Source organism: Larus michahellis, chromosome 1 (assembly GCF_964199755.1).
Source record: "Larus michahellis chromosome 1, bLarMic1.1, whole genome shotgun sequence".
NCBI classification, from domain to species: Eukaryota; Metazoa; Chordata; class Aves; order Charadriiformes; family Laridae; genus Larus; species Larus michahellis.
This window is the reverse complement of record NC_133896.1, coordinates 61807924-61880012: the sequence shown is the minus strand read 5'-3', so window position 1 is coordinate 61880012 and position 72089 is coordinate 61807924. Positions and strand designations below refer to the sequence as shown.

Here is a 72089-nt window from a genome sequence, read left to right as displayed (position 1 = left end):
CAAGAGACACGGCCTAGTCTAAGAATAAGGTCTGTGCTTGTCAGATTTACAGCAGAAATCCAAGAGAGAATTATGAACTTCTCAGTGCTGGAAGCAGAACTCCACACAGGAGTATTACTGAGAAAAAGCATCTACACTGGCTTGAACAGTAGTTAGATAATGCAATTAGAGACATACCAACAACAAATGAAGTTAGAAAGTGCCTGGGGAGAGCTGGGGAACAAGAAAAAAAAAAAAAAAAGCAGAACACCCCCCTCCCCAACAACAACAACTGGTATTTTTATACTAATAGAAGTCTGTTTTAGCAGCAAAAATATTAGTACAAGCCATGACAACAGACATCAGAGGGAAGAATAGAAGGTGGTAGAACATCAAGGACAGAAAGACACTGAAGGGTCCAAGAAAGACACATAAAATTTACTCTGACAAAAAAACATCCAAGTGTTAACGATAAAAGGCACCAAAACTCAAAAAAACCCCACCCAACAAACAGTAGGGTACTACGGATAAAAGAACTGATTTAAGTCAAAATCGTTCTGGAAAAAGAGCATAAAGCTACATCTGCTGAGGGACAGAGAATGAGCTTCCAAATATTTTTTTGAGGGAGGAACTTTCCTCAGCACATTACTACAAGAGCTTATATCTATGATTTTCAACCAGAGAACAAACATTCCCTAGGATGCTGGTCCAGTATATTCCCAGAGGTGGAAGCTGACAGATTTCTTTTCCACCAAATAATCTCTGAACTGATAAAGGCAATATTATTTCAGATACCAGTTTGGTAATTAATGAGAACATTACAGAAGAGCTGCTCCTAGGAAATAACGCTAGGTCAGGAAAATATAAGCTAATTGATTTTAAATTGAAACAGAAAAAGAAAATAATTAAGGAATATCTTGTGACTAAATTTCTTGAATGCTAAAGGGCAAGTTTAACAAATGAGAAGAGCTGGTAATTGAAGTCAAAAGTATCCTGAGTTTTTCAGCTCCATTAAGTCAAATGTGTTAAAACTACTGGGAAGCTGTAACTTAAGCTGTGGTGAGGAACTAGAAGGGGCTCCAAACCCAAATGGTTGAACCTGCACTCAAAGATGATGCTTCAGAGGGCTCAAAGTCAGGAAGCATTCAACCAGCAACGCTCCTCATGCGAACCTGAAATCAAGAACCTAGCACCTCAGACAGCAAAACTGAAGTACCATCTCCTGTTGGATAACCACCTTATTTCTCTACAGTAAACACCATTTCTTTAGAGCGATTAAAAAACACAGTATATAAAACAAGCAGAGGCTGACAGACTGACTATATGAATATGCAATTTAACCAATGTGCCACTAAGAAAGAGAAGGAAGGATGCCTTGGCCACACCAAAGCACATCTGCCATGGCTCACCCAAACTAGGTACAGATTCACAAGAGCAAGAGACAATTTCTATGAACAAGCACCAATACACAGCAGTGGAAGGATGCAAGGCAGGTTACGTAGAAACGGTGGCAGCACTGTTTGCAGTGAGCATAATCTAGCACACAGCCAGGCTCTGATGTTCTGCCAGCGTTGGGTTAGCTACGTACTACGTATTTTTCACCATGTAAAAAGTTCTGGTGATGCTTCATTTAAAATGCTGGACAAAATTCCAGTCAGTCGTGTTGAAGGCAGACAAATACACAATGGAAGTGGCAAAGAAAGGCTGTCAGAAGGATGGGAGCAATGAAGAGCCAATGCTGTGGGATGAGCACTGTCTAATTAACTTAGTAAAACAAAGGCTAGGAAAAGTCATAGCCACTTGCTACAAATACACTAGAGATGTAAACAAAGGGAAAAGAAAAGTGCTATTTAGGCTTAGATAAATGTTTAAGAAGTCTCTCTATTAAGCTGTTTAAGAGCATGTAGGAACAGAGGTACAAATGCATTTACTTCAGAAGGTTTCTACCATTAGTGAGACTGTAAGACAGCCTAATACAAGCCAAGACAAGAAAGAAGAAATTCAGCTTGCATTAAGTTGGAGTGTGACCAGCCTATGAAAGGGGTTACACAATATTGTTTCTGCCATAGCAGAATACATGACTTGTTAACCCAGCCTGCCAAAAAAAAAAAAACAAATAAAAAAACGACAAGGAGAGGTAGTCATGCTCATTTGAGCACTAAGAACAAGCCATAAAGTGAATCAGCATGTCCTACAGGTGGGCATCAGACTAACAAAGACAAGAGTACCTATGGACTGACATCCTTTTATCCCTGCTAACTCCTTCTCCTCCACAAACTCCCTGGCCTCAGCCCCTTTCACACCACCCATCACATATCCCTCCAATACGTAAGCCAACAATTTGCACAGACTTTAAACTTTCACCTATCTGTTAAACCTGTCTGTAACCAGAAAAGGTGTCCAAATGGCAGGGGAGAATAGAAGGCATGAAATGTTAATGGACGGCACAGTCACACAAGTTGTCATCTACTGTTGCCTTACAGGTGGCTAAGTTGAAGTACAACTTTCTCAAGACCATACAGAGTACTTGGCAGAGAGAAATATGGCATTCAGCTGTGAAACAATACAGTGTTGTTACTATTAAGATAACTCTTCTAAAAGCAACAAGGAAAGAAAAAAAGCTAAGAAGCTACAGAAACAAAATTCTCACGTCACATTAAACAAGCCAGTATACTTCAGCAAGACAACAGCCTATGGCAAATGGCTAAGAGAAACTGATAAGGCTGGTACTTTTTAATCAGTTGCAGGCTAGCAAATCTAAAGCCTAATAACTTGCAGTTCCAGAACAGACAATTGGTATTTTGAAGGCAAGTGTTTGAGTCACTATTTACTACTCTTCACAACTCAAGAAAACAGTCACACAGAAAAACACATTACTATCAGAAACATCTTAAGTATCCTAGGTGGGTGAGATCCCGTATGTGAACCATTGCAAAAAACCAATACAACTAAGTTTCTTTTTCTTCCAGACCCTTACCAGTTTTACTTTAGAGGCCAGGCTTTCCGGTAGTTTTGTTCGTAGCTGATTTGTTTCTTTGAATGTAGCTGGAAATCCACTAAGGAATGCCAAGTCTTGCATTAATACTAGACCTGGAACTTCTTTGTCTGTAGTCTAAAAACAAGAAAAGAGGGTATAAAGACTTTTTTAAACTTCCAGTAATTCACATTTATCCGTCAATTATTTATCAGGTTACAGATTTAATATGTATATTTTGTCACTTGACCCAAACTTCAAAATTGAAATAAGGGTTATTTTAGAAGCTTTCACTTCTTACTACATGTGACTTATGGAAAGAGAATAGCACAGAAACACTTTCTAAAAATGTACAAAGAGTTTCACATACACAAAAGCTAATCAATTTAAAAGTACATACCAAGTAACCCCTCCATACTATCTGTTTGCTGTTGTCTTTTAACATTCCAGAATGGGCAGCTTCAACTAGAATACATAAAATGCATTACAAATCAAAAACTGGAAGTCACTTCGTTTGTACATTCTAGTAAGATATACCTTTGCAAATTAAAAAAAATTTGGATGTTTACAGTGTGAACAGTTGTCTTTATAACTGGTAAATAATTCTTGGTGGCAAAATAGACACCAGTGATTGGGCTAGTTGCTGGCAGTGGTCAGGCACCATATATTAAACAAAATTAAAAGCCCATACTTGCTTTAAGATCCTACTTATACATGCTGAACACATGCATAATTTTGTTTTAAGGTATGCAATCCTTTGAGAAAGGGCAGAGGGCAGAACTTATTGCACAAGATTCAAACTAGACTTCACAGCAATTAAAAGAGGATTTCTAAAACTAATCTTCCTCAATCTAAACCTCAGCCTTCTGAGATTATCAGTGCAACACAGATATTCAGATATCAAACCTGTTTTGCAATAGTCTTTTAAAGCAGGGAAATCTAATCATCTGTAATCAGTTGTCTGGGAGGACAGCAAACAGCATCATTAATGTCATCATTTAGAGGAACAGAGTGATGGCAAGAGACACTGAATGACTTGCTAAAGTTGAACAGAAAGTTAGTGGCAGAGTCAGTATTGGAGGGGAAAAAAATAACCTAATTCACAGCAGCTTACTAAAAAGCTTCCTCTAGAAGACTGGCTGGAATCTGACAAATAGGGTCTTACCATCCTTAGGGCTATCAAAAACAATTACTGTCACGTTGGTAGAAGGATTTTTTGGTTTTGCTACAAAGAACATATTGTTAGCAGCTTGTAAAGCAGGATGAATGGATGACAGGTCTTTCAGTGTGACGTTGGCAGGCAGCGCAGGATCCAGGACAAGCATTGGCACTTTGATGCAGTGTGTCAGCAAACACTCCAGTTGCTTCTCACTACAGCAAAATACCAGAGGTATATTTAACACTAGTAGAAAATTTAAGACAAAAATCAACGTTAGATGCAATGAGAGATGTTTTTGTAAAATCTCATAAATTATTTCTAATATCTCCTGGGGCAGGGGGAAATTACTAAGAGCATGCTTATTTTGCTGCAGAAGGCAATATCTGACTGTTACAGTTCATTCCCATAACTGTTTTTTCAAGTGTTTCCAAGATTTCAAAGTTTGCCCACAGAAGAGACCTTATAAAGATCTCTAAATAGCAGAGCAACCAAGCCCAATGAAGAATGGGACAGACCAGGCCCTGCTGCTTCTTGGCAGCTGAGGCACAAGAGGCTCAGACCTTCCACCGACAACTACTTGCAGTGCCATGTATACAGATGGCAGGTGAAAGCAACATTGAAAAAATTTACACTTTTGAATTATAAAACTCCAGGTACATATGCATTAAAAATCCACACTCAGAATAGGAACAATGCCTAACTAGTGAGAAGGACATGCTTTCTGAACTTCAGAAATCGTCACGTTTTATAAAGCTCATTCATATATGTCACAATAACATCAATTTTATTCAACATATATATTATTATACTGTCAACTTTTCTTGAAGTGACATAGAAGGAAAGTATGCACAGGCTATAGAAACCAAACAGCCTCCCGAATGAGCATCTGCTTTCAGCTAACAATGAGTAGGGTATCATTTATTCCTATTTATGCCCAAAACCACAAAAACTTACCTCTTCTTTGTTGGTTCTGTTGCGTTCTTTCCGAGGATTTCCCTATTACAAAATTAAAACAACTACATTAAATAACACTGAGTTGACAGTAAGGAGCTTAGTGTACTTTCAGATTGTTAATTGAGTCAGGGACACATTGTGGAAGCACCGATAACGCAGTTATAAAACTGCCAAGGCCTTGCCATTGGCTTTGCCAAAGCAAGCACAGGCTGACACACGTGCCCCTCTCTGCTCATCCTCCTGCAGTGTAGCTCAAAAATTCCTGGTTGTGCTAACAGCTGTGGCAGCAGAACTCTTTTTGCTAACAGGATTTTCAGGGGTTATTATCAGATTACTTAATGAAACTGCTGTTGATATGAAAAACACTGGTAAGAAACCAGGATGAAGTGACCGGCAACTAGGTTGACTTGATTGTTTTGCCTAATATACATATTCTGATAAGGTCTATCATGCATTTGCCACATGCACATAAAAGCTAATGAGGATTAATGTAAAGGAAGTGCAAAGCTGGTGCTAAATAATAATCATAAGAATACCAGAAGGACACCCTTCTACACACACCAAGAGAAAAAGAACCACCATCCATCAGGCTACTCTCCCCACCGAAGAATAAAGCACCTGGACCACAACTAGCTCAATTTAGGCATTTCAACAAGAAAGTTACAACATACTAAGTTTTGCTATGCAATACAAAATATACACTCATTAGCAAAAATTTATAACATCCTTTCCTTTGTCTTCTGCAGTTATCTTGATCCCATGAAATAGCTCTTCTTATAACAGTGTTAACTGATTTCAAAGTACATGAAAAAAGTTATCTACAAGGGAGAGAACCAGGTGTCCCTCTAGATAATGAATGTGGCATGGACATAAGTCTAACTTATAAGCTTGATATCAACTTTCCAAATCAGTGTTATGGAAAAAAACAATATGCTGTGATTCCCATCTTACAAAGTGAAAAACAGAGGAGTGGTAACAAAGCTAAAACCATTAACATTTGCTATATGAACTGCCAGGAAAAGATTAGTATAAATTTGAAAGCTTTTCAGAGCAGAGACCATGTTTATGTTTAAGACATTTAAACTTAATGGATTTAAAGTCGTACTAATACTTTCATTTTTTAGGCAACAAAACAGAAATTCAGAATTTCACTTGTGATCACATTGTCGGTGGTACCTAAATTGCAAGTCATAACATGCCAAAAAATCAGATCAATTCTCTCACTTGTGGATTTCAGATTATTGTGAGTTAAACTATTACAACCCTTAAAATACAGATGTATTCTTCCATTTAGCATATTTGCTAGCCAAAACAGATCACGTGACCACAGAGCTGCTTAATAAGAACTAAATCAATGGTTACAAGATATGGTTACAATCCAAGATGTCTGCAGCTGCCTGTGTTTGAAGCCTTAGATCAGTAATTCTGCAGAACTGTACAGCACAATCTAAATCATCAAATGCAGCAATACATGTCTTTCCCTCCTTACTTAGGAGGCTGACTCATACCTTTATAATATATGAACAAATTATTTTCCTCTTTTTCACTTTCGGTGTTAGGAAGACTACAAAACTTAAAAAAGGAGCCTTTTTTAAGAGCCTTCTTAAGAAACACATGCTTAAGATTTTATTAAGCCCATTATAAAAAGAAATACTGTAGGGGGAGGTGAGGAGGAAGAAGAGGATGAAGAGAGGTTAAGAGGTTATAAATTTGAGATATAGTTTTATTAGTATTATTTACAAACTGAGTTATAGACATAAATACAAATGATATACACAAAGCAGAGTTTTCTGAATGGCATTTAACAAATTCAAAACAAAACAGCCTTAATTACTTTAAATTAGTATGCTTTGTATCTTAAACAGTTTTCTGATTAGACAGTACTTCATAGCTAAATGTAGAACTGAAACAAGGTTTTGAGAGTAATCAAACGAAGAAGTGAGAAAACACGTTTTGAATTTTCATGTTGAGTAACGTGGGAAAAAAACAAAGAGGGCTAGTACTGCATTAGATTGCTGCTGTCAGTAAAAGGGAAAAAATACATAAGATTATTACCTCATTATTTTCTGTTCTTCCTCCATCTGTTCTCTGACCTGTTGCAATTCTTTGATCAGTTCAACATCTGTGCCGTTCACCCAGGTGTATACCACATCAATTGGCATGGGTAAACAAAGCCTACATAATTCAAATGAAAGCTACATGAGCTGTTTAATATTACATTGCAAGTGTTTGTGGCATCCTACGATAGCAATTTCTGTCTAACAACAGAAATACTTGGTGTCTGAGCTGCAAACAAGACAAAGCAAGAAGCTTCTCTTTAGCTGTATGTATCATCTCTTAATTATACACAAGCCTTTGACAAAAAAGCAGACCTAAAACCAAAAAGGACATAAAGTGGCTATAACAGTTCAGTAACTAAATGAAATCTGAACTTTATGCTCTAAATTTCACTGACACTAACCTATAACCCAACTCCTTCGAACCCATAAAATATTTCTCAAATCAGTACTAGCACCCAGGCACACCCTTAATTCACCAACTACATTATGCAGGACAGCATGAAGTATAAAGATTTAAATCATACTTGCTGTTATTTAGTTGCACAGAGCCAATAATATGTCAGCAGGATCAGGTTCTATCTTAGGAATGGCTCTTAGATATTAGTAACACAGCATTTCATAAACCAACAACCTAAGTAGGGTACCTGAATTTAGACTCTAGACATAGCAGTCAAATTCATTCTTGACACAGTTTAATACCCTGGAGCTCTTTCTGGACAGTTACTGGTTTCCTAGCATACCTAAGGCAGAAGAAAATAAAGGGGTTGGGGTACCTTTTTTTCTATTCATTTATGATAATCTCCTCTCTGATGCCCACAGCTTTGTTTCAACGGGTACTCCAGGCTGCTGCTGCAGGTGAACCTCAGTCCCAGAGAGCAGGAGGATACCCCAACTATTATTTTCAAAAGTTCCAGTGTCAAGCTATTCAATACCTTCCTAAACTGTAGACGGCCTAGAAAACATTGAGCACTTCCCTAATGCTAAGATCCATGGGGTCACACAATGAGGTTTCCAAGGAAAGGAGTTCCCTCCCCACTCACTGACTGCATCCTTCAAAAAAACATTCAAAAAGAGACAGACCATATACATACCTCCTCCACCTTCTCTTGCACAGTATTACATGCAGACAACTTCTACACAGCTTCACCTTCTACTGGCTGAGATTCAATAACCGAAGCACAAAATTTAGTAAAAGGGCAGCCAGGAGCCAGTCACAGCACAATAGACAGGAATACTTTGTACTCAGTTCATCACTGATCCTTGCTGAGCTAGGACACTCTAGAGGATAATGGTGGGTCATTCTGAGACAGTTTAAACATCTAAGAGGATGTCCTGCCTTCCCCAGCAGCACCACCCGGAAAGTCTCTCACCTCTGACATGCAACACTCTGCAGAGTTCTCTCATGAACAGTCTTCATTACCATCGGCAATAGAGACTAGTAAAAAAGGCTATTAAAGCAAGTGAACTCTTCACAGATCCACTAGTCTAATTGCTTAAAATTTATTCAAATACTCGATAAATTTTCTTAATGAATTTTTACAGCATACGTTGTTTGAGCAAGTAGCTGTTATCAAACATAATAAAAAAACCCCGCAATATCACACACAAATTAATTTATTGCTCCCAAACAGGATCAGTAACACTGTTAAGATTTCACCTTTTTGGTCTTTGCCAAAGCTTTGTGGTTGGTTTCATGGCTTCTTAAAAAGTATGAAGAGTTTATATTTTGAAAAGCATGTAGCGGCATTTTGCTTTAAAATTAAAAAGGAACAGGATAGTGACTTCTGCATGATCCTTTTCAAACACTATTTTTATTATGCAAAGTCTTTTGCAAATTGTTCAAGGTCAGAAAAGATCAAAAACTTTCTCCTTCAAATTCCATAGCTGCATCCTCCTTTATGTGGATTTATGCATTTGGTCTTCATCACAAATACCAGTCTGGCAAACAAATTAAACCCAAGATAAGCTGCCTAAGTGGGAATTATGTAACACCTTTCTGCAGAAAATCATCAACTTTCCTATTTGCTACTGATTTTAATATCAGCGAACATGGACTTTGGCAGCTTCCTTGGAGACTCCCAGACAATTAATGAGGCTTGTTTTGGATAATCCTTTACATTTTCCTCTTTCAAAAACATACCCATTTTTTAACTTGAAAACCTAAAAACATCAATAGGATCCTGCCTGAAGACAAAGGCAGAGCCACCAGCTCTCCCAGACCGGAGACGGGGACCTGTCACATGCTGCCTCTTCTATGCACCTGCCCAGAAGCATTTTCCATACCTGTGACATTTGTTTACACACGAGAGCTGTGCTCACAGCCAAGATCACTGCTAGAATACAAAGCCCCATTGTCTCAGCATTGCTGAAGGAGCACAGCAGCCTTTGGATCGCTCCCAAGCTACCATATGGCGATCTCCAACCTTGCTGAGCCTCTTTATGAATGACTCTAAGTCTATTATGCCCTTAAGCTCCCCACTGCGAACCTCCCAGCCCTCCTGCCTGTTACATCTCTGAAATTGCCCACCAACAGCAACGCAACTATTCCATTGCTATTCCCACTCCAGTACCTCTTGGCTCCCTAATTTGTGCATCTTTTCCTCTCTCCAGCCTCGCTCTGCTCAACTATTAATGGCTCCCCAACCACTGATGGCTCTCGCTTGCTGTACCACACTACAATCACTTTGTACATTTTAAAAGCTGAGGATTGTTCCTTCACATTTTGTTTCCATATATATTTTGGAGTTTTAAATATTATTTGACCATGCCCTGGAAGAGCAAAATTACACTTCAGCATTTTCCAAAATGCAGAATTTGCTGGTGGAAAGAAATAAAATAAGAGTTCTCGTCCAAGACTCTCATGCATGCAACTCCATTATTTAGTTTCCTTCTCTCCCTTTTATTTTCAAACCAAAACTAACTAAATTCAAAAATGGGTTTGGATGAAGCGACTTGGTAAAAAGCCCTGGAATTCTACTCCACTATCTCAAGCTGTGTAAGAGCCTGGACAATGTACATAGGAAGTTTAGCAGCTGATGCAACTACCTGGAAAGTGCAACAGCTGGGATGCCAAAGGACACTCGACAGGAGGGAAAAGGAAACCAAACCAATTGCTAAGCTTCAAGGCACAACAAGAAATCTTCCTTGGTTGGGCAGAGAACAGCATTCAATAGGTGTAAGTAATGATGCCAGCAACACCACTGTTTTTATGTTACTCAGGAGGAAGAGCTTTCTGAGTTTCTAATCATAAGGAGCTTGCCCACATGCACAAATTCGTCTGCATTTTACACTGAGATTTTCTTTATAAAAGTTTATAACACAACCGTTTAACAAGAACGGAGATGTTTCCTGGAAAGCTCCTAGAAGGTAACACTACTTTCATTCAGTTGAAGATCCATTAGTATTTTCTAAAGGCCGTGCAGCTTTTACTCTCCACTAAGCAGTGGATCTGCTTAATTTCCAAACCCAAAAGCTTCCTGTTCTCCAATTCTGAATATTTTTCTCTAGCACTAAAATAAGAAATTATTAAAATCAATGGATAAGCTAAGATCAAAACTGGAAGTCCACGATCCTCAGTTTATGTAAAAACCATGTGACAGCCTACATGTTGCATTGATATCAGCCTTAAAAATTCCATCAAACCACCATTGATACAGTGCATGCTGCAAGACAGGGTCCATCAGTGCATTCGTGAAGTTTGATAATAACAACAAACTGAATCCCTGACAAGGGACTTTTAAAAGTTAGTGGATGCCTAAGAGCATGTCGCTGCAAAGACTTTTGGTCGGTACGAATTTTTACAAGAAGTTTGTATCTGCACACAAATATCACAGCAAACCTCCCTGTCACGCCTGACGTAAGAGTATTAAAGGCATGTGGGTGAACCGGAGTAACTTAAGCACCCATCATGAAAACCTTAAGCTTTTGCTCAGGTAGCCAATAGCTCGCAGAAATGAACACTAGCTAAGGAGTGCTTTACACAACCAAAATGAAGTAAGAAAACACACTGCAGAAATGGGAACTGACTATACCTACATCACAACTGTAAGATCTGCGATTTTGTTTTGGACAAACTCGACAATTTTATAAAAGCACTTAATTATCACAAAGTCAGGCATTTTAGTACTGACAGGAACAAACTACCGTGCTTTCACTTCAGTACCGCAGAAACATGTAAACATTAAGCTAATTATCCATATGAGCTATATCACTATGTTTTCATCTGTCATCCTTTGGAAAATGGAGGAGGGGGTAAGAGGTGAGACTATAAAAGCGCGTAGGATTCACAACACCATGCAATGTACTTTTACAGAATTATTTCACGCCAGCTAAAGCGTGACAAACTGATCCAATCATTTCTAGTGTCCCATGATTCAGCAAACCTCAAGGCAGATTAAGCATCTGCTTTCAGGGTTTCTTGTTCCAGTTGAGTGTATCTACACTCAAGAGTCAGATGATATCTCCTTAGTAGCTTCTTCCACCTACCAATTCACAGTCCACTGACTTCCTGAGCAACAGACCCCATGACTATTCAGACACGAACAACAAAACCACAAGAAGTCACGTAGCAGTTAACACAACTGAAACAAACCATATGACTTGGTTTCCAACTTGCTGTGACTTCTCCTATGCACTCAGCTTTAAAAAGCTTCTTCTTACTAGCTTTGCAACTTCTCTGCTAAATAGCGTCCCTCATGAGACATCACAGAAAATGTAAGGTAAATGAAAAACAACTTTTCAAAACACTGAAAGTTGGAATTTTAAGTGCACAGGAACAGTACTTATATTTTCCTATCTTAATATGGAAAACATGTCATGTCCTCCCTTTATTGTTAACATTATCACCATTTTGATGTTTCGTTAGAGACTGGATCAATTAAATGCATTTAAAATGTAAACTCTGTTACACAACTAGAGCTTCCAAATGCCAAACATCTTCCAAGCTGGGGTATTAAGCACTAACTCACCATTTTAAAACCACTAAGTTTAAATTTGCTGAAGATTTAGAGTCATAGAATCATAGAACAGTTAGAGTTGGAAGAAACCACAAAGGTCATCTAGTTCCAACGCCCCTGCCATGGGCAGGGACACCTCCCACTAGACCAGGTTGCTCAAAGCCCCATCCAGCCTGGCTTTGAACACTTCCAGGGATGGGGCATCCACAACTTCCCTGGGCAACCTGTTCCAGTGTCTCACCACCCTCACAGGAAAGAATTTCTTCCTAATATCTAATCTAAACCTACACTCTTTCAGTTTAAAACCATTACAATAACGTCCTAATTTGTGCATCTTTTCCTCTCTTCAGCCTCACCCTGCTCAACTATTAATGGCTTCCCAACCACTGATGGCTCTCGCTTGCTGTACCACACTAAAATCACTTTGTACATTTTAAAAGCTTTAAAAGTTTAAAAACATACTCAACAGTATGTTACTTTCTCTAGAATATTTGATTTAAATTTTTGAAAATTCATTGAACAGTAAAATGTGCAATACTGTCAACTGCAAGTAAAGCTCACCGATTCTGAAACGATTTGCCAGCAACATTGTCTCTGTATGAATCAAACATAACATGATACTGGTCTCTACTCCACTCCAAGACAACCTGTAAAGAAAAAACAAACAAACAAACAAAAACACCACTTGATGTAACCACCTTCTAAAATTAGACACTTAAATTTCTCTTTTTGAAATTTTTAATCACAATCAACTTCATTCAAACTGATCTATGCATTAATGCACAACTGACCGGACCTTAATCCAAACTAAGTTATAATTACTCTGGGCCAGCAATCAGACCCAGAACTTAAAAGCACACTTGATTTAAACAAACTTTGTTTTTTCTCTGCAACAAAGGATTTCACGTTTTACAGACACACTTTTGAAGCTACTATTCATTTAGGTTACCTCCCCCTTGGCTCTTATCCTTTAAAAATTCAGGGACATTTTCCCAAAGCTGAGACCTAAAACAAATATATTTCAATACAAACAGGAAACCCACACCACCTCGCATAATTTTGCTCATCTTCCTTTCTATTCTCACAGAGGACATATTGAAGTACACACACCTCTGAAATCTGAGCTTTGCAAACAAACAGCCAGGCCAGAGCATATCAAATTATGCAAATTGACCTGGCCACAAACTTAAAACACAATAGCTCTTTCCCAATACAGGCGACGTCTTACATTGCAGCCAGACTAACCCAACAGCAAAGTATTTCCACGGGCTGCAGCCTTTCTTCCACCCCCCTGCACTTCTGACACTCCCCTTGAGCTTGACACGAGTCCACCCGACGTACAGTGAGCCAAGTCACGGAGCTAAACCAACAGAAAGATGAACCTTCAAAAACCAGAGCACTCTGTCTTCCTCTACTTGCTTATTGGAGCAGACGAGAAGTGGTGGGAACACACAGCTGAAGGCAGGGTTGTCTTCCCCACCTCCATCCAGCCATCAAGGTCACTTAGCTAAAACGTCAAGCTGCACCGAACTTAAATGCCCTTTGCCAGACGTCCCCATTCCTGGGCGCATTCATAAATTAGCTATATGGAAAAACAAACACAAGCCCATTCTTACTTTGGAAAGCTCCAAGTTTACATTCTGTTTCTATTCTTAAACGTACGTATATACATACACACACACTTAACAGAGGCACATAGTTACATTTTCATTAGTAACAAGTATCTGATACCATGGTTCTAAAGAGAAAAAAAGAAAAATAACCCAGACTTTTCAATGCTGAAAAGGCTTATTATGTTTGATATAGCAAAAGTAATTTGAGGTAAAAATAATACAAAACATTTAGACTCTACTCTGAGATAAACTTGCTATGTTATCTTTTCCAGTGAAAAGTCTAACCTTAAAAATTACAGCGGCATCTTGTGCTGCTTTAGAGATGAAGGGGTTGTGTCTTGTTTTACCTGGATATGTACAGTTCTTTATGTACTGGAGAGGAAAACAAAAAAACAAACCAGGAAAGCATAGTACTTACTTTACACCACTCTCCCTAGATTTAAATTTTACTATTGCTGACGCGTGCGACACACCCTCACACCCCCCCATTCCTGCCAAAGCTGCTAACCCTCTCTTTGTAACCAAGATCACATCTGTAGCAGTTAATTCCCCTTACACAAAGGACCCATGATTTCCCAGGTGACCATGAAACCTGCTCCCTTCAACACCAAAGTCAGGAAGTGTTACACTTTTTCATCTACAAGTCATTACGTCCTTCTGCCAAATACACTAGTTTAATACAGCACACACAGACAGACATCCACAAGAAACATTTCCCACTACTGATAATGTTGAATTGACACACACTGATCTGCTTCTAGAAGAAACAGAGAAGTATTTGAGTAATTTATCAGATGAATAATACAGCTCTCCAGAAGACAAACGTTAACCAGCGTTTTGCCAAAAAGACCTGGGACAGCTCTCTTTGGACACACATTTAGGAAAAAAGTTAATCTGTTCCTACCTGACATTTTTTTTTTCTCCTGTAACTGTTTCCTCCTGTTGCATTATTTGTGTTGCAATAATGCCTGGAGGCCGCTCTGCTTCACCTTTACACACTGATATTATAAAACCACTAAGGGAACAAAATTTTAAAGAAAGGGGAGAGACGCCCTCTATTAGGGGATACTGTATCAGGCAGGTGATAACAGTGGCTCTGGCATGTTCCAGTTATAAAACACCTAACAAAGCTGAGAGACCTACAAAAGGACGGACAAGACGGGTTTAAAACCAAACTGTCCTAAAACTCAATGCCCATCTTACAAATAGGTTACAGCATTGGCTTAGACCTGGCCACCCCATATGTTTTTTGCAGAAATGCTCCTGCATCATGCTTAATGCACTGTTATTCCATTGAGCTCAAGTTTTGTCTCGAAATAAAGCTTGTTTTCACCTTGAGGCTGTGAAGACATCATTACCAATCTCCAACTGTTTGCTTTAGCCATCCATTCTTATGCCAGCATTAATATTGATGTTAGCATGAATCTAAGCAAGCAGATCTAATTTTGCCTACTAGGACAAAAAAGCAGCTTTCTGGGGGTGCGGGAAAAGCAGAACTATAAACACACCAGGGTCTGATAAGTGTTGCCTCACGCTACTTTTTATTGCTTGACAGTTCCCCGCAGATTGTTAAAAACGGTTCACCTGATAAATTACTAGAAAGATTTCTGGCTTCATTTTCAAAACAGTCTTATATATTTTTATTAGGTGCTGCCTTGCAGACTGTACTGAAGAAGTGTTTTCTGTTCCCACTATAGTTGTCAGAAGAGGTCTAATAGCATTCATTCTCACAAGCCTAGATTCTCCTAAATCCTTAAACTCCCGCTGCTTCCCAAAACACACCACTGTAAATAATAAGAGAGTAAAACACGTGCAAACATCTCTTACCATGTTCATTTACCATCACTGTGAAAAAAAAAAAAAAGGTTTTTCTGTATTTCTGTATAGTCATTCCATAAAGGGTGGGCGTTCTGTTGCTGTTTTGTTTTGTTTGGGTTTTTTTAAACATTTCTGGTCACTTTTCTTTTTTCTTAACATGTAATTTAGAAAGTTTACTCCTACATGAATCTGACAGGCCTTTGCTAACTGTCTAAATAGTATCTAAGCTTTCCAAAGAGCTGTAAAAGGGCTAGAAGTAGCAAACTAAGATTTGGTAGGAAAATAATTCTGAGCCGTAATTTTGACTGATTATCAGTGAATTCAGCCATAACCTGGACAAATTCTGAAGTGTTTTAAAAAACCTTTAAAGTTCCAAGGAATCCTAAAGTTGAGTTTAAATCTCCATTCTGAAGAAAGGCAAAAGTATACTCAAAGTTTCACAGCACCAAGAGGAATACACCAGTCCAAGCTGACAATCTTGTACAAAAAGGTGGCTAAAAGTACTACACAATTAATTAATTCACTGATGACTATCAAGTGTTTCGGGAACTTGTGAACACTACCAGACAGGAGGGACGAAGTACTTCATGCAATGAAGATGTACAGCTACACAAAATAAAGCTCTAATTGTGCTACACTCCAGAGTTTCAGATCATACTCTATAGCCCTTCATTTCTTCTGTATCTGAAAGCACTCAAAGTAAAACAGGGAAGAAAAAAAAAAAAAGTAAAAAGAACTTGTCTTGAGAAATTTAGGAATCAGGAAATACCAGTCTGTCTGTATTTAACGCTGCCATCCTTTTACACTGACAAAAATACTTTCTTGAATTTCCTGAATATTCTCAAACGCTACACTGAAGCAGGATTGTTTTCTTCCCCTCCAGATTCTTTCATTGATGACTTTCACAACAGATAGGGTAACATGAAACGAAACTTTACAATATACTATACACCCATATAAAATCGTATCTAGAGAAAGTAGAAGTTATATTGCACCTTTTACATAATAATAGGCAAACCGAGTAGTAAGCAGCAAGCAATTTAATGCAGCCTATACTGAGCTGCAGGCAGGTTGGAGAGGTGACATTTAACTCCTGAAACTCTGGAAGGGAGAAAGATTCTGTCACTCCAGGTTGACGTTTGAAGGTGACATCAGCACAGGCTTTAGAACAGTCAAATAAAGTTAAAAAAATAAATAAATAAATACAGCAGTAATAAATCACCTGAAGTGGAAAAGATTGCACAAGACGAGAACAGGAGCCCCTGGAGCACGCAGGTCTCTCTCAGACAAGGATGTCAGAGACCACTTCACGACCCCCGGGGGGGAACACGTCACGCTTGCGTCACCCACGGTGTTGTTCCCCGCGGGGCGCGATTTACGCGCCCGACGAGCGCGGCGGCCGCCCCCCGGGGAGGGCCGGGACCAAGCCCTGACGGCCGCGCCAGGCCCCGGGCCGGAGCCCCTCCGCACGCCGGGAACGCGGGGCCGCTTCAGGACGGTCCTCAGCCCCGATTGTTGATACCCCGGAGCTGAAGGGGAGCACCAACACCGTGAAGCGCCTTTTCTCCCTTATGTCTTTATACATACACACGCATATATATAGACACACGCATATATATATATGACCGGCATTCACGCCTAAGCCGCTTGCTGAAGGAAGTCGCTGCTGACAGGACGTGACAACCACCCGGCTCCCGAAAGGGGGGACAAAAAAGCCCCGAACCACACTGGGCCGGGCGCCTCTCCCCGCCGGCACGGCCGGGGCTGCCCGGGGGAAGGGAGGGAGGGAGGGAGGGAGGGGAAGGGAAGGGGGGCAGCCAGGCCACACCGGCGCGGTGCCGTACTGACCTCCCCGAACTGCAGGGCGGAGACGATCAAGAGGACGAGCCCCCCGAGGCAGAGGCAGGGCCCATACCTGTGCGACAGGCAGGTATAGGTCTGGCGCTGCAGGAGCTTTAGCAGCATGGCCCGCCGGCGGCCGCCGCCTCCTCCCCCGGCGCGGCGCGGCCCTGCGCTGAGCGGCGCGGCCCGGCCCGCCTCACCGCCCTACCCTGCGCCGGGGCGGGCGAGCGGGCGGGTCCCGCCGCCCTCAGCGCCCGCCCCGCTTCCGGCGGCCTCGCGGCGCCGCCTGGCGGCAACGAGGGAACGGGCGGGAGGAGGCGGGAGCGGGAAGGGGAGGGGGCGGGCACCGGCATCCCGCCGCGCCGCCGTCCGTCGGGCTCCTCTCCGCTGCCCGCCGCTGCGAGGGGCGCTCCCCTCCCTCATGGCGCTGGGGGCAGCGGAGCTGCCGGCCGTGGGACAGAATTCGGGCGTTTTGATGTGTGAAGGGTGATCCTGAAATTACGGACCCGCACTACAATTTTCCCTCACCTCTCCGACTGCAGCCAGCGGAGCCGCACTGTCCTGTCCTGGTTCCACACACACACGTTTGCTTTCCCCAGCTAAGAGGGATCGGGAGGACTCTTGGATATCATAAAGATACAGTGGAGATATGTGCTGAGATTTCATTTAAGCACTTCCACGCATGTTTCGGCACAGAAATGAAGTGCGAGGATGGGTTCATGACAGGGGAACCACCAGGCCATTCATGGTGTTCTTCAAGAACTGTTCTTAAGGCAAAAACACCATAAAAAGAAACTAGTTAGAGGCCACGAGCTGACAGCAGACTCTGCAAGTCCTTAATCTGGATCAGGCTGGTTTCTGCCATGAAGTTCAGCCACCTACATAGGACACTGCTGGTATCACCACCGTCAAAAGTTTGGTCAGGCAGAGGCACTTGTGGTTACCAGAGTGAAGTAATGTGGCGTCATTGGCTCTCGTGAGGCCAGGGACAGTAGCACCCATCTCTGTAGTCCTTTATCCCTGCATTGAAAGGTCTTCTAAGTATTTCTTACAACCCACTACAGTGACTTTTCTGAGTAACAAACATCACCCTCGTGTTCTTATTTTTCCCTGTGTAAAGTAACAATGCCTGGCCGTTTCCAGAAGTCTGTCCTAGTATATTTACACAGTTGTGGTGTGAGAGGACTGCACCTGGCTGTACTTCTTGAAGTGCCCAAGAGCGCATGGCTCTTTGGCACAGCTCTCCCAATCCGCTGAGCCCTACTTCTGTTTACCTTTTTGGTGTCACAGTGTTTTCCTTTTCCGCAGAGGCCATTCCACCTCCTTACCCTGTGTTATCGGCGTGATTATACTTACTTGGCCTTTCATGACAACCCAGCCCTCCAGTCTCGGCACACAGAAGGCTCTAGCGAAGCTTTTGTCACCTCTTCTGTGCAGCCCGCATTTTCTCCCAACACATGCAGTCTTCTCCCTTCACAAGTTCTCACCAATGTGCCGAAGTACTGCCCTGGAGGAATATAATCTTTAGATACTTGCTGGTACTTCCCTCACCTGCACCTCCTGCCGAAGTGCTGTGCTATTATTATTGAGCTATTATTACTGAATGGCAGCGTCTCTTTGCCACCGCCTACAGCATTGTGGCTGCAATACTAGTGATGGTCTGGTATTGTGAGTCAACTGAGTGAGGTTTTCATTGAGAGCTGAGGTATAGCGTGTATGCAGATTATGAAAACAAAAACATTAGTTCTGGTGAACAATCCAGTGCAAATGCAGAAACAGGCTAAAATGTGCTGAAGTTATGAAGCTGAGAGACATAACACCAAAGTAAAGCAGAAAATCAGTAAGGGAAAACTGAATGACTTCAAGGCCTGGATTAATAATTAGTGCAAAGTGTGGGATGATAAATTTATAAAGACTAATAATTACTTCCATATAATACCAATGTGATAAAGCCATTAAAATTCATATAATATTTATATGACTTTGTAAGGTATCAGGCAAAGTATTCCAGAAGATACAGAGATGTTAAAAGCTACTGTACAAATCATGGTGGGACTATATCTGTCCTTGCTTGTGCAATACTCATGTTCAAGGAATAGATATTAAACTGTTAACAGTTAAATAACTGTTTATAACAACAGTTATATTATATATATATATAAAAACAACTGTTTATAATAACACTTAAACTGAAACAGATACATGAAAAGGAACAACCAGATCCTGCCTTCTGAGAAGACACTGAAAGATTTTGGCTTGTTCACATCACAGGAATGACGATCAGAAACTTATTTAAACTAAACACAATACTGTCACCAGGTTAAAACAAACAAACAAAAAAAAACCAAAACAAACCAAAAAAAAAAAAGGAGAGGAAAAACAGGTTCTGGAATATATTTGAAATAGGAATAGTAGGAATACCTATCAAGCCTTAAGAGAGAGCTCAGCCAGCTTGTGACAGGAGACAGGACTCTACTCCAGATGTTCCCCTATATTCCTAGTTTGCCATGGGTTCATACACTGTTGCCATCCTCAGTCCATCGAAGGTTTAATTATTTAGTGCAACATGGATGAACACAAGGTCACCATCCACTTGCTAATTAATTGCAAGTTAGAGAGTACACATAGTAGATGCAGATTCAAATCCCTTTTGAGAAACTCTGAATCCAAGTTGCTCAGATCCTTCTACGTCTGTCACTAGAAAATCTTCCAAAGCTCAAAACCAGAACCCAAATCAGGGACCCTGCATCGCTTTGCAACCGACTTTGTAAGCACGTCTCTGAAAGGGGCTGGGCTCAGGCCAGTCTTTTTTCACATTTTTTCTAATGCATTGCTTAGGCAGCTGCCCAGGGGAGTATCTTGCTATTGTATCCAAGAATGGGATACTTAACTTCCTTCATTTCCCCAGTCACTGTACGGGCAGATGAAGCCAGATATTCTGCTTGGAGCAATAAATTCCACTAGGTGTCAGGATATCTAAAAATTACATGCTGCTATTATAATCAAATGTATACTTAAGGGCCTTGCCAAATCACTATCCATGTAAACCACTGGGCTCTTGGAATAATCTACTTAACTGTACTTCTATTTGTATTAACTTAAAGCTGCACGTAGCAGCACTGGGCATGCCTTCTGTAGAATATGAAGTAATCTAAATAAGCAGTCAAATAATTATAAACACACTTTATCATGGTCCTGATTTTCTGCAAGTTGCCTTCACCAACATTTTCTATCTCTTCAATCTCAGAAAGCATTCTGAATTTGAGATGTTTTTCTTACTACAGTTAGACCTTCATTTCCAAGAGGGGGCAAAAGCAATTTCAAAAGGAAAGTAATAACTACTTCTTTTAAACGGGACTGGAGATATCCTGCAATGTTCAAAGACTTGAGGAAGACACGAGTTGCTGCTGTTCTTCTTCATGGCTATCCTGGTAAAACAGCAATTGACTGCTCACACTCTTCCTTCCTTAGAAAAGCTAAAGTATTGTGGAATACTCTTTCCAAATCTTTTGCATTCTAATTTACTGGGAAGGGAGAAGAGCTAAATACCTGAGGCAATAATGTAAATACCTTTTGTTGAGGCAGAAGACCAGAAACAATCAACCTAGCATCTCAAGCTTCTCTGTTAGCCAAGAATAATATTCACTGCACACTCCTTGAATCTTGCTCGAAAGCAAAGAGAATTAACGTCCTCACAGGCTTCCAGTGTTCGTCACTGTACAGTCTGTTTCACAAACATGAATTAATCTTGTAGCACCTCTGTGAAGCAAATATTACCGAGCGCAAAGGCAAAGACAAAATTCATGAAGTTTGATGCCTGCTTCCACTTCAGGACCGATTTTTCACAGTACAGGAGCAAACCAGTTCACTCTTAGGGACTTTGTTTGCATTTGTGAATGTTCAGAACTTCTGGGCATTCAGAGGTGTCTCAAGTCAGGCAAGCAAAAGTAAAAGAACACAGAGGTAATGACTTACCTGTGGAAAGTTTCTTTGAAGTGACCTGGCTATCATCGTAGAAGAATTTTGTAGCAGAGGCAGGGGCCAGTTGATATTTCCTTATTGTAATTAGGCATCCATCATTTCTATTCCTGCCCTATTCACAGGAGATCTTCTAAGGACTTTTGTAAAAATACTAGAATTTCTTCTACACAGCTGTGAACAGGTTCGCCCCATGTACTGAAGGATGGAGTGAAGAAAAGAGCAGCCAATTACTTCACCACTCACTCTTGTAATGCACATGCTCAGAAGAATTAAAGTCCTCAAAAGCTGCTACAAAAGTGCCTAAATTCCTATCAATTTTAGTGGCAATCTAGACAACTGCCTAAATGCATGCTGCATAATTACCTTTGTGCATCTGGTCTAAACAGTCTCTTTCCAGTGACACTTAAGGAAAAAAAAAAAGTAATAAAGGCAGTTTTATTAGCATAAACATCATCCAGAAATCCTCCTAATTTTTCCTTGGTTGTCAATACCTACCATTGAAATAGTGCAAAAATGGCATGTGTAAGTGTCCAGGGCAGCTTTGTCCTGTTTAGCAGAAGATGAATAACAGTGAGGACTTGCCATTGTGGGCTTCGGGGCAGGTTACATGAGCTCCTGGTGAGAAGCATGTGCATTGTTAGTCACAGTGAAAGCGGCGTTGCCAGGTCTTCACAACTAACATGGTCTGTGGCACCTGGGTTTAAACTAGGTGAGTTGCAGCATGACATTTTGGAAGCCGGACACACGTGCTGTCCCACCAACGGGCACCTACGGCCCCTCTATACAGCTCTGGCCCGTTTCTTCCCTGCCAAAGCCCCTTCAAAGGTTTCTCTGCTAAACTTGCATGTCCATTTACTATATATGCATACTTTAAGGGCCAGCTCCTCTAAGAAGTTACATATCTTCTGTGCCCCTAGGAGCCAACAGAGGACTTTGGAGAGGGCTGCGACCCAAACAGCAGTCAAAGCAGGCTGCTGTGCTTGTCAGCATTTTGAAGGGACACATTGTCACTTTCTGTGGAAAGAAAATGGGAGACAATAGGGCTTTGTAGGACTTCTCTCGTCTCCCACCAAAAAAGTATATCTCAATGTTCATATCTATGCTTCTGAAATCCTATTTAAAGCAGTAGCCTTAGGCATACTGGAATGAGTGTCTCAGTACAGTGAAGTGAATTTGATAGTACCACTATCTATCAAATACAATAATTAGATCAAAATTAGTCATTCAGAACATAACAGTAAGACGGTCACTGGGCAGTATTCAAACCTTCAAAAAATAATCTCATTTTGACTTGCCATTTATAGAGATCTTAGCCTTTGATAAGACTCAATCCCACTAACATTACCTCTAAAACAGAGATTGGATATACGTGATCATGGTGTCAGTTTCTGGGAGATGATGTTGGTCCCTGATGCTATGCCTTGTAAGAATTATCTTTAAATCAGTCTGCGGGAATTTTAGCCTCACAAGTGAATGCAATCTGATTATATGCAGCCAGTGAGAGTTTTCACTCAGTAGTGCAGCCGAAGTGGAAATTTGAAAATCGTGCTCGGTTCTTCAGTGTGTCACTGGTTTTGAAAATCCTCAGGTATTCAGCTCCTAACCCTCTGGATAGGTATGCAAGGAACACTTATGATTTCTTACTTGACAATTTTGTTGATAGAATATAGAATCCTTCGTTTTGCTTCAGACCCCATTTCTCTACTGGCCCCATTTCAATACAGGGAAAAACAGTTTCTTATCTCTTGAACAGCAACCAGTCATCCTACTCTTTCCACTTCTTTTCTATTTGTGCAGATACTAGAAAGGATATTTAAAATAAGCTGAATAGCACGGCTGATAAATATTAAGTATTATTAAAGAAAAAAGGAAAACATTAATATCTTAGAAACAGAAGAAAAAGCAATGACTGGAGAGCAAAGGACTGGCAAAATGGCATTTTGAAAATCTCTGAAAGTGAGCACCTAGATGAGGGTGCTGCAGCATGTGAACCCAGCACTGAAATCAAATTTTCAAAGCATAATACTTGCCAACATTTTACTCCAAAAGACGCCATATTTTCTGAGCCCTTCAAACTAAAATAACAAACGCCTGGAGAAAGCCAGAAGAAAACTTTTGAAACTTTGCTGATAGGTGTACAATGTCAATGTGATTAAATTAGCCGGCAACTTGGCCTGGTCCACTTCTTCTACAGAATGTCAACTGCTCTGTCTTCTGTAGAAGAAGGAATGAAGATCCATTAAGAAATGAGTTAAGTTAATCAGGGAGTCAGGCTGCAGCATATTAGGCCAGGCCAGGCCAGGCCAGGCCAGGCCAGGCCAGAATAGAATAGAATAGAATAGAATAGAATAGAATAGAATAGAATAGAATAGAATAGAATATTTTAGTGGGAAGGGACGTACAACAATCATATAGTCCAACAGTCTGACTACTTCAGGGCTGACCAAGTTAAAGCATGTTTTTAATTTTAAGGGCATTGTCCAAATGCCTCTTAAACACTGACAGGCTTGGGGCATCGGCCACCTCTCTAGGAAGCCTGTTCCAGTGTTTGATCACCCTCTCGGTAAAGAAATGCTTCTTAATGTCCTGTCAGAACCTGCCCTGGCACAGTTTTGAACCATTCCCATGCGTCCTACCACTGGATCCCAGGGAGAAGAGATCAGCACCTCCCTCCCGACTTCTCCTCCTCCTCAGGAAGCTGTAGAGAGCAGTAAGGTTGTCCCTCAGCCTCCTTTTCTCCAAACTAGACAAGCCCAAAGTCCTTAGCTGTTCCTCATAGGACATTCCTTCCAGGCCTTTCACCAGCTTTGTTGCCCTCCTCTAGGCGCATTCAAGGACCTTCACATCCTTCTTAAATTGTGGGGCTGAGAACTGCACACGGAACTCAAGGTGCGGCTGCACCAATGCTGAATACAGCAGGATAATCACCTCTTTTGACCGGCTGGTGATGCTGTTTTTGATGCACCCCAGGATGCTGTTTGCCCTCTTGGCTACCAGGGCACACTGCTGGCTCCTATTGAGCCTGCTGCCCACCAGCACCCCCAGATCCCTTTCTGCAGGGCTGCTTTCCAGCCACCCCTCTCCCAATTTATACTTGTGCCTGGTGTTACTCTGTTCCAGGTGCAGAATCTGGCATTTTTTCTTTGGTTTTTGTTTGTTTGTTTGTTTGTTTGTTTGTTTTTATAGCGAGTCCTTGCTTTTTAAAGGGATATGCTCCTAGCAATAGGCAATAACAATTTAAATAGATTGTGGCCTTCATACCAAATCATATCTGTATGTCTGTTCCCAAAGTCCTTAATAGAGTGGATGAAAAGTCTCCCCAAGCCATGATTTAATATATATAATGTGTATTAAAATTATATGTTATATAAGTATAATCTTATTTTTTAAGTATTAAATTTCATCATGCTTTTGGAAAAATATACAGTTAGACTTCATTATCCTTAATATTCAACTGTCACTTGACTAGAGCAGAATAGAATAGAATAGAATAGAATAGAATAGAATAGAATAGAATAGAATAGAATAGAATAGAACAGAACAGAACAGGACAGAACAGAATTTCTCAGAGTAAAGTCTGGTTCTCTGAAATGTTTGATTATTCTAAAGAGTAAAAAGGTATTATTCTGTATTTTAACACTAAAAACACAGGGCCTTTCATACACTGATGTCATTGTTACATAATAGTGCTGGAATTTATGTTTCTTTTGTTAATCCTACCAAGTTGTAATAGCACAGTGAACAGACTGTATGGATTTGATGGTTCGGATGGGCAGGGTAGTCTTTTAAATCCACTCAGCAGCACACCTGGTGGAAAAAAATGGAGGTGCCTTTAGTGATGAGCAGAGGTCAAGAAGATTTTTGTGGCTGTACCAAATGGCATGTACTTTTTACATGACAGTGGTAAGATGGAGACTCAGAACGTCAGAAGAGGATTTAATTTTGGTTAGTTAGCTCTCAGTCACCTGGTAGGGATCACAGTACCAAATAGAAGAATGAAATAAAGGACCTCTTTAGGAAGAACAATTTCCTTTGTTGCTTGGAAATATACTTTAAATGCCTAAAAATGCTTAAGAAAATACAAAGAGAGTAGAGTGGAAATAATTACTACAAGGTCTTTTTAGAAAGCCCTATAACTGTTGTTCTTCATATTTGTTTCATGCCTATCTTATTTCAGAACATGATAAGAATTCATCATGATTCCTTTATTTTCATGTACCCTACAACTACAGTGAATTATTCTGTTATCCCCAGGAAAACTAGACTTTGAATTCGTGCTCCACGAGCCTCCAAGGAACAACCTGAATCCCCTAGGGCCCACCCAAGGAGAAGGACCAAAGGGGTCTTCTCCAGCAGGGTGGTGGTGGGTGGCCCTATAAGATGGAGCAACCCACTCAGGTGGGCTCTAATGGGCAGGCTCTGGCCACTGCTGTCTATGGCACCAATTCCCACCTCCCACTGAACCCTGGATTCTGATTTCACTGCACTTTTACTGAACAAGAACAATCCTTCTGCCTTTGTTCCATATTATTTGTGGTCTTACCAGAGCAAGGCACAAGCCTTTGATATAAAAGAACTATGAAGGATGTTGGCAAAGGCCTAGAAAGGATAGAAAAAAGAGTTTGTTAAAACTGAAAAGATAAAATTGGACAAAATATTTAGGTTTTGTAAAATTACATTTTACTAAGTAAGTCTGTTTGTTACATTTGCATCGGCTTGAAACAAACAGTTCCAACATAAAAAGATTTTGCAGTATTACACTGAAGCACATGTAGCTGCTCTCTGTGGCCTTGTTAGACCTGGGTGTCAACTGCGACCAGACACAAAAGAAGGAAGTTTATGAAAGGAGCAAACAGTAATGCAGCCAGCAATGTGCAAAGCACTGTATAAACAGGAAGGAATAGTTGAATGCCCCATATTTAGCAATATGCTGCAGTAAACGCAGACAAACCAACATCTGTAAATTGTTCTGCGAAATCTAGTTTAACATATGAAAAAAGGATCTGATTTTTCAGCAGTGGGTATTCCCCATTTCCAGGAGGTTTTGTGTTGAAAACAGCACATCGTTAGCCACTTCTGGTGTTGAGAAAAATATATTTTTGATAGCTTTTCCTAGGATTGATCAAATTCTCTCAATTTAGACTCTAAGTCTTTTAATCCTTTTACATCCTAATTGGATTCAAGGTCATTAATTTCATTACTTCTTTTTCCTCTTCAGCAAGCAACTTAGCGTCTGTTACTGTGTTCTACTAAGAAAACTGAAGGTACTTCTCTCAGATGGCAAGGCCACAGAAAAAGCTACCATTTTGCTTTGAATGATTGCCTTTTCCCTAAAAATGTTCTTCTCTAAAAGTGTAGGGCCAAAATTATTAAAATGCTACAGCGAAATTCTCCCACTACCTGCTTCAGTATGTTGACTACCTCATTTAGAGTGAGGGAGAACAAAGCTACTGCAGAATGGTTCATCTGCAGCTGAACAGTCTCTTTCTTGCCCTTCATAGCCCACATTGGTCTACAGAAACAAAGGTTTCTCCCACTAAACCCTTTCTTTTGAAAAACATCACCTGAAAAGAAAGTGAAAATAAAGAGTAGAGGAGTTAAAAATATACATTTTGAGAGCTAATCTTCTCTAGGAATTCTGGAATAAAACTTCTCAGATCTCAGCATTATCGGCAGATATTGATCCGAATTTGTCCTGCACCCCAGGAAGCTTCTGTCCTTTTTTGGAGAGAAAACTACACAATTTCAACTCAGTAGTTACCTCTCTTTGTTCTTAAGGGACTCGTCAATATTTTTGACTTGCCCACTCTTTTTGACAGCTGAGAAATCTTCATCTATATTTTGGTTAGGCGTTTGGTTAGATATTATCATGTAGCTAAATATAGAGGAAACCAAAACAAACCGAGCAAAATAAATCGTCTTTTCTCTTGAACAGTAACACCTGACAACTACTTTACAACTAAATCACATTACCTGACAGAAATGTTAACATAATGCTATGAATGCCTCACAGCATAAGACTTCACAGATATTGTAAGTTGTTATTATTGCCATTCTGAACTTCATGTCAGAAGTGAGAATAGTTTACACATGCTATTGTTACTGAGAGGAGGTTACAGACATTTGGCATGTGACCAAAGAGGAAGGGAAGAGATCCTACAAACCAGCTTGAACCCTTCATCTGCAGAAGTTACAGGTTGTGTGTTTGATTCCACCTGCAAATGTCCTTCTGGCACAACCTGTGGCTGGCAACTGTTTCCTTCTTTCCAGCCAAGACCATCTTTACCATAGCGGTCCCCAGCTGCTGCACAGCTGTCACACCCTCCTTTCCTTATTTCACCATACATTGCATTTCTCTTTACAAGCAACAAATTCTTCCTCTTCTCTCTCACTTCATTCCCTGGGAAGATCTAGTTCTGCTTATGAGCAATTGTAAGTCTGTGAATTCAAAAGGGTATGTCGTTATAGTGGAGCTTCCTGGCTATCCAGGTCTGGTTACATATAAATAAATCCAACAAGTAATCTCTGAGTGCAAAATCTGCAGACCTTATGCTTTTAAATTCTAAATGTAATCTTTTCACAGATTTTTAGGTTTTTTATTCTATGCTGGAAACACTTTCATGTTTAAAGAAAGGGCAAAAGTGCTAGGAAAACAGTGAAGTAACAGGCTAGAATGAAATTGTAAATTTTCGATTTTATTTAGGGTTTTGAATGCCTGTGTATGACAGCCAAAGCAAGCTTGGGAGGTACCCTTTATTCATCTTTAAAAAATACACGTGATGTAGGACAAAAATCACTTGGCTTTTCTGTAGAGTTTCCTAAAAGATTGGCAGGTGTTAATAAAAAAAAATTAAGCATTCCATTAACGGATTAAGGCTGCTTTTTTTCCTAGTGCTTGTGTGTAGCAAAATACAGGATTTCAAGAAGTAACTGAACTGCATAACTTCATGTTCTCTACTTTCATTACTGTCATGTTCTCATCCCGCTTGTTCTTCCATCTTCCAGCAAGTTCTCTACAAAATCAGGGAAGTAAGAGCTACTGTAACTATTCTGCATAGAATCTGTCTGAACACCCTGCAGAGATATTAAAGACCAACATATTTGGGGAAGGGGAGTCTTCAACCTACTTAGAAGTAGGTCTTTCATGTTCCAGATCAGTTCATAACAAACGACTTCAGATTATACACTGCAGCCAGCACTTTTTAAAGTTTTTTAGATCTCTTTCAAAATCTGCCTAAATTAAGATGTGCTGCTTCTCCACACCCTTATTTTTGATCAGCTTTCTTGTAAACAAATTTTTTTACAATTTATTTATGTTGCTGTTTATAAGCAATATAAAAACAGACAGATAGCACATATTCTGAACTTCCATCTACCTTCTTTGACTTACTCGACTACTACAATCTAAATCTTTCTGGCTAGAGATCACTCTGATGTCTGCTTCTTGCCCAAACACACTGTTTTCTCAAGAATTGTCTGCAAGAGCACAGCAAGCGGTGCTTGTGGACTTCTCAGACAGCAAGCAGTTTAAGTGCATGAAGTATAACAGGGGGAGGATTGCAGCAAATCAGTATCAGGATCATGCTGTTACAAGACAAACCATTGCAGTGCCTGTCAGCTTCTCTCAGAGGAAACTAGGACCATTTACAAGCAAGTCCAGAAACCCCCAGTCTCCACTGTTTAAATACAAGAATGGATCCACCATAAAAAATGGTCTAGATGTGACAGATACAAATACCAGAGAAATGTGAAAGTAATCTGTCTCGATTTAGAAGGTACTATTCAATATTCTGTCAACGCTCAAAGCGAGATGCTTCTGTGTCTAGAAAATGTGATTGCCCCACTGTTGCTTCAATCCCTGAGCTTTCAAACCAGCCCTTACCCCGAAATTGTTTTTAGCTACCTGTGATTTCTGTTCTAAAGAGAATGCCTGTCAATAACAAATAAATAAATTTCTCACCATCAGCTGAAAAAGCCCATGGAGTACGCACTCACAAGGCAGCAGGAGCTCATTCGAGTAATGAGTACATTTGGGGGGGGGATCAAAATACAGTTATGGGCAGTCAGCGGAGTGGGATAGGAAAGAGATGGATTTAAAAATCAGTATATATAAGCGTTCTGAAACTGGAGATGCCAAGGCAAAATTTATTCTAGGACACAGTATTTTAAAAACTGAAGAGTGCTATGTAGGTGACATAACAAAACAATGAGCTTCTAACATGACACTTTGCACAGATCTCTTTATGCACCTTAGGTAACTGAAATTACCTGACTTTCCTCAGAATTTAATGTGATAAAGGAAACAGCCAAATATAATAAATATAAAATCCATGGAAACTAAATTGTGAATAAAATAGAAGAAAAGTGGGGATACGAGTACCACCAGCATAGCCTATTTTAGGTCTCTTCCATTAATATTTCCTGTACCTTCATATGTTTTCAAATTACTGACATGGATGTTATTATTTGCACATCTTCACATATCTGTGTTTGTAATAATTCTAATATGATATTGCACTGACAAGCATGAATTTATATCAATGTTTTAAACATATAGGAAGTAATACAACCACTTTGTTAAATCACAGAATCATAGAATGGTTTGGGTTGGAAGGGACCTTAAAGATCATCTAGTTCCAACCCCCTGCCATGGCCAAGGACACCTCCCACTTGACCAGGTTGCTCAAAGCCCCATCCAGCCTGGCCTTGAACACTTCCAGGGATGGGCATCCACAACTTCCCTGGGCAACCTGTTCCAGTGCCTCATCATCCTCAGAATTTCTTCCTTAATATCTAATCTAAATCTACCCTCTTTTAGTTTAAAACCATTACCCTTTCTCCTAGTGCAACAGGCCCTGCTAAAAAGTCTGTCCCTATCTTTCTTTTAAGCCCCCTTTAAGTACTGAAAGGCTGCAATAAGGTCTCCCTGGAGCCTTCTCTTCTCCAGGCTGAACGACCCCAGCTCTCTCAGCCTGTCCTTACAGGATGGGTGTTCCTCTGATCATTTTTGTGGCACTCCTCTGGACCTGCACCAACAGGTCCATGTCCTTCCTGTGCTGAGGGCTCCAGAGCTGGACACAGTACTCCAGGTGGGGTGTCAACAGAGAGGAGTAGAGGGGTAGAATCACCACCCTCGACCTGCTGGCCACACTTCTTTTGATGCAGCCCAGGATACTGTTGGCCTTCTGGGCTGCGAGCTCACATGGCTGGCTCATATCTAATTTTTCCTCTCAGAAATTCAGTGAAGCTACATTAAAGTCCATAGTTATTTTGTACTTTTATACCACCAGTGTTTTAATAGTATTTATCCAAAGCACTATAAATCAAAATACATCAACCTTCTTTGAAATATCACACTAATGTTCTCAAGTCCAGTAAATAAAATGCCTCCCCCCAAGTTTGTCAGTAACCTGTATTAGTTACTCCTTGCAGCTCCTAATGATCTTTTGAAGAACAACGTACTAATGCTGCTGACAAAACCAAATTAAACATCACTGCTCAAATTATATGTTGTTACTGACTACCTCCTACAATAAAAGCATAAAGAAACATCACATGAGCTGTAATAAATGTTTATATAGCAACAAAGTGCCTTTTCTAGTGATCGCCAAACAGTAAGTTACCACCTGCTTGAGCCAAAGACGTGCCTTTTTCTTTCCCTCCGAATAATGTCCAGGCACTGCAAAAAGTCATGTGAAGAATTTAAGTACTCAACTCTCACTTAAGAGTGAGTTATTTACTACTTACAAAACTATAGTTAGTGTAATGAGATTTTGCAGAATGCTGGATGACACATTTTTCCAACAATGTCACTTAAATGTGGATGCAGTAAAATAAAGTGACTCCTATCCTCTCTCTACAAGGAACCAAAACCAAATACTATGTTACTTGCAAAAAAAAAAATCGTCAAATTCTACTTCTATAAATACAGTGAACATCAATACATTTCTGCAATCCCTTTATTCACCAAAGAGACTAGATATAATGCCTGGATAATATTTCTTTTAATTTTCTGTTTCAAGGGAAATAACAAAGATACCTGATACTGAGGGGTAATTAAACAAAAAGTTTTAAACCAGTATATACTGAAAGATCAAATACTGTTTCATTATTTTTTATATCTCTAACTTAAAAAGACATAAACCCTTTATTTCAGCCAAAAATTTCTGCCACTCAAAATTATTAAAGACAGATTACCTAATATCTCTCTTTCAGAGTAGTACAGAAGTATTAGCCAATACAAAAAGGGAACGGCTTTTTTTTGTAAAAGTGCTCAAGTGTAATCATGAAGTATCAGTGACTTATTAGGTTCAAGTTACACATTAAGAATGTGAGCAATATGCCACTGCCAAAAGGCACAGCGTGTAGAGTACCACCAGCCTCAGTGGTAGAATAAATTGTGTAATTACTTTTCTGTACTTACACCAATGTACACTGTCCCATGTCCTTTTATTAAATTTCTGTCTCTCTTCCTAATATCTTTAAAGGCATCCAAAGTACTCACCTTCTAACTTACTACACTCCCACCACAGGGAATGTGTACTGAACGTGGCAAGACAAGACTCAAAATATAACTTGCAAGGAGATGAAGAGGAGTATGAAGGTATTTGTGTTTCAGAATGGTGGCCGTACACTTGAATGTTGGTTTGGAAGGCAGATAAATATGAGCAGTTGAAGGAAATAGAAAGAACCTTGACAGATGCTCCATGGCTTCAGGTTAAACCAAAGCCAAAATGCGGAACATGCCATGAGTTTGAACTAAACTGTGGTTTCCCCCAGAGCGTGTGAAAAAGTGAATCCCCCAGAAGATGTGCATGTCAAGGCCACATCACATGCTTGAAGCATGCGTCCAAGCTGGCTGAGTTTTGTACTGTGTAGGACTCCACAACTAGACCCTTCGTACGCCACGGCTCCACCTCCCCGACGGGGACAGGCTCTGCCCCAGCTCCCGGCCTTGCTGCCCCGCCAAGACCCTGCGGCCTTCTCGCCAGCGCAGCCGGCCTCCCAGCGAGGGCAGGCTGCGAAGCCCACAGCCATAAGGCCAAACACTGCATTTTGAGGCCCTTCCCATTTAAAGCTAACTCTGATCGCACAAACCACCGAGACACCCCCCGCTTTAGGCCCTGCCAAGCGGCCCCCGGCAGCACAGCCCGCCTCCGTGCCCCCGACCAGGGCCTGTGAGGCCCGGAGGGCCGGCAGCGACCGCGCCCGCCCGGGGCCGGGGCTGTGCGGAGACTTTTCGGCGTCGATAAGAAAGTCTCCAAAGCCCTTTCGAAGTGCCGCCACAGGTGAAAGGCGAACGGTAGCAACCCGCCCGGGCCGGCCCCCCTCTCTCCCCACCGCTGGCCGTTGGCGGCCGTTAGCGGCGGCGGGCGGGGCGGGCGCCGGGCGCTGCCCCCAGGGGGGGAACGCTGAGGAGAATCGAAAGCGAAGGGACAGCTGCAGGCAGCGGGGCGCCCCCGGGGGCTGCCGGAGGTGACAGCGCCGCTGCCTGGCAGGGGAGAGTGGGCGGGAACCGTCCGGGGTGTGGGGGTGCGTCCCGCAAGCCCTCGGGTCACAGTCCGTGACTTCAGGGCACCGCCACCGAGCCCGGCCGGGCGCTGCCGCCCCAGCCACTGATGGCCGGGGTAAGGCAGCCGCCGGCGATGCTGTGCTGCATGCCCGGCGTGGCTTTCGTCCCCGCTTTGCTGGTCAGCTGGTCCTCGGCCGCCTTCATCATCTCCTATGTGATCGCCGTGCTGGCGGGCCATGTCGAGCCCCTCGTCCCCTACATCAGGTGAGGCGGGGAGGGCTGGGGGGAGGGAGGGTCGGCTGAGGTGCCGGCGGGGCGCGGGGGATGACGCCCGGGCTGTGTGAGGTGGTGGCTTTAGCCAGGAGGTGCTGAGGGACTCCCTCACCGCCTGCTCCCCGTCTCCTTCTGCCCCACGGTGTGGATGTGGGGTGCCCCCGCGGGGGGGGGGGGGGGAGGCAGTGGTGGCAGGGCCTCCCCATGATCCCTCGTATCCCTCGGGCAGAGCAGGGACACGCTGTGCCCTCCTGTCACCCATCACGCCTCTGGCACCCCGGCCTCGCTGAGAGCCGTGGGACCCCAGCGCTGATGGATATGGTAGAAAGGACCTGAAAGAGTTGTTGGCTGGAGCCAAGGTGTGCCGCAGGCACGATCCTAGGAAAAGTTAAGGATTAAGTGGTGGAAATGCAGTTTTGATTCTATAATTCCATAACTGGGCCAAAGTGCACCAGGTGGTGACAGGACTCGAAGCCCTGCAATAGGTTTTGTAGGACACGCACACCCACAAACGTGCTTTTTTAAGATTTCATCATAGAAGCAATGGGTGTGAAAGACTCCCCGAGAGATGAGTGGCATCTCTCTTCTATAACCTCAGTCATTTAAGCATAGTTCTGTATAAATCATTGTTTATGTATTATGTTAATATTTAAACCTGAACTGTGAAATTACTACTATTTAGCTCTTAATAGATTAAAGGTAAGCCAGAAATCCAGGGGTGGTCTCTGATATATAGAGGATCTAAAATAAATTTTCAAATATGTGTTTAAAGATACATCAAGACCTAATTCCTTGAAGGACTTTATGGACATGCATAATTTCAGAAGACTGCTAAGTTGATTTGTACATACACATAAATTTGATTGAAAATTAGGGTCTGTCATCATAAGCGAGGTGGTGCAAATGACACCACAACCCACAAGAAAGTTGAGCTTCATTCAAATCGAGCCTAAGAAAGTTGGGCTTCATGCTTATCTTAGCCAAACTTCTAAGTTTATCTGCCCAAATCTGCACTCAGCTCTTGGAAAGCCTTGGTCTTGTACATGCACAAATACCCTACTGCCTTATTAACAGTTGTGGTTATACTCATGCTCTTCCTTGATTACATACACAGTTTTACTGACACAGAAATGCTTGTAACCAGTGCAATTTATCCATTATTAAGAAAAAAAAATAAACCATTTAATATAACCATATCCACACTCAGTACATGGTTTGTGCTCCGATGGATTCTGACGTCCTGTAGTAAAAAATTTGACAAATGATGTTTCTTATGTTGAAGCCATGTCCTTGAATAAAATACATGAGAACAGGATGATTTTTTTCTGTGTAATTCTGTTTGCAGTCAAGTTTTTGACAGCCCAGATATCTCAATTGTGTGTCATTCTTTTTAAAGAGGTAGACCAAACCTACAAGTAACAGCTATGTAATTCTGATGTATGTATCACAGCTGCTATAGTTGTATCAAACTAACTGAACATCTCACTGAAAAAATCATTCTTTAACTAAGGAATCACAATAAATGTCCACATGTCCTAAAAAAACTAAAGACATATGGGGCTGTGTCAGTGATTTCAGAAAACCCAAACCCACTCACATTTCAGGCCCTCAGCATTTGCTAGTAAAGTTTTTTAAAAGACTTATTTATTTTAAATTCTTAACACAACATTTGGACTAAGGATATACATCGACTGTTGGTGAACAATCTGTAATAATTCTAAAGGTGTATGGTCTAAGCATATTATCTTTGTAGAAGGTGCACTTGGGAGTAATATTCCTTCTAAGTACTCGGGCCAATAGTCATACCATAGTTCATATTCTTATTTTGTAGGTCATTGCTTTAGCCTAAGAAGCTGAATCATGGGATTAAGAACATGATTTAGTAAAACTGAGAGTGATAAAAAAGAAAGAGGAAGAATGTTGCAACATTTCAGTTGTGCAATATCTTAAAATGAACTATAAAAATTAAATAGAGCTTGTCTGGGGAAATTCCAGTTACACAAAGGAGAAGAATACAGACAAATTTTAGGTCAGCATTTCTGTAATTCTTATTTACATTCCTCAGGTACTCTGTGTATGCCTTGAGGTAACTTGTTAATTTTGTTTACCATGTAACAGCTGTCACAGCAAGAGAAAGGCCATATATAAATTTGTCATTGAACCTGTGCTGATGTCTCATCAAGTAAACCATATAAATACATTACTGGGTGGATAAAGTTGAATCTGATTTTATTTTTTTCTAGCAGCTGAAGCCTAAAAGATGATTAGGTTGTGCCCAAATTAATGCTTTTGCTCATACTACTCAAAATCCAAGCTAATTGGGATGTGCTGGGGTGGCTGTTTGGTGATTTGAATTCTCAGTGAAAGAGTAAAGGGCATTTTTCTTAAGGTATTTGCTGTCATTTAGTACCTCTGGATCAATCAGAATCCCTTTAGGCAGAATATAGTCTTCCTACTTTAAAAATCTGGGACTTCAGTTTGGACACAAGTAGTTTATGATGGCCGTGAAGAAAATTTGATGATTATGAGTCTTAGTCTTGTGGCCCTAAAATATTTCTTCCCTGTCTTCTCTACCTTTTTGTCTTTCCACGCTTCAGAAGACTGTTAGACTGTTTGTAGAATTCTACTACGGGAGACAGTGACACAAATGCTGTCATTTTCATAGCGGGTTCCTCATCTTTTCCATGGTGGTTGTGCTTACCTATCCACTATTGCAAAGAAGTGAGCACATTTTTTTGTTTCATATGTGCCAGTGCCATTTTCTTTTTTCTTTTTCAGGAGCAGAAAGTAACTGTTGCAGAATACTTTTTTTTTTTGTTACTTTTTTCAAAGCAGCAGACCAGAAGTAAAACAAAAATGTACCTACGTCTTCATTTAGCTTCAGGGATTTTTTAGTGGGAAATATGGGATTAAAAAGATTGTGTCCTTAAAAGTGCAGTGCAGTACTTTGTAAATACATTTTAGATATGGTATAGTATTCTTGGTACAAACTTTCTTGAAAGTTTGTACATTTAAGATATTGAGTTTAAAAATCAACAATAGCAAAATTCACCTATAAAGCTTTAGCTTGAGAAAAGCTTTAATTAAAAAATGAATGGAGTTCAGTGCAATTTCAGGTTATTTGCATTGCTCTCATGATGTGAAGTGTTCCAAAAACTTCAGATGCCTTTCTTTGCATGTGCTGATTCCACTCTCTTTTCACCTGAAGTCCTTCAAAAGCTTTGAAGTGATCACAGTCCTGTACTTAGCATAGAGCAGTTTCTGGTTTGTCACAAGTGGCCTACTTTTTAAATGGAGTACTTTGTCATATTTATGAAAACACTCCAGAAACATGAGGAAAAGATCTGAGGTTCAAGGTTAAAAAATGGGCTAAATGAAGCATGGATTGAGATGATTTTCAGAAGTGTCAAACAAAAAAATGAGAGTTATTGTACAGTTTTCATCAATTCCACTATCAAAGAGAAACAAGACTAATACAGAGTACAAGCTGGAGCAAGTCTTCAGAAAGCATTACAACAAGAAAATACAGATGAATAGGGATTCTTAATGCCTGAGAAGTTGTAAAAACTTGTCTAAAAGCCTGGTCCAAGCTTTTGCTGTCTGAGAATTTGGAACCAATCTAGTCAGAAGAAATACAAGATTTTTCTCTAATTTTTGCATCAGTTTTTCCACAGAAAAGGATTCTCCTTTCCTCCTGTTCTTGATATATCATCTCAGCAACTGATTACACAAATGCTTCTATAACATAGAAGAGGATTGTGAGAGAATATAATTTCTAAAAAATTAAATCTTTTGATGTGGTCATACTCTTCTAGCTTGAAGTTAACAAAATTATCAAAATATTTCTTTAAGAATGATGGCTTTTGTACAGAGTGCTTTCTCTTTTAGGTGTTAAGAGCACAGGTATTCATGCTGCGCACCTGTCATTTTGGCTGCTCTAGGTGGTGGGTTTGGAAGTTTAGCACTGGAAACTAATCCAGCCTCACCATTGGAATGAAGACTATTCACCTTGAATCACACAAGAAGAATCTCTAGCTAGTACCTACTTGTCCCATCATACACCTAGGAGAAAGTTTCATTCTCAGAATCTTTGCTCAGTTTCCACTAAACTTTGGCATAAGCCAAGACCCTTACGTGTTTACGTTTCTGACAGTTGAGTTCCTTGGGTACCTCTGTTTACATACACAATCATGCCTCTTGGTACTGGTGATAATAATACCCAAATTGTGTAAATATTTATGAGCTACATGTTTTCCATTGGCTTGACCAACAGAGCCTGATCAAATAGATATCCTCAACTGGTTGTACATTAGACAAGAAAAAATAGTGTCAAGAGGTGATGACATCACAATATTCTTATTTCAACAGAGCACTCACCTTGTATAAAAGAGTCCTGCTTGAGGGGACTTGAACCCACATGCTCCCAGGAGTATGTCCTTCCTGCAAGGAAAGGGCATTCTCTGGTGTGGTTATTTTCTGGCTGTTTGCACATATGTAAGGAAAAGAGGGAAAAGGATTCTATGATGAAGGTATTCCATTTTCTACGTAACATATTTTTTGTATTTATATGTTTTTCATGTATATGTATGCATGTATGTATGTGTAGAAATTCTGTGGATATTCTCACACTCATGCTCTCTCTGTCCCAGTGAACTTCTAATTATCCCCTATGAGGGTGAATTGCTTCAGCAGAAGACTTACACCACCTTGGGCCTAGAGTACTCTTAAGCTGTATCTATATTAGTAGATTAAACATTGCCTAGGAACGCTCCCAGGCATTGGAACGCAATTGCTCTGCTGCGGTAAAGTCCTTTCAAATAAATCAGGAAATAAAGCCAAATTCTCTCACATCATACGATACTGAATGCCATTAGATATGTTTTACTCTATCACAGTGTTAGTTTAGCAGATAAAAGAAATGTCATTTCTAAAATGTCATTTATGTAATCATTTTTGTCATTCATGAGCAAAGTATTGCTATGTCACATCTCTGCATATTGCATATGGAAAAGGAAGAAATACAGTTCAAATAGGATACTATAAAAATATGATTTCTTTCTAAAAAGAAAGGTTCAGTGCTACAAATGGAGCTTAAGCATGCAGCAGGTGACATTCCAATTTATACATTTAAACGTCTTATGCATGTAGCAGCAGTTCACACGAGTTACGTTTCTCTTGGGGTTTCATGTGTACGTCTCATTTATGTTTCATGGATCTCAATTAACTTTTATTTTCTCTCTCTTTCTACTCTAGTGACACTGGAACTAAACCCCCAGAGAGTGGTATCTTTGGTTTTATGATTAATATTTCAGCACTTTTAGGTATGTATGAGGTACTTGGTTTGAACACAGCAAAAAAATGAAAACTAGAAAAAGCTATGTTGAAGTCCATAGAAATACAATATTCTGCAGAAAAATTATTCCACAGTCAAAATGTAGTATCAGATAAATGGAATTAGTGTCTAGAGGGCCAGCTCCTTAGGGTCAGTAAATGCAGGCTTAGAGGCACTTCTGTCTCTTAAGAGCACCTTATCAGTGCAAAGTAGTCAATGCAGCTGGAAATAAAAAGTGGAAGAAGGATGGCATAATTACTTTGCAAAAACCGTATCTTCAATGTAGGGAGGCATTATGTTCTAGGATGCTGCAGCAAAGGGAAGAACAGTGTTGAAACAACACTTGGTTTCCTCTGCAAGATGCTTACTCCACTAAAGGTCTACTGGACTTGAATCAGGAAGTTTGGCATTTTCTATTCACTTCTAGAGGATCAAGAACTCTGTACTTCTGTGTACATGTAGTCCATGTTGGCCTTCATGCAAAGTAAAAATCACATATTTTACCTTTTCTAAGAGCCTCGTTCAGTCACACTATCTTGGTGTGTTTAATGTAACCTCACAGTGCCTGGATGAAGTTACCTGATTTATTTTTCCAACTGTAGATAGACTGAAACTATGCTCTGTGTTATTGAACTGTGGAATCCAGTCTACAGCTTATTATATCCTCATGAACCACAACCTTCTAATTCAGTAGGGGTCTTTGTCAGGAGTGAACTGCATGTTAGGGTCACGTAGGCTGCAGTAAAATCCATGTGTAGTGGTTTTGGGGACTCTCTTGTGCTAAAGAGCATCTAGAATTGGCCCAAAAGCTTTGAAAATATTTTCTGGATACACAGCTAGTTATATTTTTTTCTGCTTACACTCTGCAAAAATGTATTAATTCTTCAGGGCATCCATTAATAAGGAGATGTAGTTCTGGTACAAGACTGCATATCAGAGCCGAATAAATTCTCCTAGTTCTATCTTATGGTTCATCTCCCTGTAACAGCTGTTCCTAACGTGGAATGCCAATGCCTCTGTGCCTAAAACACACAGGAGAATGTGATTTAAATGAGTGTTTTTCTTGAAGTGATGTGCAGTTCTTTCTAGATAGCATTGATGTGTGATGTTAAGACTAAAATAAAGATAGTTCTATCTGAAAGTAATACATCAGAAATTCACTACCTTTGTTCTTCATCCCAGCAGAGTTAAAGGCAGTATTATTTATTGTATTATGCTTATAATTTTATTCTGTATGCAAATGTGTTGCAGGGCAAGGTCTTAAAATGTAAGCAATACATGATAATTGAACAAAATATGTATTTTTTGTTTTTCAGCGGTAATTACAATGTACATCAGATATTTATTAATAGAGAAGCAAAATGAGTCATCGCACTTTGTTAGGTCTTCGTGCAACGTGTTTTCATTATGTATTGGATTCATGGGCTGTATTGGAATGGGCATAGTTGCAACTTTTCAGGTATGACCCTAAAATTCATATCATAAATTAGACTAAAGTTGTTTTGGCAGTTAAAAAATCAAATAGATCAGAGTGGTTAACATTATCCCAGTGTGGATCCTTGGCAAATGGAGTAAGATTGTGTTTCTTGCTCCTGTCTTTTTTCACTATCTTTAAAAAGACAGATTTGCTTTCTTCCTATAAACTAGATTTTTTGCTTATACAGTTATGTCAGTGAGGGGGTTTGTGTGTACTTGTCTTGTGATGTCTGTACTAGAAAACAACTCAATATAGATGCTTTTGCTGTAAAATTTTTACTATGAAAATTTTGCTGTAAAAAGGCTTTGCTATTCGCAGTTTGATTTGTTTACAGTCAGGTAGGGAAGAATAAGTCAGACTAGCAAAAGCATCTGTATTGTTACCTGAATGACGGCACACACACGAGCGGCATTTTCTACAGAATAAACTAGATTTATCTGGCAGGTTAGAACATTAAGCACAACATTAGCCCATTGTTTGGAGTCTGTAGGAGATGGCATAACAGCACGTTAAGTCTTTTAGTAGAGACATGTAGAATTACCGCTTACTTTGCCAGAAAGGATAAGACATCTGATTGTAAATTGAAGAAGACTTTCAGCCCTCGGTGTCTGAAAGAAAATTCAATAGAGAGGAAAAATATTGAAACAGATTATTCTTTTCGCATTTTCTTGTGAGGAAGCATGTAACAGAGTAGATTATGGCACAAGAATGTATTAGGACAACTGCACTGAAAACTTCAGCTAAGAATCAAGTCAAATTTAATTGGCAGTTAGTTTGAGATATTGCCTTTAAATCAGTGGAAACAGATGAATTATTTCTTTTAAAAGGATGGTGTACCTTGAGGAACACTTTTTAAAATAATGTTGTGCTCATATAGTGACCTGACAAGATATAGAGAAATTGAAAATAAAGATTGTCAGACCTTCATCAGCCAATACAATTTTGCATGCGGTGTTTTCAGACAGAAAACTCTGCCTTATGCCAATATCTTTTTTTTAGTTTTTCCTCCAGGTAGCGTGTGTGGATTGGAAACACTACAGGAACTGCAGTCTATTCTGAGCATGCTATTCTAATTTTAAATACCTGTGCTCTTCTTGATTAGATTTATATGTGGCATAAAAAAGTTAGTTGATATGGAACAGTGTTGCTTGACTGAAATAGAGAACAAACTCAGCTTCGATAAGGAAAAGACAAAACAGGAATGCAAAATAATTTGGGAGAGTCAGGAAAGCAGAAATTTCAAACATAAAGTTTCCAAAGGGCCACCTTGACAGTTATAACATTGGTTCTTATCTAATCTATATTGTCTCACATTGCCAGTTCCTAATTTCTCTTTCCTCTGCTTTGACCTTACTTTGCATGTTAGGTGCAGTTTGTAGAAAGGGTTCAGACCACAGTAAGGATCTAATCTAGCTAAGGATCTGATCTGGAAGATTTCTGAGCATGCTTAATTGCCCGGGAAGATGGAAATGGTGGCGTGCAAGTCTTCGGTCTTTTAACTGTATAATGTACAACTAGTGAACAGTACACTTTTATCCCCATTTTACCAGTAGAATAACTAAGACATGAAGAGGCTATGAGATTTGCTGGAGATTTGTACCACTTAAACAATAAGGCAAAGCAAAACCCCAGGTCTTAACAGGTCTGGTTTTGCCTGTTAGGTGTTAAAGAGAGATGACTAAAGAGAGATCTTCCTGTCTTTGACTAGAAAGCATAGGGGGCTTACTGCTTCAGATGTAGCAACATTTCCCAAGTTCTGTAAGGGTTCAGTGTGATGGGCTTTTTAGGGAAGCTGTGGCAGTTTGACAGGAGCAATCATGAGAGCCATGTTAGAAGAGTTCTATATATTGTGTATGGGGCTAAATGCAAAAAAAAACAGTTACACTTGCTTAATGCTTTCCATACCAAATCCTGTCATTCCTATATGGAAGGCAAAAAGTGGGACAGAGGTGAAGAAAATGCAAGTATAGATGAGATACCACTTAAATACCTGTGTGAGGAACATGCCTTAAAATCTGACACAATTTAATCACACACAGAATCACAGAATGGTTCGGGTTGGAAGGGACCTTAAAGATCATCTAGTTCCAACCCCTCTGCCATGGGGAGGGACACCTCCCACTAGACCAGGTTGCTCAAAGCCTCATCCAGCCTGGCCTTGAAAACTTCGAGGCATGGGGCATTGACAACTTCCCTGGGAAACCTGTTTTCCTGCCTCACCACCCGCACAGTAAAGAATTTCTTCCTTAATACATCACAGACAGGTAGAAGGGAATGAGTGGAAAGAAAAGCACAGGGGAAAAAAAATAAAAAGAGCATGTGAACATAATCACTATTACAAGACAAAGAAAACAGTGCCCTCCAGGCAGGAAAGGTGTTAAAATATGTAATGAAAAGATGTAGATGTGTTTTCATGAATCACTAAGATAGAACTGTAGTAGGTCAATCATAGCACATGTTCTGCTATGCTCTGGTGACAGAAAGGAGCTTTAAAGCTAACTTGTCTGTCTGATATTGGATTCCAAGGTGGCATAACTTTGTATTTGTAGGTTTTCAAAACATTTAGAATACAATAATTTCTCTGGAATCTTCAGCTGTTTTGTTACTGGATATTCTGCTTGTTTGTGTTTTAAAGGAGAGAATCTTCCATAGGTAGGGTATTACAAAAATATAGGCCACATATACTGTTACTGGAATTTTATACACACTTTATACCTGTTGTGGAACTTGAATAAAAGTGGCTGATGATGTGGGGAAGGGTGAGGGCTGAATAATTCAAAAGACTGACAGTGTAAGACCTTCATATGAAGACCTTATTTTAGGTAACACTTTTTTTTTTTTTAAATAGATAAATAATTTTCTGCTGACTTATTTCCTGGAGCCTTGTGGCTGGCCACTGGAGGGCAGGCAACAGAGTTATAGCAGTGACTATTTAGAAGAGCTCCCATGAAACTTTACTGTTAGTTACAGTATGGCCACACAAATGCAGATTAGACTTTCAATGCAAAAGGATGAAAATCTTTGGCAGAGTAAAGGAAAAAAGGATGTATAGGAACTTCTTAAGAAAAGCACAGGCCAGTTCCTGTTTGTTGAAACATTAATTGGTAATAGACCAACTGTTGAACAGCACTAAAATTGATCTACGCTTTTATGTAAACACAGGAAAGCACTTTGACCTGGTGGCTTTGGACATGGTTAGTTTACCTCTGAGCTGCTCTTTTTCTTTTCATCTTCCCAGTGTAGACTGTTGGGAGAAGGGACCGTTTCCCATTGCTTGCACATGCCCAACATAACGTGTCTAGTGTCTGCCAAGGGCTCTTTGATTCCTACCACTGTACAAATAGTAGCAACTAACCATTGTGCTGATTCTCTTTCCAGGAGCTGGCTGTTCCCAGTGTCCATGACATAGGAGCTTTGGTGGCATTTGGCTCGGGTGTTGTATACATTACACTTCAGTCTATAATCTCTTACAAGTCCTGTCCACAATGGAACACTTACTTTGTGTGTCACATAAGGATGGCCATATCTGTAATATCATGCATTGCTTTCATTCCCAGTATCCTTTTTGGTGTATCCCACTGTTTTCCCTTTATGCATTCGTGATTTTCATTTTAAGTTAAACCACTGCTGATAAAGGATGAAAATGAGATTACAATTTTTGCTTAGGGCTCTCTAATATTTCTGCTATAATAACGCATATAGCATTAATAGCACCATGAATAGCACCATCGAGACACCATTAATAGCAGAAAGATGAGTCCTTCTAAAAAGCTGTATCTCTTCTTTCAGTGGTATATTTAAAACTAATGCCCCATTTTTCTTCATAAGATCATATGATAATGCAAATAGGAAGGGACCTCAGCAAGTCAACTAGACCAACTTTCCAGCCTCCTTCATTTGAAGGAGGGTATGGGGAGAGACAGACATATAAAATACAGTTGGCATATACAAGATTTCCTGCAAGCCTAAGCAGATGCTTTCGATCCTGTTTATCAATGCCTGTCTTCACTAGATGCTTCGTCTAGAGACACAGTCAAGACACTTCCCGGCTTTTCCCACAGCCTGCTGAAATCAGAGTCATCCCATTGATTTTACTGGCCTTTAGGTGATCTGCCAGTGTTGAAAAGCGGTCGCAGCAGATCATCACATCAGCCAGACAGTTACAGCCTGCTTTTGATTTCAGCAGCTGTGTAAGGGCTTTTAAAGAGGGCCCCAGTCCTGAGAGAAAGTTGTACAAATATATCAAGGCACCTGTTGTGAACCAATGGAAACCAACATGGTTCCCTTTCCAACAATGCAAGACTCTGCTCCCACAGTTCTCAATCATGAATGTGATCTAAGTTTTGCAGTGTCTCCCCTTACCCTCTGTACTTTGGAAGAACTTGCAGAAACATTTATTTGTGCAGCAATTTGTTCGGATTGCTGCTGTCAGTTATCCTTCAATAATGTGTTTCATTTACTTGCCTTCTTAAAACTTTGATTTGTTATTCTGATTATTCAGGATCTCCTGTGTTACAGAAGGGGAAGCTGGGGTCTTTTTTTATAAGCAGGTGTTTTCACTATTACTCACTAAACTTTTATAGTTTCCTTTACACTTTTTCCCAGTGATTGTATTTGCTTCACAGATTTCCATGACGAAAATTGATTGGACTCCAGATGAAAAGGTAAAATCTCATTAGGTAGCCAACTTACCCTGTAACATTTTGTTTGATGTACACTGTTATGTTTATCTATTTATCTAAAAGTGTACAGCATTACAAACACTTCAGAGACTTTAAACAGTACATTATCATGAACAGATAAGTGAAATCTCACCGATTTATGCAACACTGGTTTCCAGTTAGTTCTTCATTAGAAAATTGTCTGTGGCTTGGGTAAGAAAACTTGTCACAGATGGGTAAATCTTCTGAGAGTTAGACTTTCATTTTAACCAAGCATTTGAAACTTACTCGTAGAAGAAGTTATTTAAAAAAAAATATTCTGGAAGTGAGTTGTTCTGCTTCCTTTTATAGCTATATTTCTTGAAAATTAACTTTACACATGAAAGACCAATTTGATTCTGACATTTTTGAGGTTTTTTACAACATTGGTTTTCTCAGCTTTTTCACCATTCTTTATTAAATAATCTTTACTATTGTGATAAACATTGGAGGTCCAACCCAAGCATACTCAAGTCAACATCAGGTAAGTTTTCTTTTTGGACAAACTTTTGCCACATGCCACATTCAAAAAACAGGTTAAATAATGCAGAGCGTATCCAGCTTGAAGAGCTTAATAAAAGCAAACTTGGCAAATGTACCTCAACCAAACAGTGGCAAGGCTGCTGTGAGATAACCCTTCACAAGTTAGATAATCTTGATAATATCTGCCTCTTGAGGTTTTTGTTTTTACTTGAGATGCAAGGACGAGAAAATGTTTTTACTGAAAGAGATGGTGTATTTGTTGATGGCATGTTAAGAAACTCTTCACGTTCTGTTTGTGTCATATTACATAGGTTTTCTGTGATGGTCTACTTTACTTAAAAGCAAAGGTCTTGTCAGGAACTTGTCATCCAAGGGTATGACATTTTAAAACATTGTCAGAATTTACTGTAAGGGGTAGTACTACTGAACTCAGTGGCTCTGAGTAAAAGTTTTGAATATGTGCACTTTGGTATCCTTCACATAAGAACTAAATTTTTCAGGTGCAAATTATATTCAAGCCATGTTTTTTTATGTTAGTGGACAAGACATGTAGCTTAATGGAACATATGCAGCCTTGATAAATATACCTACCATTCTGTAAACACTAAATCAGAATTGACTCTTATACAACAGGGTATTGGGATGATGAGTCGTAAATCTTAAAGTATTTGTTGAATTTACAGAAGGAAGCGTCTGTTTTTATAGCATTCCACAGTTATTTTTTTTAGCTGTTTTAACTGAAAATTTATTTTATGTCTCATTCCATCAGGATTATACTTACCATTTTTTGAGTGCGATCTGTGAATGGACAGTGGCCTTTGGTTTTATCTTCTTCTTTTTAACGTTCATTAGAGATTTTCAGGTTGGTATCTACATATTTTATCAGGGACTCAGAAGTGCTATGAACTGTATAACAGCAAATGCAATAGAAAATTACAATTGTTTATCTCAGCTAGATATACCAAAACTATACAGAAACAAATTTTATCAGTCACAGAATTGATTTCTGTCTACCTAATGAATATTTTCCCCCTTGTTTTTTTTAAAGCAAACATAAAAAACAGTTTAATAAATCAGTTTAATAGGTGTCTGGCCTTGAAAATTATTCAGTACATATCTTTTACTTATTTACCAAACTTTTTGTAGAAAGAGGCCCTCTTAAGGGTGATATAATACCAAAATAAATGATGCAACTAATACTGCATTTCTTTCTACTCGAGGGATTTTATATAGTAATCCAATGCATTTCAACCGTAGATGTTTCCTTTTTTAAAAAAAAAATTACACATTTTGATATGTGTTCCCTCACAATGCAAAGAATATCAAATACTTTCTGAAGAGTATTGACGTGAAAACCTTCTGGTTTGGGTAGCTGGATCTGGTGATGCATCAAGCCTGACTCTAAGGAAGAGAGAATATTAGATTAATTAGAAAGAAAACACTTTCATGTGATTTATGAAAAGAATGCCTTGAACTTACTTTCCCAAGCTTTGCCTTGCCAATTCTTGTTGTTTACACAACATGTTCTAGCTGCAGTGTTTCATAGTGTTTTTGTTTGGTACAGGGATACAAAATGCCGAAAATACCAATGTGCGAGGTTTAACTTTGGCAAAAGAACTTGTAAAAAAAACGTAAAAAAAACCATTGCTCATGGCAAGCGCCTGGTGGAGATTTGAGGACAAAACCTCCTGGATATTACTGTAGGTGTTAGGAGGATCATGGCCTCCTTATCCTTCTCAGACTTCTGGACATTTGTTTTACACATAAAGTAGTTGTATCTTTGCAGGACTGAAGTAGAGAGCTTAAAGAGGTAGAAAAGACTGAGAACTGCTGCTTCATACCATAATTACAAAGATGAACTAACTCAGGTGTAATAACTGTAGATGTCATACCCCATACGTATGTCTTTCTTATATACCATTGCCTCATACAAGTCCCAGAAAGTCAAAAACTAGATCCAAGCATTTGCATAACTGTAGAACTAATAATCGAGAACACATATGTGAGCCAATTGGTGCTGTGATAAATTGCTGGAAACCATATCCAGAATTCGTGCATGTGGGGAGGGAAGAAAAATAGCAAGAACCCTCCAAGCCCTCTGGCATAAAACCAAAGTTTGACATCAGATCAAGTAAAACTTTGTAAATAATTTATTCGCTTCTTCACTTACGTGCTTGCTCGGCATGGAAGTGGTTAATACTTACATATAATCTGTATATAACTTTCATAAGCATATACAGAAATCAGTTGTTAACTAAGAATTCAGAGTTAACATATATTTTGCTGACCGATAGCAAACATTTCTACACCCGTTTACTTTTGACTGATAGTACTGAATAGACCATGGCTGTAGGACTTTTCCTTATTTAAAAAAAAAAAACAAAAACAAAAACAAAACAACAAACAAACAAACAACAACCAAAAAACCCCAAAGGCTAGGTTCTGCAGAATAAAATGCTTTAAAAAAAATAAGTAATTGTTCAAAATTTCACAATGCATTATATTAAAGGCATATGATTGCCTTCTAAAACTGACATATTGAAGTACGATTCAGAAATGTATGCATCATTAAATTTACCATTTTTGGGAGGAGGTATTTATTGCCAGTCCATCACCCCCTGATGTCTACATATATGATGATATCTATTTTGTCAAAAGTCAAACTGTTCCCTTGGAGATACACATTTGCGGACAATGCTGTAGTCCTTAAAGAAGTTAAATGAGTTGATAAGTCTGCTTCAGAACACAGATTCCAACGTGTTCAACATTGAAAGAATAACTATGTATAAATATTGTGAACATAATAAATAAAAGAAAGTGATGGAATTAAATTAAATAGAAATACAGACATTTTAATTTGCAGGCTATAAAATAACGTGAAATCCAATGTTAGTGTTTGACAATGACTAAGATTTGTTTAGATTCTATCTTCCTTTTATCCTAACCAGTGCTCACAGAAAACCAAACTATTAATTCAGAAAAACTGACTGCCAAACTCTAAGAAAGATAAGCCTTTTTTTCTATTTCTCGCAGTATGTATTTCATTTAAATATTTTTTTTGTTTTGTCTCCTTGTACTTTATATTGCAGAACTGTAAAATTAGTTTATCTTAAGCTGATCTTGCTTTGTTTTTCTTTTAGAGAGTTTCTTTAAGGATATCAACAGAAATACATGAAGACTCCTGATAGTGGAGAAAATTCTCTTTTTATATATGAATACTCTAGGTTTCTTTTTACTTATAGAAAATGTTGCAGAGGGACAGGGATTTAAAAAGCTGTATAAAGAACCCATGCCATTAACTCTGCAACATCTATAACAGCGACCACTATAACATTTTAAAAACTCACAGCAATGTTCCTGCTACCTTTTTGCAATGTTTTGTAATTTTTATACTGTTTGATATATTAAAAATACTGTAATAGAAGCAATCTGTAGAAGCTCTTAAAAGTCATTTAAAGACTTTTGATCTTAGCTCTTCCCTTTCGGACATACCCGTACTTTTTCATTTGTTAGAGTCTGATTAGTAACATCTGTTTTAAACTTGAGAAAGTACATTTTGCAAATGGTTAGCAAAGTCTAAAGACAATGGAAAACACTAAGACTGAATTCCTATTCTGTTAAGTTGCAAGGACTGTGGAGGAAGGTGTGAGCAGAAGTGGGCATCTTTGCTTCAAGATGAGAAACTTGCGGTTAGTAGATGACAAAACTGTCCTCCATGTTTCTGATGGTGGACACTGTATACAAATGCAAATCCTAGGAGAAGTTGAAACTACATTGCTTGAAAAATGTTTTCTAATCATCACTGCAATGTATGTTGTAAAAGTCTACCCCTTTTTTCCCTTTATGCGCTGCTGGCCATAGGAACCTTAAAACAGAAGTGGGAATAGGAAGTAAATTTACATTTATGCACTATCTACTAAAGAGAAATCTTACTGCAATTTGGTTAATACAAAGCAGAAGTTTTCCAGCCTGTGTTTTAACCTACAGTGATGGAATGAAGAGGGCCTCCCAAAAGTCATTGGGAGTGAATGGAAAACAAGAAGAGGCACCAGTAGTTCTCAGGTGTTCAGTTATACGTGTATGAGTGTTTTACATATATATATATATATAAAAATAAAACAGAAAAAAAAAAATAATCCTGGAGAGCTTCTGTAGTGAAGATATGGCATATTTGCTGCTATAAACTTTTTTCTGTAATGAAAGACTTGGAAAGGAACTAATTGCGAGGTCAGATGTTACAAGTATCTGGAGGCAAAAGGGACTTTTCGTGGATTGATTCACTACCTCCGTTTAGTGCATTAACCACTTGGCTATCAATCAAGTTCTCTGAAAATTAAATTTGCCACAGTCTATCACAGTTTATGCACAAATATTGATGATTTTCAGTTGATAATTTTCCATGAGATAAAATAAATGTGTGTTTTGGAGAGTGATGTCTTAAGACTAGTCATCAGTTGATATTTCCTGTAATGTGTATTTTAAACTGTTAAATTCAGCTGTTTCACAACTTAAAGAGTCCATGTTTTCTTTATAAGTTCTTCCAAATAAAAATAGTACAAATGATTTTCACTGGCAGATTTTCTTTTCATGGTATTCGGGTTATCTTGCAGAGGTTTATAGTTACAATCATGTTAAAAACCAAATCTTGTACTGACTAAATGCAAGAGTTAGGTCTTGCTGATTAGGTATCCTGCAAGGAGCACACATTCCTTCAAGTAAAGATCAGAAATACAAGAAAATGTATACCAACCACAAAAAAGTGACATCCTGTTATTTTGAAGGCCACGTTAAGAAAAGACCATATTTCTTAATGCATTGTGTATTGTTCTTTTATTGCTTTTTATTCCTAGCTTTCTTAAAGTGTAAGGAGCTGTAAGTTGTTATTTCAAATGATGTCAGCTTTCAGCTCGTCAATTTACTAAACCCTTTACATGGATAAAATAAATTACGTTAACTTGAAGTTCGCCCTTAACTAATATTAGCGTGTCTTTACAGTGAGTCCAGGTACACTTAAACAGGAAAAGAATTATTTGTATTGCTCTGATTTAGGCAGGAAATCACCGCAATAAATTTCACAAATTTCAAGGTGAGAGAACAGTAAGAAAACATTAAATCTTCATCCCAATACAAGGCTCCTGAAACGAGTTCACATAATCTCTTAGTAGTACTCTGTCCTCAAAAGAATCATATAGAGCCTGACAACCTTTACAGTGCTTATAGTATCCTAAAGGGAAAAAAAAAACCCAACAAATTTTTTTTTCAAAGTGGCTCAATCAAGATAATATTATTTGCTGAAATCAACATGTTAATTGAAGTACTGAAGAACTACTGAATGAAATCCTTCCTATTTTTCTGAGCTTTATCGTGGTATGCTTTTATAGGAGTTACGGTCCTGACCAAAAGAATGCGTCACCAACAGTTTGCTTTTTATTTAATTCGTTAGGCGAAAAACATCAACATGCCTCTACATGCAGATGGAGAAAATAGACTATTACCTTTTCATTTGTGCACTGAACAACTATGGAAAACACTTTGATTATTCTCTGTCTTCAGGCAGCTTTTCAGTCAAGATCCTAATTATTTTTTCAGTTGAAATACGAGTTGACATGTTGCACGCAATTGAAAAATATTTTCTTCCACCAAGATGTATCACTTAGATGGTAGATGACTCTTGTTAAATGACGCTATTTAACGTTTTTACAATCAAATGTTCTCTGGAGGTTAGTACAGATAGTGTCACAGTACACTGCTGTTCCTTTGCAACAGACCCTTTTTTCTGTATTTTCACATTTCTTAGCAACAAGAAGTAGCTATTTTTTCTTGGGAGCTATGCTAGAAATGTTTTCACTCTGTTTGCATGATGTTTTCTATTTGTCAGCCCATCGTGAGTGATTGAGAAACTTCTTTTGCATAAACTACAGTAAATCACATGACAGTTATTTTTAGTGATTATGCTAAATCATTTCTCTACCCCTTCCAAAAGTGCAAAGCCTCGTTTTTCTAAGTTGTGCAGCTTGATCTACTGATGAAATATTACCACTGTGGTCTCTATCACACTTCCAAATCACGTAAGGACAAAACTCAGTCGACTCCAAATACCTAAAACCCACTTTGTCATAGGATGCTGTTACTCGCGCTGCTCTTCTCTCCCGCTTCTTCTCAGCCGGTGAGAAGTGCCATATAGTGCCATATAGTGCGACCATATAGTGCACCTTTGTTTTTTCTCGTAAGGTATTCTAAATTGTAATTCCTGATCTGCCCCGTTGGCAAACTGCCTTATCTCTGACAGCAGCGCATGCTTGATAGTCGCGAAAGGATCTTGATGTCAAGGGCTTTATTATTTGGCTGTAGCAGGGGTTGCAAAAGTTTCAAGCAGACTAGAGGGATTGTGGTAACATATGTCAGTTACGTTTTGGGCATTTCAGTATGAAGTTTGTAAGGATGTTTGAGAGCTTGGTATTTTAAACTGCTTTGTAAATACACGTCTCGGTATTGACACCAGGTTTTCCCAAGCCCTCAGGTTTAGGAGGGTCTGCTGGAAGACTTCAGGGTGCTTGGGGTCGGTGAGCTGATGGTCGTGCTTTACAGTGTCCGCTGCAAATATTGTCTCCTCCTGAGATGTTGCTGGAAGAGCTGTTCTCCTCCGAGAAATGGTGAAAAGCAGCAAGGTGCTTGGATTTTAAAAAGTTAATTTCCTTGGAAGATGAGGTAATGTCCCTTTACTTGGGAGGAATTTGGCATAACGTAAGGATTTTGCAATAGGTTTTAATTTATAGCTTTGACTTAAACTACCACAGCTGGGTCCGTCTTTTGCTGCCTTTGTGTGTGTGTGCGCCCACGTGCTCCTTCCATGCGTACAAGAACAGCATTGGCATGAGGAAGCCTGACAGCGGTTGGAGTCCTGCATGTTGCTGCAATTCACATAAATGATAACAATTGCCGTATTTTATAAAAAACAGAAGTGATTTTATGAGCTTTGGCTATGTTTCCTAGTTGGTGTTGTAATGCAGAAAGAGTATTTCTCACATTTTAAAGAGAAAAATAGGCAACTTCTACCTTTAGTATCTGTATTTTTCCCTGTGCACAATAGATGGCACTAGTAGACCACACGATCGGGGTTTATTTTCCACGTTCAGGGAGAAATTACTACTGCCGCTAGCAAGTACGATAGTTTTGTAGGTAGCTTTAACTGTTTTTAATAGCCATCTGGAGATCCGGTTTAATGATTTTTTTATTATGCCTTTGTGGAAAACAAGTCAGATCTAAGTTTCCTTGCCATCCCTTCCTGCTTTAATCTAAGTAAATATGTTTTGCTACTGCAACGTGTAGTTTCATGGCAACCTCGATATTCAAATTAATTTGTGCAAATCAAAGGAGCCACTTGCTGTAGTTAGCACTGGCGCAAGCTGCAATTCAGCTCATTATTAGGCCACTTCCCTTGGGAAGTTTTTCCTACCCCATTACAAAGAAGGTACACTTCACTCAGTCGCTTCTTCTGTTGGTTTGCAACGGAGCATCAGAAGACAATACAGACCTTATTTTCATGAGACAATAATATAAAAATAAGAAGATTTCAACATTTCAGAATTGTAGCCATTCTGCACCCAGAAACAGTGACATGTCAGGTTGTAAAAAAAAACCAGAGACAGCTTCTATATCTATTTAAAATCCACTTTTATTTGCATATAATAAGTCTGTTTTCAGTTATCTCCTTGCCTAAATAAACACTTGGACGGCATTTTTTGCATGTCTTCTGTGAAGTGTAGCAATAATCCAGGCCTCCGAACATCTATTATTTTACGAGAGTTATACAAGTTCAGCATTCTCGGTCTTAAATAAGCCATGCTGAGCATAGATATTCTTCTAAAAACTCTCATCAAATGTTGCATGAATTATTTTTTTAAAATAAATATAGAAAGTGCTTTAACAAAGTATGAGTACTTTGTTATTGATAGACATCTTTAACACGGTAGAACCTTCTTACTCCACAACACGGCTTCTCTCCCTACACTTGCTTATAATAGAAGGTACATTTCAAAGAAGGTTTCTCTGATGAACATCTAGACTTTCATCATGAGATCTACAGCAACAGTCTCTCTGTAGCCCTGCTTTTATTAGAGATATTAGCAGCTGACGAATCTCCCCGCAAAGAGGTTCTCTTTCCTTCCTCTTACACTGCATCAAGTAGTTGAAACACATTAGATGGTTTTCATGGACTTCTTTTCTTTTGGTTTGAAGTATTCAAGAGTGTTTGGCTGTGGCAATGGGAAGAAGGAGGGTGGCGGCAGCACAGATGAACATCAGCTTGGTAAGGTGGTCACAGCAGGTGTCACTCACGTGTGCAGTGTCACAGACAGAGGCTGAAGAAGGTACGAGATCATCATCTGTCTGCCACAGGGGTTTTGTTTGGTGGTCTTTCACTTGGCAAAGGTGGAAACCACGCAAAAAGTCAATACCTTAAAGTTAATTTTAATGGTCTTGTGGAAGATTAGGGAAATTCTAACCAGGAAAAAAGTAGATAACACTGGCAATGAGAAATAGTACGTGCCTTAGCTTTTATTTTTTGTGCATAAAGGCTCTTTTTTATCTTTGTCCATTTTAGCTCGAATCTGGAACTATTTTCTGGCTATCTACGGGTGACTGGGTGATGCAATTCTTGAGCAATACTACAATTCAAATTAATCTTTTTTTGCTCAAATCAACCAGCTTCCCCCTTAAACATCCAGTGTGTAGATAGTTCAAAAACCTTGACTGTGCTCCAATCAAATGATCTGAAACAAGGGCTTACGCAGCTCAGCTGTGCCGTACCCCAGCATTTCTAGGCCGGCTCCGCTTTTTCTAGTCATCTGTGCTAGATTTAATTCATATAGGTGACCTTGGAAAGTCAAAAACTATTATTTTGGGGTTACCATAAATATTCTTTTTATACAGTTGCTAGTCTCTTCCCCAGGATAGTCTTTCCTAGTAAAATAATTAGTGGGCTTTTTTCCTTTAAAAGGTTCTAAATAGAATTTTGTAGAGATTTGAACTTTCACTAGGATTACACATAAAATCTCATCCTTACTGCTTAGAATGGATTTTGACCATAGCTCTTGATCTTAAGGCAAAAATGTAATGTTCAAAAATTCCTCCTGATAAAAGTATCACTCTATTCTTACAAAGAGCTATTTAATCTTTGAAGATCCAAATTTAATAGGGGATAAGAACCTTCACTTGAAGGAAAAGTGATCTTCTGACCTTTAATGAACTAAAATCAGATTACAAGTCTTTTAATGGCTTTAATTGTCAGTATTTCTTGCTCCGCTCAGCAAGCGCATGTGTTTTTCGTAGGGTCTGGGGATGTTTTCTGTATAGCCTCTGGAGTCAGCAGAATAACCTCAGGGATGAAAATAAGTTATTTCTCTATAAGCAATTTGCAGAAGGCGTCAAGCTCTAAGACTCTCTGCTTGTTCTTCTTTTGCTCCTTAAACCCAACTTGTTTTCTTATTGAAGAAACAGAAACGGAGTGTCCAAAGCGAAGTCTTTGGACCTGAGGTATCGGAACCGATACCACAGATTGCAAAGGGATGTTGTTTTGATTAAGCCTCTAATACCATTCCGTTTGAAGTTCAGTGCAAAAGCTATTGTGTGTAGAGATTGTGGCACTGTGGCAAGATCTGAGAAGTCCCCAAGTAGCTGTAACAGTCTTAGAAGCAACCGAGGAAGCAGGAGCCAGGCTTCAGCAAGCTCTCGTTTTCTCGGGAGTGTGGAAGGTTTCCATTGGCATGGCTTCCCCTCGGTTTTGGGGGCACGGAGATGGCGCCATTCCTTATTTCTCCTTTTGTCCTCTGTCCTTCTGTGTTACCTAATACTCAATTCACACAAATTGTGTTGGCAAACGCCTCTCCTAGTATGTTAGTATTAGGATGTGGTTTCTATGATTCTGTTCCAGAAATCATCTTTCTTCATGACAGTCAACAAATTAGCCTTACTTTCCTCCATTTTGTGGTCTCAATCTGATGTCTGGGGAGTTTAAACGTATGCAGGTAGTAACTCATGGGTGCTCTCTGACCTGACTGCCGACCAAAATCAACTCTCAGCTGAGGTCCTGCCTACAGCTGGCGTGGCTGGTTAGCTTAAAAGTGTTTAAACCAAATATTTGGGGTAATTATAGTATTATAGCAGATTTAAAAGGGTGATTGCCAGTGCTGTCAAAGGGTGAAGCTGACATTTTTTCAGTACCTCTCCTTGCCAAACGGCTTTAAAATTTGAACATTATTATTGCATTAGCGTAGCTTTTTAGTCTTGAACTGAATTTAAAACATGCTTACTGTTTAGGGTAGGCAATACAAAATCCCTATTGCCACTTTCCTGGAATTTGAACCAAAAGGAATGGTACAACATTATATAATCAGATTTTTTAAAAATCAACTTGCAGTTTTACATGGCATCTTGTGTCTGCTCATGGCAGCCAGAACTGAGCGTTGCCATTGAAAACAGAGAGTCATGGCAGTATATTCACTCCAAAAATACCTTCTGGTTGCAAAAATATTTAACAATGTTAGGACTAAAGAGGAGTGAGAGGAAACTAAAGAAAGACGGGGTTGGAAACTGTTCATTGCAGTATCAGATAAAAATTCAATATGGAAAAATGCACAAACAGACAAATAAAAAACAATTTCTGGAGTTAAAAAAAGGAATGTTGCCGACCACCGAGCCTTCTTGAGTAAGGGTTGAAGGGTGAAAGGAGCTTGACTCTGAAACCACCCAGTTAAATTCAGCGAGCAGAAAATGCTCTGCATCAAGCATTCAGCTCGGGACTGGGGACAGATAAGTCTCTCCCAGATTTCTAGAAGGAATAGAAATGCTGCCTTTGCGCATAACTCTGGGTCTTGGAAAAACAGAAATCTCAGAAACCAAAATCCTAGCAATGTCATGAATGGGTTATTGAAAGCATCCCATAAATCATGGTAGCAGTTAAATAGCGTGGCAAAACAGGAATTAGTGATCTCTCAATTTTCTTCAAGGGGAGCTGGAGGTGGGTTATCATCTGGGATAATAAATGATGCAACCTTACCACAGAATCAGCAGTTCCCCTGCATTTTTGTCAGTTTTTTCAGTTAAGCGCAAGATATGCTGACTCAATCGGGTCTGCAGTTTAGAAGCTGAGAGAACAGGTAAGAAAGAGGTGAGTCCCCCTAGAAGAAAAGATGGGAAGGAAAAGGCAGGACTACGGGAGTTTGCCTCAAAGCCTGTGGAAATGAACACACCTCTTGTCACTGGCCTCAGTGGAAATGAAGAAAAACATAAATAACTCTTTATTATCCTGTAACGAATATACAATCAGTAACATTAAATGACAGCACATGACATAGAGGGAGCAGGAAGCACTCTCTCTATTTTCTGGATACTAAGGATCAATAACTTGGTAGGTTTCTTAGGAGCAAAATTGTGTTGTAACTGCAGCCACAGGACCTGGAGAAGAAGTACCTGCTCACAGATTGCAGCGGATCAGTTGGAGTCAGGAGGATTTCTCCCATCTGTGGATTTTCAGTTTAGAATTTGGGATAACAGGAGATTGTGCTTGCTCGTAAAGGTGCCCACGTAGCTTCTGGTGGGAAGACACCAGCTTGTTTGGCACTCCCATAGGGAACACAGGAGAGGTTTTTGCCAGCAAAATGACAGAGCTGGAAGAGGAACAGAGCCTCTGAAATGAAACACCGAGGAACGAGCTACACAGGAAAGATGTTCGTGGTGATCTGCTCTTGTCTCTGGTGCCGTGTGGGAGACTCTGAAAAGGGTGTCACTGCGGGTGCAAGGAGGGTTTGCTTGATTGTGATGGATTCCCCACTCCTGGCAGATAAGTGATGGCTGAAATACACCTCAAGGGGTCAATGCACAACAACCCTTCACATCACAAGATGGGAAAACAGAAACCCAAGTCAGGAGCCCCATGCTTATCACTGAACATTAAAAATAAATAAAATAAAGTAAAGTAAAATAAAATAAAATAAAATAAAATAAAATAAAATAAAATATAAAATAAAATAAAATATAAAATAAAATATAAAATAAAATAAAATATAAAATAAAAACAGGAAAGAAAAATAGTGAAATTGGAAATAAAATACATACAAAACTACAAATCTCTGGTGAGTCTAATGGACAGTACTGTTCTGGGGAGGAGGAAAGGGAAGAGCCACAAGGTAAATGACCACCTACCAAATAAAATGTAATGAAGTCTTAAAACATCTGTTGACAATCAGGAGGAGGACAGAAACTCCAGGCAGAAAAGGGCGGAGATGGCTTTTCTCACCTGTGTTTATACTGGGCTGCATTAGGATCAATCAAATGTGCTGTTGTACTTACTTCATCCAACCAAATCTATGGAATTAATTCTCTTCTCCGGGATGCTCTGCACAGGGGGTGGTTCTGTTAGTCTGCTGCTAAACCACTGTTTCACATAAAATATTGCCGTATGAATTCACTCCTTAGCAGACGTTTGTTGCTGCCCTGATCATTTATTTTGGGGCTATTGTGAATTGTAACTATCGTTTTCTTTAAACAAGGGAACACTTTATTCAGAAAGTGCCAAACAACATCTTTATAATTATCACGAAGTCTCCTATAGAGCGTTTCCTGTTAACTTTCATAGTGTTTTGAAGAAAATTCTTTTGAAGGCTTTTGTAGGCTCTTGTCCAACATATCTGGGGAGTCTGTTTTTCAACATCTAGTTTTACTCTTTAACGTTTATTTATGGCCACTTCAGTGCCTTTAACTTCCTAGGATTTAAAAATGTTTTTTTAACCAACTTACTGATCTCAGATTTGCACAAATTTGAACAGAGACCAGCTGATTCACCAGTAACTAAACTGGAATCACAAAACCTGTTCTTAAAACAACTTCATTTACAGCTCGAGCTCCTTTCCAGCGCTGTGCATGACGAGGCACACAGAGGTAGCTTTGTTTCGGCCGCGTACTGTGAGGGGTACAAACAGGAAGCTATAGAGGCTGAAGCCTACAGCAGACGTTGTACAGAGGACGTGAATTCCAGCGTGAGTTCCTTTTGGGAAAGCTAGCCATTTTTGTCACTTTTTTCCCCCGGTATTTTTTTTTTTACTTTGTTTTTAAACCTGCTTCATTTTAAAGGATACCGACTGGGGTCATATTATTTTCCCCACCCACTTTGCTACCACCCCTCACCAGAACTGCAACTTAAGGTCCTAGAGCAAACTGGAATGATTTGGGCTTACGATTTCCTGGCTGCTTATGAAGGTCAGAGCAGCTGGCTACTTCTTGCACCTACGCTTACAGTGATGGGAGCAAACATTTTTGTAATGAATCCTCTTAAACTTGAACTACAAATCCAGTCACATTCTGACACCTCCATTCCCTTGCGGTCATTTGATGCTTTCTGCTGCTTTTGATTCTCCGTATTGTTGATGGTGATTCTTCTGCCGGTGCAGCGTGAACTACAGTTTTCCTCTGCCGCTCAACTCTGCGCATAACACGCTGCTTTGTAAACAGCTCAGTATTTCCTAACATCTGCTTCTAAATAGGGACAGTGTTGTTTCAAATAAGGCAGAAATTACTAAGCCCATCACACGACTGCCCAGGTAGCCTTAAGACAGCGTGTCTTTCTGCAGATCGTATTGCAGCTGACATCTGGCATGCCACACAGAAAGAGAGGATTCTTTGCCTAATGGTTGAAATGTTCTCAATCAGTAAATACTTAAACATAGCTGGAAATTGGCAGAATATGAGGGGTCTCCTGTTAAGTAGGACATCTGCCTGTAGGATATTCCAAAAGAAGGCCCTAGGAAGGAAAATTACGAAGTGAGAAATTGTTTGTGTTAAGGCTAAAGTGTTCAAAAAACAAGTATTGTTATTAGATCTGAATGAGCTCCTCTGATGTTACATCAAACCTTATTAGCCTTCTTTTAGCGAAAAGCTGAGGCTGTTGCTTAACTTTCTGGAATGAGCCATGAATTCCATTGTTTTTCAGAGGCTGTGGTTTGATTCCCAGAACCAAAATGAAGCTGATTCTTGAGCTGGCATATACCCTTAAAGCATTCCTAGATCAGGGCTCTGCAAAGAGAAGCTTTGGTTTCAAAACCTCTTCCACATTAATGGGTTCCTTATGGGTGATAATGGTGCAATTATGAGAAGAACCAGACTGAGCAGTGGGCTACGCAGCAGTCGCCCTTTTCAGATTCATTGGAGAGAAGGAGTAGAGACTGGGGGTACTTAAATGTGGCCTCAGGAGGAAAACGAGATCTCCTAACCATGCTGCATGGTAGCTGCTGTGTTAAGGAGGCTGTTTACGAGAGGGCTCATTCAACACCATGGAGATCCTGTGGAATCTTTCCCCTCCGCTTGGGTTTAAATCACATTCTGTTCCTGTCACACTTATCTGCTTAATGTTAACTACCTCGAAAAGGCCTTGGAGAGCCATTTGCAGGAAAGAAAACCTTGCTTACTGTTTTGGGTTGACGGTGACTTATGAGGCAGGTAAACAGCAGTGGTTACCGATACCACTTTTATCTACTGACTATTGAAATACTCAGTGCCCGCACGTTGCTGGTGGGGCTGGGCTGTATAATTGCTGTTTCCTGTTCGTCATCACCTGTCCAGCAGCCGAATGCGTTAACGAAATTTGGTCCTCGGTTCTGCAAAAACACACGTGTTTGTAGTTGAGCCTCGGTATGTTTGAATGACTGGCCATGAGTTCTGTGCAGTGCCGTGAAACAAGAAATGAAAAAGAGCTTCTCCTGAAAAGAATTAACTATCAGTACTGGACCCTGAAATAACATTAAGGGTATCACAGAGATCAGGTTGGATGGCACCATGTGCCCTGGGCTATGCTACCCACTTTGACACACGAGATGATTAATCAGCAGATTACAGCTGGCACGCCACCTATCACCATTTTCAACCTCTTAATCCAGAAATGGTGCTTCATGTAAAGCAAGACTGATAAAAACATATTCATTTGCAAGAGAACCCAGAGCCAAAGCCAACATAAGTTTTGTGCTCATTTACGCTCTGCCAAAAACTACAGGCCTCACAAAAGAGCTTGCTGATACCTTTGTGGCAACAGTGCTGAAATGCCCGGCAGACTTGGCAGGCTAAGAATTTAGCATTCATCAGGCTGCAGATGTAGGAGTCTTGGACAGCTGTCTTCATCAGACCAGTCTGCGCATGTGACCTCATCTTTGACCTGGCTAACTGGCTAACTGTCAAAAAACATATCTTACCTCATTAGGTAGCAATCACAACTATCTACATGTGATCTGGATCATGTAGCCGGATTCAACAACAAGGACGGCTGGATGGAAAATTTCAAAGGTATCCTTCGCATAACATCCTTCCGAATGACTGATACTCCTCCATCTGATGTAATCTAATCAGTAGATGTTTGTCTTGGTTTTCATGAAGTGGTCTCCAAAGGCTTGTTTTCTCCCCCCCGCTCCCCCCTTTTTTTTTTAATCAGTCCAGTATTAAAAATTATTCTATGCTATATGGGGGCAGAAAAATAGAGAACAGATAGCCAAAAATCAAGCGTTCATCAAATAAGTTGGCAAAAACAAAATTCCCAGACTTATGCTGTGATTATATTAGATTAGGAAAATTCTTTTATGTGCCTGGACCAAAGCTGCTAGATCATGTCTTCTGGTGCTGTTCAGGGCAGCGAGGCTTCAATATTCAAATGGGAGAAGCTCTTGAAGGCTGCGAAGGGCATGGGCTTCAAAGCACTTGCCTTTATTTAGGGGGGCATCCCCAAGAGTACAGCTGCATTTCTCTCGCAGCCTCAACATTTGCTGTGCAGGTTTGTCAGGCACAGGGTGTCACCTGTGAAAGGAGTAACTAACACCGTCATTCAGAAGACAGATCTTCCCATTTTACTGCAGAAGGGTGGAAGCAGCAATGAAGAAATTCTCCCTGTCTATGTTACTGGAACTTAATATCATTCAGTACCAAACCTTTGGTTCTTGCAGTAATTCACAAAGAAGCAAGCAAAGATAGGTGACAAACTTTTCTTATGAAAACCTACACCCTTGGTCACCAGAATTCACTTAGACTAGAATAGGAAAGTACTATATTAGTATTATTATTATTAATTATTAAAATCAAGGAAAGTCTTCCTTGGGAATGGCGGAGTTTGGGGCGATACAACTATCCTTAACTATCCATACACCAGGCTACACCTCATGAGATGAAAGAGGAAAGCTGTCTTTACAGGAATTACTCTGGGCTTTTTGAGGAGCAAATGGCAGCGGTCTGGGCAGGAAAGTCTATTCATACTGAAAGAATACACCTACAACCAAGAACTTAAAAAAAAGTACATATTTCTTTTCTGGAGGCGGGCCAACCAAATGAAGAAAATAAAACTGTAAACTCCATGAACTTTGTATGATGCTGAGATTTGTTTATTTATAACAAAATGGAGAAAAAAGAGGCAGGAGCACCTATCTTGTAACATGAACTTTAAAGTGTAAACTAAATATAAAGCTAAGAAGCAGTCAGGCCCAGGAATCCAAAACAAAGTTTGTTCAAAACGTGAGCAGAGGCACAGCTGTCACAATGCTGACTTAGCATTCTTCAGGTTTCAAAGGAAAGTCAAGTCCATCAGTATTTCCATATCCAAGTAAATCAATACCTAGCCTTAGCTGCAGACACTGTATTCATTCCCACTCCTTCACCAGGGAAACAACCAGAATGTCAGTTGTCCTTGGACACAAAAATCCCCAAATGAACCAAACAACACGTGAATAATTGCACAGTGCTGTCCTATTTCTGCTTTTCATATAGAAGCCAAATCGGAGTTATAAGTTGTCGTAATTTCAGTTATGGTTTGAAAAAGTGATTCCCAAGCAGAGTTTGTGGACCACCAGTCATCCACAGCCATCCTCAGAACCACCGAGGGTCTGGGCTCCTGGCAGGCAAGGACAAAACCTGAAGGTTGACAATAGTTCATTCCTTTAACTTTTTAAATTATTACTGACTTGGAATATTTTTTTTCTCTCAATTCTTTTTCAGAAAAGCAAATTCTTTCTGCAGTCATTTAGGTATTACGCTGAGTTTGGTCTACAGCATGTCCTTTAGGAAGCGTATTTTTTTGTCCTTACTACGTAATCAGCTATTGCAAATTGCCTGCAAGAAATCTAGAAATAAGACAAGTTTTTCAAGGGCAACTAATGATGTACCTGGAGCAAACAGGCTTCATTTTGCACTGTCTACATAATTTCTTTTTTAAAAAGGGTGAAAGTTTATGTAGCGTATTTCCAAAAATGTTAATATGCTGACAAATGAGTAAATGTAAAAGCTGAAATCAAATGAGAATATGAGTAATTCACTCCTTTTGACTGGAAAGAGAATTTGCTCTCTGAATACTTGTCTTTTTCAAGTTAGAGGGCGGTGGGGTTTTTTTCCGAAGGTTTGCCGGCACTTGAAGGAGGACAGGTGTTTCCATGTCTGGCCAGCCTAACAGTGGCAGGAAGGATGGAACCACGCTACATTTACTTGATCTTAGTTCACCAAAACAAGGTTTCAGCTGCGGTTTTAGAGAAGCAGCAAACACGAGCGGCTGGCGGCAGCGGCTGATGAGAACCAGGGAAGAGGGGAGCCCGCGCTGAGACAGACGGAGGGCTACGAGGGTTTGTCTCCAGTGGGCTCCTATAAAACGGTGGCTGGGGCAGGCACCTGCGGCCTCCCAGCTGGCAAAAAGGGGGACAAAATCCCCAATAGGGGCCATTGCGGTACACCGTGAAGAAACAGCCAGCCTCCTTTACTGCTGCCCTCACCCTGACTTCGCTTTGTCACTAGCACGAAGTTGGCACGCAAGGGAACATCTCTCCTATAACCTCCCATTCTTGTTGCTGCGTGCTCGGTTTTTGGTGCTTGACAATGCTTAGCTTGGTTAAGTGGCACGACTCCGCTATAAATCTCAGGTACAGCCCTGCTCTAAACGAGTTAGTTAGACCAAATGGCAGCTAAAACTCTGGCAGCTCCCCGCAGCCTGCCTGCAGCAGGACTCCGACTTTTCCTGCCTTTGGTGGATCAAAATCAGTGGGAGGCAATTATTGTTATTTTTAGCCGAAAGCAGAGTGCAGGAACCATAAACTGGCTGGAAAGGTCTGAGATGTGGAAAATCTGAAATTATACAAAGGCTTGTTTTCAGTCCTCATTTATTATCATAAAGCAGCAAAATCCGATTCTTTCCTATCATTAAACCTTTCTTACTGACTAGTCTGCCACATCTCTGTTGGCACTTCTCACCACAGGTGTCCTTGATCCGAGGTTTGTATCAGTAATGAAGTAATGCAAATATTTTAAATATTGAATTAGTTTGGATTCAATGTGATTTTTGAGCACTTTTGAACTGTTTGCCTTTAAAAGAAGCAATGAAGAAGAAAAAAAAAAAAAAAACAAAACCAAAAAAAACCCCCACCTTTAAAATTTAGCTTTCTGCACTAAGGTGATTAACTCTCTTCCATCCCACTTCCCCCAGTCACCCTGTGTTTTCACTCTAGTATTTGTATTACCACTTTGAGAATAAGTTCCTTATGATCTTGCTTTGTGGAAAACTATGCGCCAGCTTTAAAGCTTCTACAGTAAGTTTTTATTTATGAGTCATTTGTACCAAAACCAGACACTTTTGGAACTGAATGCTGCCAAGTCAGGACATCTAAGGAAAACAAAACTGAAAATTTAACATTAAATCTTTTTTAAGTTCCTTACAATGATCTGACAGCAGAAAAGCTCCCACCTCTCATGATATTTAGAATTTCATATTTTGTCATATATTCGCCTAACTGTATTGAAGCAGTCAGACATGATAATTTCTATTTAGGTAGCATGTCTGCACTTTTGCAACAGTTTGAGCGTTATTATACTTGCTATTTTAAAACAGGTGATGCCAAGCAAAGTTTTGGAGCAGTCGCCCTTTGGCCACACGTACACACGTGCTGATGTGGGACAACGGTTTTCTCCACGGGACCTCATACTTTCTGCTCTACCCATACCTATCGGGGACCTTAAAGAATATTTATCACGCTGGTCTAAGTTGCTCTCTCTCTTTCTGTCTTGCCATGATGAGTATATGATGAGAGCAAGTGATGTCAAAACCCAAAAAGTTCAAACCTGCAAGACGCTGTTTCATAGTCACGCTTTTTTCTTGGGTCTTTCTCTCCCATGTGTACAAATCATCTTCTACATAGACAGGAGGAATGAATACAGTAATCGGTAGAAGTTTGTCAATAAGAAACGACTTCTAGCATGCAATTCAATCCATCCTTTTGCAAGTACAAGTCTTTTTACTGCAAGGATGCTAGGGAAGTTAATTAGCAGATGTTACAGATCTCATACTGATGGTGTTAATAAAGACTAGAAAGACTATGGCTTTTCAAATAGGCAAAATCAAATAACATGGTATTTCCTATTTGCATGTTTTAAATATAAGACAAAGTATGGACTCTCTTGGTCATTCAGTTCCTCTTTGTCGATAAAATGCTTCTGGATTAAGTATGAATTAATCTAAAAAGCTACGTATGTAGAACAAATAGGAGTTTCTCCACTCCTATTTTTTAATTTAAGACAGGATTGGGATGAAAAAGAAAGCCAAAACATCTCACAGTATAACATAAAAAGAACAAAATGCATCACATCTTCATTAAGGCAATCTTAGCAGCTTTATGCAAATATTTTTGACTGACTGTAGAGACTCATAATATTCCAAAGGGAATGTGACAAAAAATTGTTTAAAAGTTTCATGCACAGCAATTATACCTCCTTCCAAGTACTTTGAAATCTTTCAAAAACAGAAAACTGGTTAAAAAATGCTCTTTACAGATCTTTCCATTAAATCTGTCAAACATTCACTCTGTCAGATAAATTGAACTCATTTGCTGAACACAAAATATCTACACAAAACATAGATGAAGGTTTTTGCATTTCTGGAATTCAAGCTACTGCCCCCCTAGAGCTCAAACGAATGACACAAAGTCACACTGGCTGTTGTTTTACTAGATTGCTCGTTTGTTTGTTTGTGTGCTATGTTCTTAGGGAAAACCTAACTTTTAGTATCTCTGTGGTTCCACCTAAATAGAGAAAACCTACTACTGTATGGGACATACGTCACCACTACTGTGTTTTTTTCTACTGTCTTTTTTTCTCATTAGGAATCCAAGTCTCTCACCATCTTAGATGGAAAAATACAAGTTTACTGAAGGCTGCAACTGAGTTTTGACTCTGAGGAAATGCAGTTCTAACTCATTTCCTCAAGTGCCTGCCTATATATTTGGGGATGGCCAAGATACACAGTTTATACCATTCAGGCATTCTCCAGACATCCAAAGTGGGATGCAATTTTTCTTTAATCCTAGATTTGCCCATTTTTCCACTTCGCCAGCCAAAAAAACGTGTTTAGAGGATGCGTTATAGGTGCCTGTGGCAATTGGGTATGTTTATCAGGGCATCTGTTGTTGCACCTTTTTACTGCTCTGTCAGAAAACTATTTCCTATTATTACAATTGGAGTTTTCAGTTTTCTTTCAAGAAACCCCTCCAATATTCAGAGAGCCGTTCGGTGTGTGCTATTAGTGCCAAAAAGTAAAGTTTTACCAGACCTCTTCCCAACATCTAATTTATATGCACCACTGCCTATTTTTTATTAGGTGTTATTTGGTATCTTTTCCACACTATCCCTCCCCACACAAGAAGAATGAGTCAACCCTTTTCTCTTAGTCTCTGCTGCTTCTACGTATTAAAGTTTCAAGCCAAAACTGGGCTTTGCAACCATCATGCGTTTTTTCCCATAAACATGCAAGCTGTAAATTGCCGGTTTTAAAGCTACCTGTGTGACAGCACAATCTGAGCCTCCTCTGCAAGTGTACTGCCATTTGCCTTTTAATTTTGCAGTTATGCTCTGTATTTCCATATGGAGCTTCCCCATTCACTGTCCTTCCAGGGCAGCCGGGCAGCCATTACTTTCATTGCCCACGGTGCTCTGATGCTTTCAAGCTGAGGGGAACCCAACAGAAAATGCTGTAGCACGAATTGGCCAGGGAAATCCCTGCCAAGGGCTTTTCAAAGGTGCCGCGTCCTTCCCGGGCCGGTGTGTTGTGGTGCCGGGCTGGGTGCTACCACGGGCACCATCCCCGCTTGGCACAAGGATGAAAAGGGGCTTGCAAAGATTTTATTGAAGGCTGTAAAGTTCTGGTGGGGTTGGACCTCACTGGGAGGAGGGAGAGAATTGAGGAGGCCAATCACCGGTCTTGGAGGTCTTTGAGAAAACCCTCAGATCTGATTTTCTAGCTTGACTGCAGACTTTTGACTTTCCTCCACACTACGAACATGCTTGGTGACCACTGGACTGTGTAATGACCAGGGTGTTCGCTTCTGGACCTGATCCTGAATTGCAAACTCAACCTGACCTCAAACCTCATCACTCATCACACCTCAAATCTCATCACTACGGACTTGCCTGGTCATCTGGACGCTGAGTCAAACTTGGCTCCCGTCACCAGATCTTCTCTGCTCACCTTGCCCAGGGGCTGTGGGCCTGCTCCTGCCTTGCCACCAGCCTCAGCTTCCAGCTTACCCTCCCGCAGGAGAAGGGAACCTGCCCTTGCTGCTCCCTGACAAAGGTTTCCCCTCTGATCCAAACGCGAGGACACTGAAGCTTCTCAAAAATACTGTTTTTTAAAAATACAGAAAAAAGCAACTGACTTTTTTCGCCCTAACTTTCTCAAGAATGAAACTTTTAAGAAATAAATCATCCCAAGAAGAGCACCTGGTCTGGAGCATTTCTCCCCCATGGTTGAAACGTGGCAAGTCTAAAAATCTGCTCTAAGTGGCTCTGAAATTTTTAGAAATACTTCCGTGAAGCTTTGCAAGAAATGGATGCAGGGAATGAGGAGAAGCATGGAACGAGGGGACTGGGCAAGTCAACGAGGCATCATCAAGGAGCTAGAGGAAGCAAAAGAAGCAGAAAGTCAGTCTTTCCTCTGTGGGAGCCCCAGTTGTTCCTAAGAAAGAAAAACAAGCTGAAAATTGAGTCAAGGTGCTGCAACCAGCTCAGATTCACCAGTACGGTGTCAGAGAGCAGGCAGGAATTTCAAGTGGCATCTTGACCAGACGCACTCAGAGCTGACGCGCTTTTGGGAACTATGGATGAATGCTCTGGTTTAGAGAGCTAAATATTATTCCTGCTATTGCCACGGGATTGTTTATGCAAATGAACGTCATGCAGAAAGAGTTTAGAAGGAATGAAGAATATGACAGCCCGTAAGTCAAGACACTAAATTGGGTAGTTGAAGTGGAAGGGACTCTTAAGTCACACTCCTTAACTTTAGCCTTTGTTTAAGATCAGTGACTGATTTAACTATGGGGAAAAGAAAGCCTTTGTTAATGATTCAATCCTTTGCCTTTCACTGAAAAAGCTTGTGCATATAACACACAAAAATCATAGAACAACACTGAGAAATACTAGCACGGGTGTTTTTTATATTTGCGATTCACATGTACGTATGTCATCTTGGCAGTAAAATGGAGCTGATAGTGCATAAAGCAGCTGTAACTTTCCCGTCCCCACGTACCAGAGAACCAAAAACCAAAGACCTCCCTCCTGGAAAAGTGATCGTTTTCAAAAACACTTACTTTTCTGTGTTCTCTTCAGCAAATTCGTGGGTTATTTTTTCTTCCTTTCTTCCTTCCTTCTTTCCCAGGCAGCACAGACCATTTACAAAGAGGGTTACAGGTGTCTTCCTGAGAGCAATGATCCACGAGAAGAGGAAAGGGACAGCAGCCTTGGGTTGTTTTCTATTTACAAATCCTAACCAAGAGGTTTCTGTTCCCTCTCATGCAACTTTACAAAACTGTCTTGAAAATAACAACCAAGCCACAAAATTATGCAGCTACTACTTTTCCAACATTACTATGAAATAATTCAGATATTGCATGCCCTAGCGTTTTGGGGTTGGTTTTTGTTGGTTTGTTGTTTTTTTTTTTTCACTTGTGTTTTGTTAAAGAATGATTTTTGTAAGGCTGACCTAATGTATTTGTGATTTCCCGCTGGGACTCTTGAATGGAAGCACTAGGGAGAAAAGCTTTTATGTGGCTTTCCCTTCCCCATTTCTTCTTTGCTGATCTAGAACAATCTGATCTTGGTTTGTGCCTAAAGGCAAATAGACCAAAGCTGTAACTGTGGTGTAATGGTTTCTGTGATTTTAGAGAAGAATGTTTCATCACAATGTTCACCCTTCTTCCCAAATCTTGAGTAACAAAAGACCATAAACCAGGAAAGGAAAAAAAAACACTTCAGAGTAAGGTGAGGAGAAGCCAGGAAGCGGTTTTGTGATGGCAGAAATTAGGGGAACTTAGTTAAAACTAGGGATGGGAACGTGTATTGCTATCACTCCATGACATAATGAACTTCAACAAGAAGTCTGAATATTTTTTTAAGGCCCTTAGGACAGCAGAAAAGAGATTTTCTGATCTCTGAAAAGGCCAAATAAGTCTTAATGGATATTTACCATCAAATTACCAGCTGCTATGGTTAAAAACAAATCCTGCCATCATCTATTTTGTTAATTCTTTGTTTTTTCAGAAAAAGAGTATAACTTGTAGACCAAAACCTTATGTAGGTCACTAAGGTTGCATAAAGTACCGTGTAAACGCTGTCATAAAACCAAACAAAGCAAAATGGTTCTGCCGTAAATAACATGTGGTTACCATTTGTTTACAATTTAGTCCAGCTATCAAAACAAGCTAAACATTTTGATGAGCGGCTCACAGTCATTTTGTAAAGAACACAGATTAGGGGAGGTACATCCAACATCTGCTCTTCTAGTGTCAGCAGCACTGCTGAACCTCAGCTCCCTCTGCCCGGGCAACAGGCAAGACACCAGAGCGCTCTGGGGTCGGTCGAGCGACACAAAATAATTGTATATGCTGCTCACTGCACTTTCCACTGACGAGCCGATTCCACTGAAGCCACCCGAATATTTTAAAAGAAAAGAAAGAAATGCAATGAATTCCCTCCGCGTTTCACTTAATTCTGGATGAAAGAAAGGAGTTATAAAGACGAGTGGGATTTGGGGTTGACAACACATCATTTTCTTAGCACACAAATGACTTAAGATCAGCAATTGTAATTTGTCTGGAGGATAAACACGGAAATATTTTGCACTAAAGAGCTGTTGGAAGTGATGTGCAGAGGGGGAATGTCTGGTTGCCTGTGGAGGCTGAAGGGAGGCTTGCTTCAGAGCCAAGTTTCAAATATCATCTGTTTTCACTATAACACTATGTAACAAAACAAGCCTCAGTAAAATTTTCATTTAAGTGGGAGAGAATGTAATTGTTTTGCTTTTTTTCACTGTCATCTCTCCTCTAATTCAGAAAGATGTTTGAAGGAATTTTGTTTGCTTGGGTCTTGGGCATAAAGAAAGAATGCGCACTGCTCAGGAACAAATGAAGTGTTGCAAATTGGAACTAAAAATGTAAACATGTTGGGAAGTTATGAGCATGGATGTGAGAATGTGTACGTGTGGATGCATTCTTTGTGAAGTGAAAGAGTTTATATAATAAAAACTTTCAAAATCTAAGGATAAAGATTCTGTCCATAATCAAGTTAACCATCAACGAATGCTTTTCCTCTTCCCCAGTTCATGGGGTTTTCATACTTAGGCTAGAGAAAAAGAGTTCAAGCAAAACAATTAAGTGAAGACTGGCACTAAAGTGAATCTGCTATGCAAACCTAAAATCAGAAATGCTGTCTGTCTTCTAGCTGAGTATGAAGAGCACATCTTAATGGAGAAAGGACGTAAATTGCATCGGTCCGCAATTGCTTGCAACCAACAGATACAAAGGAAGGGGTGTGGAAAATGACTGTCGATCATAAATTTCTCTCTTATGGCAGGGTGATGCTCTTGCCAGTGATTCCTGTGTGATAAGGAGTCTCACACAATAAGGATGCATACTGAAAAACAGTCAAAATATGGCATTCGAAGTTGCATGGCTAGTACCTAAACTCATCATGTGGCATTAATTGTTGCTATAGCTTGATTGTGTGCTTAGTGTGTGAAGAAAATGGTAGTTAAGATGGCCAACAGAGACATACTAAAAGATAACAGCCAAAAAAATATAATGTCTTTTAAAAAAGGGAAAAAGGAAGCCCTCTCAGGAGGGAGGGGGGGCTCAAGGCTCCTGGGGTCAGGTTATTGGCTCCACAGAGCCCCATCGTACATAGTCTGGCAAAGCCCCCCCACTGACAGCACGTCCACTGCTTATCACACTGCCCTCGTGAAGGCATCTGGTGAGGGAATCCAGTGTTAAATACATGGGCAAGATTGAGCAATTCAGTCCCTGGGAGAGGTGAGATTAGCAACACACGGTGCAGGAGCCAGCTGGGGCCTGACGATGGGTAGCTGCAGCACATCGTGCTTCTGGTGGCTGGGGCTCATTGTAACGCCTGGAAATCCTGTGGAGGGCAACAGCGTGTCATGAAGCAAAGGGATGGATGTCCGGGAGAGGCAGGCCCTGGAAAAAACAGCTAGTGCAGCCTGTGCTGATATGTATGACGACATAGATGCAATAATTGAAATGGAAAAAAACGTCCAGAACAGGAGAAAGACAAGTTCAGTTATGCAACCCACTCTGTTTATGCAGCAAAAGGAAAGTTTGTACTCCCACCTGACCTTCTGAGGACTGCCTTACACAACAGTAGCACAGCGTGGTCCACTTGTGAGCACAATATAAATAATTCCCAAAGAGAACTGCCCCATTGTTCCTGTCCTCTCTGCCAAAGCTTCAGTTGCCAGAAAAGCATGGCATCTCTCTTCATTCAAGCTGGTCACATTTTGAAATGTTTTCTGGTAACTGCATACTTACAGCAAGAACTTCAGGGAAATCAACAGGATTTGATTTCCTGGGGAGCTCGAGCATGTGCCTGACTGGCTTTGATTTCTAAGATGCAAGCTCTACGTGTACATTTCCTATAGAAGGGCTACAGACCGTGGCTTTACGCTCATGAAAATCTGTTGGAGACAATGGAAACCCTGCTTAGTGAACCTCAGATTCTAGCTGCTGGGCACACTGGTTTGCCACTGGTTATAATCTCACTGGCAGCGAATCAGTGTTGTGCTGTTCTGCTGATTGACCCATTGCCTGAATAAAGAAAATCCAGGAGACAACCATTGAATTGAATTAGGGCTGTAATTAAAGGCTTCTGGCTGATGAGAGGGCCTAACCTTAGGGGAAAAGCAGAAACGGGTACTTTATAACACCCCTTTCTTACATAGATCACCTGGGGTCTAAGAAGGCTTCAGCCAGGGATGCAGCCTTTCTTCGGCTCAAATGCTATTACATTATTTCCCCCTTTTACCCAGTAATTTATTTTCATCAAACGCACAGGCATCCTGATCTTTGAGATGCTTTCCGCTCTCCCCTACCAAAATGTGACTGAAATGAGCCAATAGATTCCAAAAGTTGAGGAAAACTCAGGATAGACACATGTACGAAATGTTTTCATAGTAAACCTTGCAGAAACACTTTCCACAATTAAAATATTATGCAGGAGCTATCATAGAGTCATCCTATAAAATGCAAGAACTCAAAAGAGAGACTGGCATGGTTTTAAATTACGGTAATAGGTCAACTCAACAATGTTTAAAGAGCAAGGATGCCAGGAGGCTGGAAGAACAATAACAAAGCCGAATGTTTACAATAGAAGAGGAGGCAGACACAAAAGCCAAGTCAGAGGCAAAGAGAAGTTACAGTAAGAAAAATACTAAAAATCACCCCCCGCCCATGATATTTTAACTGTATTCAGCTGCTTTGACATTGTCTTCTCGATCTATGCTTTTGTGCAGGCAGGCAAGCCTTTGACATCAGTTCCCTAAACCGCAGCGAACACATGACAAAGCGTTATGAACCGTTTTTCACCTAATCCATTATTACAAAAATACTGGCTGCCGCCTACTTCACCCTTTGCTTTTGAT

The 72089-nt window shown here is 40.0% G+C and overlaps 2 protein-coding genes across 7 annotated transcripts in view; one reads left to right on the top strand and one right to left on the bottom strand.

The window, feature by feature from the left end:
• GNPTAB (N-acetylglucosamine-1-phosphate transferase subunits alpha and beta) overlaps positions 1 to 17577 on the bottom strand; it is a 48156-nt gene extending 30579 nt beyond the window's left edge. For 2 of the 6 annotated variants that reach the window (XM_074581804.1, XM_074581795.1), the window contains exons 1-7: positions 17361 to 17577; positions 12643 to 12728; positions 7122 to 7241; positions 5067 to 5108; positions 4119 to 4324; positions 3354 to 3418; positions 2957 to 3091 (exon numbers count right to left, since the gene is read on the bottom strand). In XM_074581804.1, coding sequence (XP_074437905.1) covers positions 2957 to 3091; positions 3354 to 3418; positions 4119 to 4324; positions 5067 to 5108; positions 7122 to 7241; positions 12643 to 12728; positions 17361 to 17477 — 771 coding nt within the window. In that variant the 5' untranslated portion in view covers positions 17478 to 17577. Of the gene's footprint in view, positions 1 to 2956; positions 3092 to 3353; positions 3419 to 4118; positions 4325 to 5066; positions 5109 to 7121; positions 7242 to 12642; positions 12729 to 13422; positions 13664 to 17360 lie in introns of those variants that run through there. The other 4 variants (XM_074581814.1, XM_074581823.1, XM_074581844.1 and 1 more) reach the window with 4 other exon arrangements.
• Positions 17578 to 32789: 15212 nt separating this feature from the next.
• DRAM1 (DNA damage regulated autophagy modulator 1) lies at positions 32790 to 49675 on the top strand. The gene is made up of 7 exons (XM_074581782.1): positions 32790 to 33111; positions 38374 to 38441; positions 39769 to 39911; positions 43308 to 43485; positions 44535 to 44593; positions 45882 to 45974; positions 48253 to 49675. Exons 1-7 carry the CDS (start codon positions 32954 to 32956, stop codon positions 48295 to 48297), a joined length of 744 nt encoding a protein of 247 aa, XP_074437883.1. The 5' UTR covers positions 32790 to 32953; the 3' UTR covers positions 48298 to 49675.
• Positions 49676 to 72089: the final 22414 nt, after the last annotated feature.

Coding starts and splice junctions, on each gene's coding strand:
- DRAM1 (XM_074581782.1), top strand. CDS start 32,954: ATGGCCGGGGTAAGGCAGCCGCCGGCGATGCTGTGCTGCATGCCCGGC. Junction 38,442..39,768: donor TAATATTTCAGCACTTTTAG/GTATGTATGAGG, acceptor TTTGTTTTTCAG/CGGTAATTACAATGTACATC. Junction 45,975..48,252: donor CGTTCATTAGAGATTTTCAG/GTTGGTATCTAC, acceptor TTTTTCTTTTAG/AGAGTTTCTTTAAGGATATC.